The 60,756-nt window shown below is 53.8% G+C and overlaps 4 protein-coding genes across 13 annotated transcripts; 2 read left to right on the plus strand and 2 right to left on the minus strand.

The window, feature by feature from the left end:
- Positions 1–10,078: 10,078 nt before the first annotated feature.
- Positions 10,079–15,651, minus strand: Fbxo2 (F-box protein 2). Its single transcript, XM_055615220.1, has 6 exons — positions 15,218–15,651; positions 11,978–12,352; positions 11,601–11,730; positions 11,435–11,530; positions 10,719–10,848; positions 10,079–10,537 (listed from the first exon to the last, which is right to left on the minus strand). Exons 1-6 carry the CDS (start codon positions 15,237–15,239, stop codon positions 10,403–10,405), a joined length of 888 nt encoding a protein of 295 aa, XP_055471195.1. The 5' UTR covers positions 15,240–15,651; the 3' UTR covers positions 10,079–10,402.
- Positions 15,652–16,190: 539 nt separating this feature from the next.
- On the plus strand, positions 16,191–25,151 carry Fbxo44 (F-box protein 44). 3 transcript variants are annotated; one of them, XM_055615222.1, is made up of 6 exons: positions 16,191–17,411; positions 19,393–19,519; positions 19,610–19,705; positions 19,811–19,946; positions 24,267–24,445; positions 24,530–25,151. In XM_055615222.1, the coding sequence occupies exons 1-5, from the start codon at positions 17,147–17,149 to the stop codon at positions 24,408–24,410; spliced, it is 768 nt and encodes a 255-aa protein (XP_055471197.1). In that variant the 5' UTR covers positions 16,191–17,146; the 3' UTR covers positions 24,411–24,445; positions 24,530–25,151. The 3 variants fall into 3 exon arrangements, with proteins under 3 accessions (XP_055471197.1, XP_055471196.1, XP_055471198.1); XM_055615221.1 differs by having other exon boundaries at positions 24,267–25,151; XM_055615223.1 differs by lacking the exon at positions 19,610–19,705 and having other exon boundaries at positions 19,393–19,490; positions 24,267–25,151.
- A 492-nt stretch (positions 25,152–25,643) lies between these two features.
- Positions 25,644–32,684, plus strand: LOC129682688 (F-box only protein 6). Of its 8 annotated transcripts, XM_055615170.1 has the most exons (7): positions 25,656–25,711; positions 25,906–26,077; positions 28,241–28,528; positions 30,535–30,661; positions 31,063–31,158; positions 32,005–32,140; positions 32,278–32,684. In XM_055615170.1, exons 3-7 carry the CDS (start codon positions 28,270–28,272, stop codon positions 32,494–32,496), a joined length of 837 nt encoding a protein of 278 aa, XP_055471145.1. In that variant the 5' UTR covers positions 25,656–25,711; positions 25,906–26,077; positions 28,241–28,269; the 3' UTR covers positions 32,497–32,684. The 8 variants fall into 8 exon arrangements, with proteins under 8 accessions (XP_055471150.1, XP_055471145.1, XP_055471146.1 ...); XM_055615175.1 differs by lacking the exon at positions 25,906–26,077 and having other exon boundaries at positions 25,644–25,711; XM_055615171.1 differs by lacking the exon at positions 25,656–25,711 and having other exon boundaries at positions 25,894–26,077.
- A 108-nt stretch (positions 32,685–32,792) lies between these two features.
- Mad2l2 (mitotic arrest deficient 2 like 2) lies at positions 32,793–47,842 on the minus strand. Its single transcript, XM_055615178.1, has 9 exons — positions 47,782–47,842; positions 37,914–38,926; positions 37,716–37,834; positions 35,377–35,448; positions 34,854–34,954; positions 34,117–34,211; positions 33,758–33,831; positions 33,315–33,407; positions 32,793–33,132 (listed from the first exon to the last, which is right to left on the minus strand). The coding sequence occupies exons 2-9, from the start codon at positions 37,951–37,953 to the stop codon at positions 33,091–33,093; spliced, it is 636 nt and encodes a 211-aa protein (XP_055471153.1). The 5' UTR covers positions 37,954–38,926; positions 47,782–47,842; the 3' UTR covers positions 32,793–33,090.
- Between the last annotated feature and the right edge of the window lie 12,914 nt (positions 47,843–60,756).

Genomic DNA, 60,756 nt, shown 5'->3' on the forward strand with positions numbered 1-60,756 from the left:
CTGAGGAAACAGACTCAGGCAGATTCGCTGCCTCCCCCAGACTCAGCCCGGAGTGCCTGGGGCTAGGGACCTCTGTGCTGGGACACCGCTCAGGAACCCAAACTGTAGCTAGGTGGTGGCAGCAGCCTTCAATCCCAGCACCCAGGAAGCAAAGGCAGGTGGATCTCTGTGAGTTCAAGGCCAGCCTGGTCTATAGAGGGAGTTCCAGGACAGCCAGGGCTACAGAGAGAAACCTTGTCTCAAAAAAACCAAAACAAAAAAAGAAAAGAAAGAGACCCAAACTTTGATCTCTCTGTGCCAGAAGGTGCCCCTGAAGAACAGGCCCTGGACTTGAGACCCCCAGGGGCCATGTCCCACCTGGCACTGCTCATTTCCTTTTTTTCCTTCCTGGCTCCAGGGCCAGCTAGTGTCTGAGCTTCTCTCCCCAGGCAAGGCTCCCTTTGAAGCCCCCCACATCCACCCAAAGGAACCTTGGAGGAGTCAGGGACACCTCAGACACACACCTCACCCCAGACCTGAGAGACTCTATGATTACCCTCTCCTCCAACACAACCTCAGTTTCCCCATTTATACTTGGGAAGTCAGTATGAAAAAGACAACCCCCGTTTCCCTCCCCCTCTCCTTCCTTGACCCCTGGGTGCAGTCAGGCAGAGGGTTAGTGGGCCAGACTGTCTGGATGGAGACTGCAAGACAGGACTGTGCTGTGAAGGGCAGCTGATGAGCTATCTCAGAGGGCACAGTGCTTGCTGTGCAAGCCCGAGGACCTGAGTTCGAGCCCCCTAACCCACATAGAGGCAAAAGGATAGGACTGGCTCTACGAAGTTGTCCGCTAGCCTCCACAGTCATGCCATGGCACGTGTGTGCACCCCCATACACATACAACACACATATAATAATGATGATGATGATGATCACAATAATAATAATTTAAAGGCAACAGCAATATCCTGACATGACATTACAACCAACGCCTAGAGTTTCCACAACACTAGTGACACCTAGCAAGGCACTCTTGGCCACTGAGGAAACTTCCTACCCACTATGTCCATAGCAGGGTGTGAGGCTTATGTGTGAGGACGTACTGGCCTAGACTCTGAGTGGAGAGCCAGGGAGCCTTCCATTATGCCCCAGCCCTGTCAGTTCCCTAGTCCTTCAGCCCTGGCCAGATCTCCAGCCTCAGAGACACGTCCTGACCTCCAGGGCAGCCCTGCAGGCCAGCAAAACCCCTGACCTAGCTCCTCAACCCCCAGACACCTGCAGTGCAGAGGGAGGGGCCGCAGCCAACATGGCTGACTAGCTTGCTCCTTTCTCTTCACATTGGTGAGTGATTCGTAGTGTCTGTGGCTCCAATGCTGTGAGGTGATGCCTGCGGCTTCCCTGGAATCCAATCCCTTGGCCTCTGTCTGGGAGTGGAATAGGGAGCAGGTCAGGCTGGAGAGGAAAGCCAAAGGGTCAGGCATAGTCCCTCATCCTGGCTCCAAACACCTGTACTCCCCTCACTAGAAACTGAAAGGGGCCAGGCAGTGGTGGCACACACTCACTCTGTGAGTTTGAGCCAGCCCGGTCTACAGAGTGAGTTCCAGGACAGCCAGGGCTACATGGAGAAACCCTGGTCTGGAAACCGAGAGGCACTGATGCCTAGCCAGCCACGGAATGCTACCATGCAGAGCAAGATGGGGAGAAGTGGAGTTCTGTGCTAGAGTTGGGACTAGCACCCAAGATCCTCCTCTTCAGCCCTATCGGTTACACAGTTCCCAGATCCCAAGTGAGCGTGTCTGAGATGAAGCCACAGACAACCGAGACAGAGAAAATCCAAGCCCTGCAAACATTGGCACAGGCTCATGGCCTGGCTCAGCAGATGAGGGTGCCTGCCATCAAACCTAACAACCTGGGTTCACTCCCCAGTACCCAGAGTGGCAGGAGAGACTCACTCACTGCTAACGGTCCTCTGACCTCCACAAGTATGCTGAACACACCCTCACACACTCACACTCAAATACACCCCTAAACAAACAAACAAACATTCCAGTCATCCCTTCATTGTGTGAATCAAGTGTGATGGCTGACTACAACTGGAACCAACTAGAACCAGAGCTTCTGGGCACTCGTGTGAGGGATTTTCTTTTTTCCTTTTTAAAGATTTATTTATTTATTTTATGTGTGTGAGTGCTCTGCCTGCATGTACACCTGCGTGCCAGAAGAGGGCATCAGATCCCAGAATAGATGGTTGTGAGCCGCCATGTGGTTGCTGGGAATTGAACTCAGGACCTCTGGAAGAGCAGCCAGTGCTCTTAACCTCTGAGCCATCTCTCCAGCCCATGAGGAGATTTTCCTTAATCCGATTATTTGAAGCATAAAGATCAGTTCTAAATCCGGGCCATGCCTTCATGTAGCAGCCGTCGTTAAGAACATGGAAGGGCTCTGATTTTGGTCTGCTTGCCCTCACTCTTCGCTGGCGAGTTCATCTATCCTGTGGCCGAGGTATTCCTTCATGGGTATATATTCAGGGCTTCAGTGTAGAATACTGACCTGCAGGTCTCCAGGCATCCAACGCCAGGTCCGGACTGCTGAGACAGCCGGCTACGGGATTCCCGATTCCTGGTGTTTGCCTCACCAGGACTGCCCAGAGCACAGCTTACAGAGCAGCCCCGACCATCGCCTCTGACTGTGGAAGCCAGTCAGTCCTATCAGTTCTGTGCCTGTAGGAGACTGGCTAATATGCCAAGTTTGCTTTACTCGGCCACTTGCAGTGACAAATGTTTCTGTCATTTGTAGCTGCCAGGATGGCAATCGAGGATTTTATTTAGCGTCAATGAGAGCAGGGTCAAGAAGCTGAGGCCCAGAGAGATGGAGCCCAGTGCCCCAGGTCACACAGCTCTAGATTCAATGATTCAGAGAGGGAAGCGCTCACTCAGAGCCAACGTGTTCAATCTGGGCTTCCCGGGGAGGGGAGAGGGATGAGGAGGCGTTTCTCCAAAGGCCCAGAGGACAGGGACGGAAAGGTACCAGGTTGCCATGGTTACCTGCTCACTGTGTGGCCTCAGACAGACAGCCCGGCCTCTCTGAGCCCCGGGCTAGGAACAAAGCCTTTCGCCCCAGCTGAGCACCGGGGACCTCTGGAGCGGGAAAGCGGGCTAGGCCCGCCCCCTCCCTCCCTCCCAGGACCCCCGCCAGCAGCAGCAGAGCCCCCCCAAGGGCTGCCGGACCCCTCTCCACCAACACACGCTCCACCTGGTTTTAAACATCTCTCAGAGCTTCGATTCAATTTGGGAGAACTCCGCAGCTCTGCAGTGCAGAATTCATCAGCTGAGGAGGCTGCTTTCGGGGAATAATTCATTTTTCTGGTGTCGGCGAGCAGAGTAATTGGTCCGGGAGCTGGCGCTCCCTCCCTCCCGCGCTCCCTCCCCCGATGGTCTGATTTCAAACGCAGCCCGCAGCCCGACACTGTTAGGTCAAAGGCGCAGCAATAAATAGGAAGGGGCTTCTGCCTCATAGATTGGATTATTCCACTCGGTGGTGACGAGAAAGAGGATTTAATTCCCCTGGAAACGCCAGCTGAGAAAATCATTTTCCCCCCTCCCGAGTCCCTCTTCCTTGTTTTCCTTTTTTTTCCCTTTCTTTTCTCCGACCCCTGAAATACCTGTTTTTGAGATGCTTTGAGGGTCTCTGGACAAGGTTTCCCTCCTCATTGCCCACTGCCTGCAGACAGCTCCATCCACATTCAATCACCATTGAAGGGCAGAAAACCCCACAAGGGTCCCTGTCCCACCACAGAACACTGATAGGTCAGGACCACCCTGTGGTGGCCAGGAAAGGGCCAGGCAGCCCACGATCCCCAACGAGGAGGTTCTTTGTGCCCACTCACCTTCTCCTCCAGGAAGCCCTCCCTGACTGACCATCTCAATTAAAGACGATGTTCGCTGTCTAATTTACAGATTTGTGCTCTGCTCTTTCCTGTGCGCCTCCAAGTAAGCACCCGCCAAAAAAGGAACTCCTTGGGGGTTTTTACAACCCTACTGGACAGAGGAAACGAGCCATAGAGTAGATAATTCCCATAAAAAAAAAAAAATCTGGGCCCAGCACTCAGGAAGCAGAGGCAAGTGAATCTCTGTGAGTTCAAGGCCAGCCTGGTCTATAGCGGGAGCTCCAGAACAGCATGGCTACACAGAGAAACCCTGTCTAAAAAACAATGACAACAGAACAAACAAACAAAACAAAAAACAACAACAAAAATCTGTCTGTCTTCCACATCAGTCTGCAATTCCAGGGACAAAGACCCTTTGGCTTATTGTTGTCTCCTGGGAGCATAACAAAGTGTCTGGCCCACAGAGGGGCTTAGCAAATGCTTGTGTGGGCTGGAGAGATGGCTCAGAGGTTAAGAGGTGCTGAGTTCAAGTCCCGGCCACCACATGGCGGCTCCCAGCCATCTACAGTGAGCTCTGATTCAGGTATAAATGTGAGCAGAACAGTGACTACATAATAGACGCTTGTGTGCTAACTGGTTCCTCTATGAGCCGGTGTAACCCCTCAGCTCGGCCGGGAGCATTAGGGCAGGACCCTGGGGATCCCGGATTGTGTCTTTATAAAGAAGAAGAAATCCAGAGGATGCCCTGGTGTGCCTGTCTGCAAAGCCCCACTCTTTTTCCCTCTAGGCTGCGGAGGAACCCAGAGCCTCCTACTCCACAGCCCTCTTTCCGCTTTTTAATCTTGAGACTAAGTTTTCCTAATTGCCCAGGCTGGCCTTGAACTCATTCTGTTAGCCCAGGCTACCAACCAACTCACTATGTAGCCCAGGCTGGCCTTGAACTTGTTATCCTTCTGTCTCAGCCTTCCCAGGAGCTAGGATTACTGGCCTATGCCAAATGTGTGCTCCTGTCATTGGACACATGGCCTCCCTGACTCCTGGGAGACGTATGGAGAGGAGAAATTGGGGAGAGGAGGAGGCTTGATCCCTACACTCACCGATTGAAGGTGGCCCAAAATGGCAGGGAAGGGTCCCAGGTGGCCAGGGGTGGATTGCTTATGTAACTCAGAAAGCAAATGTGGGATGTGCAGTCGGAAATGGGAAGGGGGAACCCCACAGAGCTCGGCTCTGCCGGCATCACCACGTGGCGGTTCTACCCTCTACACCCCCTTCCTCATCCAGGCAGTTCTTCCTCATATCTCCCCCGATCTTTCCTGCTGTGTCAGCACAGACCTAAGCTGAAGCACCCTAGTTGTCTGCCGGGCTGACAGCAGCTTTAACTCAGGGAGATAATCCTACCAGCAATTAATTGGCTTTTGTTGGAGGAGAATGAATACCATCTCGTCTTAATCTTCTGCATTATTCTCCCTGTTCAGCAGAGTCAACACAAGATTAGGTTTAATTTGGGGGAAGGGGGAACAGCGGAGTCATTACTCACTAGATTAGATCCGATCTGTCTGGGTACCCTGTGCTCCCTAGGGGAGGGGCTTCGACAAAGGCCCAGGGCTCTGCTGGGGTGCAGAAACACAGGCACTCCCAAAGGCCGCCCCCAAGCTTTCTGGGTCCTATAAGTCCTGTAGGACTCAGGCTTGACTTTGATCCTGCCTAAACCGGCCAGGGCGGCACACGCCTGCAATCCCAGAACCCAGAGAAGCAGTCCTTCAAGGCCAGCCTCGGGCCACCCTGGGAGCCAGGAAAGCCTGTCTCAAAACAAAACAAAACATAACAAAAAACAAAAAACAAACAAACAAAAAAAAGTTGCATGGAGAGACCCATGGGTTGAGCCTCTGCAAAGCACAGCCCCTGAGGATGGGAACTCAAAGACCTCGACAAAAAGCCCAGCTGGGTTTTGGATTCAAATCTGTCTGATGTTGCCAGGCTGAGGACTGCCTTGATGATGCTGCCATCTGGTGGTGGTAAGAGGAATTGCCCTTTTCTCCTCTCAATGAAATCCATGTTTACAAGGCAAATCAGAAAATGAATTTAAAAAGGGAAGAGAATCTGGAGAGACAGCTCAGCAGTTAAGAGCACTGGCTGCTCTTCCAGAGGACCTGGGTTCAGCTCTCAGCACCTACACAGTAGCTCACAACCATCTCTAACTCCAATTCCAGGGCATCCGATGTCCCCTTCAGGTCTTCTTGGATATACACGGACGTACATGCAGGCAGAACACCCAATCACATCTAATTAATTACTTCATTAATTAATAACAAAGCTGCTAAACAGAGATGGTCATCAGGAATCTACAAGGAAATCCATTTACATCCTATTACCCCTTAATCAAAAGGCCTCAGAACCCCCGATGCTCATTCAAGCTGCCTGAGGTTGATTCCATGCCAGAACTCTCCCTCACCATCCCTGCCGTGTCCACTTCAGCCCCCAGCTCCTCCCTGCTCTACCTCCGGTGGGAGTGCGTGTCTGACCCTGCACTGTGGTGGCTTAGACTATCCCCGAGCTGAGGGCAGGACCCTTCCCCTATTCTCAGGAGCAACCAGCACATCTGAGCACAGCTCTCTCACCTATGACAAGGTTAACACCGCCAGCCGTCAGCCCCTATATCACATGGGAGACAAGTCTCAGAGCTTGTCCGTGAGGGGTTTCTAGACTGGGTTAAACGAGACGGGAAGCTGCTTGCTGAATTCAGGCAGCCCCATCCCAGGGCCTGCGGCTCCTGAAGGGGTAAAACGGAGAAACTGAGCAGGGAGCCAGCATCTGCCTTGCTCTGCTTCCTGACTGGGGATGCGGTTCTTCCAGCTGCCTCACATTCCTGCCTCCAGCCTCCAGCCTCCAGCCTCCAGCCTCATGCTGGTTGCTCCATGCCTTGGTGGACCGTGCCCTCACACTGTGAGCCTGAACAAGCCCTTCCTTTCCTTGAGCTGCCCTGGTCGGGAGCTTCGTCACAGCAACAGAACAGTAGCTGATACTCGTGCTGCAAGGGTGTCTCCCAGAAGGGGCCAGTGAGCAGGCAGGTGAACGTGAGCTCCTCACACGAAGGCTGGCATGGGGGTCCTCAGCAGACGCCTGTTGTCACTGCAGGCACTGCAGGTGACAGCAGCGCTGTCATTGTTACCTTCTGTCATCCAGGACTCCCTGGAAGTGTGATGTCATAAGCAAGACTGCAAACTGCTGGTGTCTGCTCCCTGATGCCCAGCAACTTCCTGTCCCCACAGGAAGCCCTGTTACCCCTTCTTCCTGAAATATTCAACCACATAGCACCGTGCAGCGTGTCCTCGGGAGATTCTCTTCGTCCCCACCTACACCTCTAAGCTCACGTCCAATTGTGTGCCCTCTGCTCCAGGCACGCTGGCTGCTTTTCTAATGTGTAGGTAAGTTCATTCCCAACCCCAGACCCCGAATCAGGAGGCTCACACCTACTGGTAATTTCCGCTCCAGAGGATCCGGCACACCCCTCAGGCACCCACACACACACGTGGCTTACTTACACACAGACACACGCATACATGCACATAAGGAAAACAAAATCAGTCTTCAGAATAATTTTTTTATCTTTTTTGTGATTGTTTCTGATTTGGGGTTTGTGGGTGTGTGTGGTTTGTTCTGTCCTGTTTTGTTATGTTTTGTTTTGTTTTGAGACAGGGTCTCGCTGTGAGCTCCGGCTGGCCTGGAACTCACTGTGTAAGATCTCGTCGGTCTCAGACTCACAGAGATCCACCTGCCTCTGCCTCCGGAGTGCTGGGATTAAAAACATATTCCGTCATGCCGAGACATTAAAGAGAGTAACTGTCCACCCGCTGCAGCTGTTCTGGCACATGCAGCTCTCGTGGGGTGCCTGGGGCGTAGGGAGAGCGCCATTTCGTGTTGGCTTCACTCTGGTTTACAGCCCTGTTTCTCCCTCTACGGTGTGTATTCCAGCAGAGGCTGACAGTCTGATCTTGGCCTGACACCTAGTAGGAACTCAATAAATACCAACCTCTTAGAAGAGACTGAGGGAACTCCCAGGCTCCGCTACCGAGAGCCCTTGGGTGCCACCTGCTGGCTGACTATGGAATTTTCCTTGAGGGACGCTGGCCTCCGCTCCCCCAAGAGGCTCCCCTCTGCCCTCCAGGGTGGGCCCAGCCCTACTGAGGGTTAACAATGAACTTGGAAGCGGAGCCTGGTGACACACACCTGTAATCTCAGCACTCTGGGAGGCAGAGGCAGGTGGATCTCTGTGAGTTCGAGAGCAGCCTGGTCTACAAGTGAGTTCACGGCACCAAGGCTTCACAGAGAGACCCTGTCTTAAAAAAAAAAAGAACTTGGATCACAGTTGACCAATAGGTACTGTATTTCTATGTTGATTCTGGGTGTCACTGGCCACCTTAACTATTTCATGTTAGGAGGGGTGGTGACAGTCCCTGCTCCTCTCTGAGTGTGCCCCAGGACCCAGGCATGCCACCTTCCCCAGCAACACTGACCTCTGACCCCCACATCTCAGTCAGCCAGCTGGTCTCTCTGAACTATTGAATTCAACGATCACTCCAGCCTGGCTCACCCTTCACCCAACTCCTAGGTCTCTTCTGTGGCTTCCTGCCTCTTGAGAAGCCATTTTGGCCTGGAGGCAAAAATCCAACCGCAATGCTTTGGGCTCTCTCTGAGCCACTGTGACCCCAGCTCTGCTTTCAGTCTGAGGTTTGGCGTACCTCCCGGTCAGGTGGCTCTGCATTTGTGTATACACACACACACACACACACACACACACACACACACACCAGTCCTTTGCCCTTAAAGCTCCATTTTACCTGTTATTCGTTTCAGCATAGGAGCTCATGAGGTCATGCCTCCTTCCATTATGCTGGGCCCAAGGCCCCCAACTGCTTCCTTTATGATTAGCAACTAGAGTGTGTGTGGACCTTGCCTTCCCCACAGACTCAGGATTCCCTTAGAAAGGACTGGGGCAAATGGGGGAACTAGAGAGATTGGGGTAGGATTGGAGAGATGGCTCAGTGGTTAAGAGCACTGTCTGCTCTCCCAAATAGACTCGGGTTCAATTCCCAGCATCCACACAGCAGCTCACAACTGTCTGTAACCCCAACTCCAAGGGATCTGGCACCTTCACACTATGCACATAAAATGAAATAAATTTAATTAAAAAAAAAGGGCACTTGCTCTTCACCCTATGTTCAGGTCCCAGCACCCACACCAGGCGGGTCACAACCACCTGTAATTCCATCCAGGCTTTCTGGTGCCTTCTCCTGCGGCACCAGCACAGACATGGCAAACAGGCACCTGTAGACTGGGAGGTCCTGAGACTTTGCAGCGATTAGACAGAATGTCTTCGCTTCAGGGCCCACAGGGCTCCAGGTTGCAGCCCTGGAATTTCCAAGGAAGAGGTGTCCATCAAGGCACCAGGGCAGGAAAGCCCCAGCTCAGGCAGCTGCCCCCACCTCACCGGCAGGTAGCACCAAATCTCAGAACAAAAGCACAGATGGGGCTCACAGCAGCTATGACAACAGTGACAAGACCCTTTTTCGCCGCAGTCAGCCTTAGAGCATTCCGGGAAGGGGCTAAGGTGTCAGAAAGTAAGTAGCCTAAATATATGGCTAGCACACGCTTTCCACTTGCCTACCCCTAAGTATGGGGCCAGGAGCCAGCTTCTGGACAAAACCAATCCGTCCGGCCAGGAAGGTTAGTATGAAGAGGGGATGAATGAAAAGAGTAGCCAAGATTCTTCATCCCAGTGCTTTCTAACACACACACACACACACACACACACACACACACACACACCACTGCCTTCCTCTCTAGGCCCAAGACAATGTGTGTCTAGCCCTTGGGGGCTACTGCCCCAGAGAGGGGTGGGAACAAGGCAGCGAGACATAGCCTAACTCTTGGGCCTGCAGGGCAGGCACCTCATGCTCCCTTACCAAGCCCTGTTGTGGATTCTGGGCAGCTTGGATGTCCTCAGGCGCCAGGCTCAGCCAGCCCCTCCTTAGTCTCACAATCCTAGCCTTTGTCCGCTGGCCTGCCCAAGTCCAGCTGGCCCCATACCAACCCAGGAGCCCCTGGAAACCCGAGCAGCTGGACTGCCACCAAGTACTTTTCCAGGCCGGGCCAGGGGCCTCAGGAGACAGAGCGATGGCGACGGGGGAAATATCCACTCATCTGCATTTTCATTATTTCCTTCTTTGAACAAATATTTATTGAGTGCCGACTTTGAGGCTGGCACAATGCTAGGTGCGCGGGATCCAGCAGCAGCCCCGTAACCCCCTCGGAATCGTACATTCTAGAAGCAACCGCTGTGGAGACGCCAATGGAAGCCTTCCCACAGTACAGCAACAAACATCCTTCCCTCCCCTAGGGGACCAGGCTGGAGGAAGGGGCGGGAGAGAGGCAGGTGCAAGGTGGACGAGGCAGGTGAGGATGCTACCAGCTAAATTAAGGCTTTTTTACCCCAGGCTTCTGCCCTAGAGGGTGGCTGGTGGGGGGAGGGGAGGTCGCTCAGGGTTCCACCCACACGCTACTGTTGGTCACCCGGGCCCCGAACCAGCCCTTCCAGTAGACCGAGTCCTGCCCTCCGTGCTCGAAGCGGACGAAGCGGACGCCCGGCCCGTAGTCGGTGAAGGTGTGGGAGATCTGGGGGTGAGAGGGTATTGCGTCAGCCTCAGGGGTCTAGGGCTGGCCCCGCCGTCCCCTCCCGGGCGCAGCACCCACCCCCCAGCTCGGACCGTGGGCCGAGCGTGGCGCGGCCTCCACCGGGCGGGGCCCGCACGAGCTCCGCCCAGGGCGCCCCCCGCCGGCCACCCCGCGGGGTCACCTCCGTCCAGCTGCCGTCCTCCGGCGCCGCCACCTGCCCGCTGCCGAACTCCGCCAGCACGTCCTCGTGCTCCGACAGCAGCCTCACCGTGAGCTCGTACAGGCAGCCGGCGTCCGTGCGGCCCGAGTACCTGCGGGGGGTCCGGGCGCGGGCCTCACCTGCCGGGCCTCGCGTTGCCCATCCCCCGCGGCCCCCGGCATCCTCGCCACTGTGCCCCCGGTCCCGCCCCCGGCCCGGTGTTCCCGCCTCACACATAAGGAAGCCGCGGCCGCAGAGCTGCTGGGCCCCGGAGCCAAATGCAAAGGCACCAGACCGAGCCTTGGAACCCAAGGCAGCCGAGGGGCCACACACACTGTTGGGGCTGTCACACGCACACAGATGGGGACACACGGCTACGTGTGTACGTGGAGGGGGTCAGCGGGCCGTACTTCATTAGTAGGACCCTTGCCTCGCCCAGGCGCGGGCACGCGCGCATTCGAGAACCTGTTAAAGGCTGGAAATAGCTTTCGTCGCCAGCCCTTGCAGGCCCATGTCCCACGTGGCCACCACACTGATGGCAAACGGCTTAGCCTCGCCGCCATCGCCATTTCCGCTTCCCTCCAGTCCTGACAACCACACACACACACACACGCGCACACACACGCACACGCGCGCGCGCACACACACACATGCACACACACACACACATGCACACGCACACAGACCCCGCTGCTCACCAGTCCTTCACCACGATGGCGGGCTGGGTGGTGTCCAGCAGCTCCTCCCAGTAGCCCGCAGCCTGCAGATCAATGACCTGCGCTTTGCGACACCACCTGGGGGGACAGGCGTCAGGATCCGGGGGGCCCCGCCTTCCCCCCCCCCCCCCCGGGCCCTGCTCCTTACTCGAAGGAGGAGGCGAAGTACTTCTGAACGCCGGCATCTTGGGTAAATTCCACCCCACTGTCTCCGGGCAGCTCCTCCACCCTCCAGCCGTCCCCACCGTGCTCCACGTCGCACCAGCCCTCCAAGTCCTCTGTGGGGACACGACAGCCCCACCCCGGTCACGCAGCCCCAGGGTCGAGGCCCCCGCGGGGCTGGCTCTCGCCGTGGCGACCCGAGCCCGCCCCGCCCCAGGTCACGGAGGGTGGGCGCCTCGGGGAACAGGGACGCTCAGGGCTGGACGTGGCGCCAAGCGCCGCATCTCCTTTAGCCCTGAGGCGGGCTGGCGCCGAGGGCCGGTTCCTAAAGGGGAACCACGGGCGGCCGGCGTGTGGCCTCACCTTCCCCGCACGGGTTGCGCAGCAGGTTGCGCCTCCTCTTGCTCAGAAAGTAGAACTGTTGCCAGTGGTCCCGCTCGTCGTCGGCGCTGCCCTCGTGCACCAGCCCCTCCTGCTGGCACTTGAGGAGCCACAGCGGGGCGCCGTCCACCAGCTCCTTCCAGCGCAGGCACACCAGGCGGCAGGCCTGCACCAGCTCGGAGGCGGGCAGCTCGGCCAGCACGCGCAGCAGCAGCGGCTCGGGCAGCTCCGCCAGGTACTCCGTGGCCTCCACCTCGTCCTCCTCCTCCCGCGCCTGCTCCTCCTCCGCGCTCGCCTCGGCGCCCGCCTCCTCCGGCTGCTCCTCTGGGGTCTCCTCTTCGGGGGGGCTCACATTCTCTGAGGAAGGGAAAGCTGTGACTCCCAAACCGTCCCCCTCCAAGACCGAGTGGACCACAGTGGGGGGCCGGACGGTCTTAACCGGTACTTGCTGGCGCTCGCCTATAATCCCAGCACTTGGGAGGCAGAGACAGGCCCATCTCTGTGAGTGTGAGGCCAGGATGCCATACTGAGTTCCAGAAAGACTACACAGTAAAACTGTTTATCTCTGCCTGTCTCCCATACAGTTCTGTGGCCCTAAGCTGTGCCCAGGGAGGAAGACCACCCCAGAATACACACCCACAGACACTCCTCCTAAACCAAAAGAACTGCTTCAGCCCCAGCTTCCCCCGCAGGGCTGCTAGGCACTCATAGGAAGCTGGGATTACTGTCAGGTCTTGTGCTGATGGGTCATTTCTCCTAAGCACCCTCCCAGCCCCCTGGGTCTCTCCCCTCCGCTGGGGAGCCTTCCTGGACATGGCTTTAGCACACCCTCTCCCGGCTCAAAGGCATCCAGGGGCTCCCTAGCTTGTGTTTCCGATCTGGCTGTTTGATAAACGCCTCTGTGTGCAGTGGCCCGACCTGGAGAATCCAGCCTGGGTGACACTACTTCCCCCCTGGTGCCTTGCCCCCAGCGCAGCGCCAGGAGCTACTGTGTTTTGCCAAGCCATGCCCTCCAGGCTGGGACAGCGAGGTGACAAGATCAGGAACAGACAGCTTATAAGTAGTTGGAGCCTGTGTTTGAACTCATTCAGTCCAGCCCAGAAGCCGCTTTACCAGCCACGGCGGTACCAAAAACCTCTGTTGAATTATGAGTCTGGTCTTGGTTTTGCTATTGTGGATGAAAATGCTCAGCTGTAACATGAAGGGACTTGGTGTAGGTCCACTGGCAGTATTAGGGTAGGGGACTCAAGGATCAGGGTGGGGAGAATGGGGTGGGGATCAGGCCGTCCCCAGCCAGGTGGGGATGGAAAACCAACAGAGAGAGAGGTTCTGGGTATTGAGGAAGAGTCTTTCCTCCCTCCTTTCCTATCCCTCACCCTCAGTCTCCTCATCTGTGAAACGAGGCCAGCGTTGCATCAGATTCATACTGATACTCATCCCCTCCCAAAAGAGGAGCAAGGCAATAGGGCTACTCTCGCTGTCAGGGAAACTCGTGGCCCCGTGGTGGGGGCTAGCACCAGGGAGGAAGCAGTTTCCCGGCTGGGTTCTTGAGGTCCGTCCACTGAGTGCTAGGGACGGCGTGGGCGTCTGGGTTGTCACTTGGATCTCGGCCTGCCTCATCTGGGCCATGGAAGCCTTGAGTAAGCAGACACTGAGTGATCGGCATCGCTGAAGGAGAGAGAGCCAGTGGGGAGGGGGCCCGGCCACCCTGGGAAATGGAGGCCGCCTCTCTCAGAGTTCCTGAGGAGTGGACCCTGAAGAGCCAAGGCAATAAGAGAGCAGGCTTGTGTCAGGGGAGGGGACAGGTGGCCTCTATTGCGATGCCACCAGCATCACCAACACTATCAGGCACTGGAAAGCCAAATCAGGATTTCCCCCTCTTTCTTTAGAGCACACAGTGAATTTCCCATTGGTGAGTCCGCATCAGCCATGGTGAACCCTACACACACACACACACACACACACACACACACACACACACATACACACAGCTTTCCCTGCATTTCTAACATGTTTGGGTCACATTTTCCTATGTAGGGGTTTACTCCTCCATTGGCGATGAGGAAACCGGGCCTCAGAGAAAGACCTAGCACTTCTCCCAGGTCCGCCACAGGCCATCATCAAGCAGGGAGAAAAATAATTGTCCGTCCTGCTTCCCACAGCTCTCTAGAGAGCCGGGCCCAATGTCCTCACCACCCCAGCCCTACCCTGGCCCCAGCAGATACCTGATGCTCCCCAGAACGCTGCTCTTCACTCAGCCCTCTCTCCTGGCCCCTAGGCCTGGCATTGAGGCCGCGTATCCGATTACAGCCCCCCCAACCCTGCTCCCTCGCACACAACTTGCCACATTGTTGCTGTAGGAAAGTTATCTAGGCCTGGATGCTGACCCCACGCTGACTCACACTCACCTGGACTGGGCCCCTGAGTCCAGGGACTTCCTGGGCCCTGGGAGAAAACAGCAGCCTATTCTAGAGCCTTGTGGATGACGTCGATTGGGGTCACTGACTGAGAGTGGGGCTACAGGAGTTGGGGGGACAGAGACAGAGGGAAGCCTGGCCCGCCTTAGGAGGCATCTGTTCCCTCGCCTCCCCTAGAGAGTGACCACTCCAAGGTGGCTAGTTTGGAAGGGGCGAGGGTCACGGCAGGCAAGTCTGCTCCCCAGCCTGACTCAGCAAGCAACCTCCTACAGGCCCTTTAGGGAGCTGGAGCGGAGAAGGGGTGGGGTCTTTGGTGCCAAAAAAGATGACTGGGCAGTCCTTGAGGCCCCAGAGGATCTGCCAAAAGCAGCCTTCCTCACCCTTAGCCTGGTCCCCAAGGAGCAGCCGGCTACCCCGACACAAGGCGGCCCTCCAAAGGAGGGAGTCCCTCAGGAAGCTAGGATAAATGCAGGGCGAGACGTGTAAGCCCTAGGACCGCGAGAGGACCCGCGGAGACTCGTGAGGCAGGGAGGGCAGAACTAGCAAATGGAAGAAGTTGATGGAAGCAAAAGCTTGCAAGAAGCCAGCTCTCAGACCCCAGGAAGTCTGGAGCCTGACACACCAGGGTCCTCCCGCTCCATTTTGGAGACCCAGGCATCTACCTCCCTCCACATCAGGACACAGCAGAAACCTGCTCCCTAGACTGTCTCCAGGGTTTTGCGGGCGCGAAAGTTTGAGCACCGTCTGAGGCGCTCGTCGGCCCTGCCTCCCCGGGCTGGATCGAGCAGGTCCAAGCAGCTGATACCTGGATCACCATCTCCATCCATCGCTGCGGTGCGGTCGACAGAAAGGAACCGGTGCGCGGCGGGTGGCGAGTCCTGGAGCTGCCCGCGTCAGCCGGGTCCGAGCTGCCGCGCCTCTTAAAGGCCCCGTGCGCCCCGCCCCGCCTCTAGCCCTGAGCTTGGGGCCACGAGCCCCGCGCCCCCGGAGCAAGAGGTGCGGCTTCCGGGAGGAGCCGGGGACTGGAGAAGGCCGGAGGATACCACGGGATGGGTGGGCGCCCCGTGCGCCCGAAAGATGACGAGATGACTGCAGGAGGATAGCAGGGGTCGGGCACCTGGGGAGCAGAGGGTGTGGGCACCGGGCCAAGCGGAGTCAGGGGTATCGGCGCCCTCCCGCCCCCACCGCTAATTCTCCTACGCTGCGGTGGGAGCGCGTCCCGAAAGCGAGCGTGGGAGGCGGGGCCTGGGGGGATGGTGGGAGGGGCCTGGAGGGCAGTGGGCGGGGCCGCATCCCGGGCCAACTCTGGCAGAAAGGCGCAGTTCGAAGACCCAGCGTGGTAGGGCAGCCAGGCAAAACGCAGGTGATAGAGAAAATGGGGTGGGGCGGGGGCGTGGTCTGACAAACAGTGGGAGGGTCGCACCCCGATCCTCCGTTGGCCCGAGTGGCGCAGCCCCAACAGCTGAGGGTATGGCGCAGCACGGTCAAACGCGGGGGTACCAGGAGAACGGGGAGGGGGAGGAGCCAATGTTGTAGGACGGGGTTGGGGCGGGGTCTGGCGACCGGTAGGTGGGGCCGTGTTCTGGGCTCTGTTCTATGGCCCGGGCGATCCCGCAACACGGCCAAGGGCAGGTGACAGCAGGAAGGGGACAGTGAGCGCCCTGGCGGGGAAAGGACCGGCGAGTAATGGGCAGGTCTGCATCCCCGGGCACGTAGGCTCGGGCCGCACAGCCCAGTAGCCTGGCAGGATTGCTCAGCTCGGCAGATCGCAGGTGACTGCGGGGGGCGGGGATGCACAGCGCAGGGACGGAGACGCAGTGGGCAGAGGTCTAGCGGGGCCGGGGGCTGGGGGGACGAGGGCCTCTGCGATCCTGGGGGCCCAGCGCCTTTAAGGCCCAGGCCTCGAGGCCTGCCCCCACTGTACTGTGAGGCCTAGAGGACCTGGGCTGGGGACGCCATCGGCGCTCAGAGGTCTGACTCTCGTCTTGAGCCTGTTTTAGGGCCACGCATAACAAATGGGAAACGGCAAAGGCCCTGGGCAGTGGCGGGCAGCCTCGGGCTGGAGCCCAGCCACCGGGTGCGGGAGGGAGACGGGAGGCTCCTCTCCACTCACACACACCTTTCCCCGGCCTCAGGTAAGCAGGTCATATTCTCTGAGATCTTGAGAACGTCACTGAGCCTTTTGTATTCCGTGACCGGTCCTGAGAGATAGTGATAAGCGCCCTTCATCATCTCTCCCCTTTCCCTGCGTGGGGGATGGGGGAGATGAAGGGTTGCGGGCTGGAGTGCTCACAAGGCTTCCCATTGTTAGCCTCCTCTTAAAACACTGCTGGCCTGCTGAAAAATGGCTGGCTCTACACTCAGTGAGGGCCAGGGCAGCCTCCCGCGCCGCTCCTGTCCGCGTGACCTTGGGAGGCGCCTTAGGCCTCCTTCGAGGCTGTCCTTGGGTGCCGGGGGTTGGGGAAAATCAGATCTCATCATTTATTAAGCAACTCCCTAGCCCAAGCACCTGAGTTGCCGGTGAACCCGGAGGGAAGTACTGTCCCGGGCCCTGTTTACCAGGAGGAAACTGAAGGTCAGAGCAGCTCAGCGGCTGGAGAAAATCCGTGGGCCGCAGAGCCAGGAATCCCGCTCTCCGCGGTGCTGGAGCTGCCACGTGCCCGGGAGAAGGCGGGGTGTCCAGCGCGGCTCCCCTGTGTCCGGCCTCCACAGGAGCGGGCCGCGAGCCACCGCCATGACCGTGGCCAACATCAACGAGCTGCCGGAGAACATCCTGCTGGAGCTGTTCACCCACATCCCCGCCCGCCAGCTGCTGCTGCGCTGCCGCCTCGTCTGCAGCCTCTGGCGAGACCTCATCGACCTGGTGACCCTCTGGAAGCGCAAGTGCCTTCGGGAGGGCTTCATCACCAAGGACTGGGACCAGCCTGTGGCTGACTGGAAGATCTTCTACTTCCTGCGCAGCCTCCGAAGGAACCTCCTTCACAACCCCTGTGCGGAAGGTGGGTGCAGAGGGAATCCGCCCCCCAGGACCCACGCACGCTCTGTAAGGTGGCCAGCGCACGGCTCCTAAACACCAGCTGTGGGGTACGGCCTTTACTCCCCTCACAGTAATTCTTAGTAGGTACTGTTGACGCACTCTCTTTTCCATGTGTAGACTGAGGTCAAGGGTACTTTTTAGTATGGATTATTTCTCATCTGGGTAGAGGGCACACACCTGTACTCGCAGCACTTGGGAAGCAGACACAGGAAGATAAGTTCAAGGTCAGCCGTTAGAGGCCAGTCTGGGCTACATAAGACTGTCTCAGAGCAAACCAATTACTTCCCAGCACTCGAAAGACTGAGGCAGGAGGATCATGAGTTTGAGGCTAGCCTCTCCTAAAACCTTTCCTAGGAATGGCGGCCAGCTGGAACAGATTGTATCAAAGACGCTAGTTGAAGCCACATTCAATTGTCTTTACTTACAGAACCCCCAGGTTAGGCCTATAGGGAATGTCCCAGAATGGGTCTTGCCTGTGGATGGTTGGGGTTGGGGGCGTGAAATCCCCTTTGTGCTCAAGAGCAGCTCAAACACAAGGCTTCTAGTCGCCTTGACCCTTCCGGTCCAGGCAATGCTGCAACCAAAGATAAGGAACCGGAGGAAGGAACTTGTTTTCTGTTGCATGGTCAAACCTCAGGACAAGTGGTGAGGAGGTGAGTCCAGGCTGCCCAGAGCCCCCAGCTGCCTGCCTGTGCCCTGTGACTCCCCATAGGCATGCTGCTCGCCAGCGCAGGGCAGACTACAGCCCAAACCCAGACAATAGGTTGAGAAGAGTTTTATGGTTCAGTTCAGTCTGGCTTGGTTTGTCTGGGGAGAATGATGACACAGGATCTCCATTATTACAACACAGGTAGCTCTGGCTGTCCTGGAACTCAGTATGTACACCAAGCTGACCTTGAACTCCTAGAGATCCACAGGTCTCTGCCTCCCAAGTACTGAGATTAAAGGCATGTACTACCATGCCTCGCTGGGTTTTATTTTCTGGTTTTTTGTTTGGTTGGGTTTGTTTTGTTGTTGTTTGTTTGTCCAAGACAGGGTTTCTCAGTGTAGCCTTGCATGTCTTGGACTCCTTTTGTAGACCAGGCTGGCCTCGAACTCACAGAGATCTGCCTGCCTCTGCCTCCCTGAGTGCTGGGGTTACAGGTGTGCACCACTGAGGAGGGGGCTGGGAGGGAATGCTTTTAAAGGATTATAAAAATAGAAACAAAAAACTATGTTTATGGCTGAAAACCTAAGATATGGTACTCCGCAGAAAGTTTCCCAGCTTTTTCTTCTGACATTTATTTATATATGTATTAGGTATGTGTGGTGGGGGAGCTGTGCACCCTACTGCACATACGTAGAAGTCAGAGGACAACTTGTGAGGGTCCAGTTTCTCCTTCCACCTCGTGGGATCCCAAGATGCCCACCTCAGGTCATCAGGCTTGGCGGCGAGTGTTTTACCTGATGAGGCCTTTGCTGACCCTGTTTTTGCTTTTTTGAGACAGGGTCTTGCTAACTTGTTATGTAGCCCTGTCTGACCTGGCACTCGTTGTGTGGCCTTAGACTGGCCTTCAGCTCACAGCAATCCTCCTGCCTTGGCAGGTGGATGCCACCACAAATTAGCCTCTATGCTTGACTCTAGCTAGCAAGAGGACCAAGGCTCAAAGAAGGAAAGTAACGTGTCTGTGGCCACATAGCCCACTACTGCTGGGGCTGAATAAGATTCAAGTCTGTCTGCCAGGCCATTCTCCATCAGAGAAGGGGTCTGGTCATCCAGGACCCTCAACAGAAGTCTCTTTCCTACAGCCAAGGCACACAGGAAGCACCCAATGAGCTACCTACAATGACAAAGCATGGGGCTGGAGGGCAGCTTGGAGGTCCCAGCTCTGAGAGGGAGGAGGGGTGCATGGAGAAGGTGCCCTGAGGAGGCTCCTGCATGCTGCTCTGTGCTCTCCCCACAGAGGGCTTTGAGTTCTGGAGCCTGGATGTGAACGGAGGTGATGAATGGAAGGTGGAGGATCTCTCCAAAGACCAGCGGAAGGAATTCCCCAATGACCAGGTCAAGAAATACTTCGTGACTTCCTATTAGTAAGATCTAGGGCCCTCAGGGTGGGGGGGCCCACGTCCTATCCTCAGGGTTCAGTGCTGAACTCCAGCCCCTCCTCCCCCCTCCCCCAGCACCTGCCTCAAGTCCCAGGTGGTGGACCTCAAGGCTGAAGGGTATTGGGAGGAGCTGATGGACACCACCCGGCCGGACATCGAGGTCAAGGACTGGTGAGTGCTGGGGCGAGGGTCTGGGGGGGGCCTGCCGCCCAGGCGCCCCACCCCTGCCCTGCCCCCCACCCCCCAGGTCCTCACGGGCTGTTCTTCTGTCTGCAGGTTCGCAGCCAGGCCAGACTGCGGGTCCAAGTACCAGCTGTGTGTCCAGCTCCTGTCGTCAGCCCACGCACCACTGGGAACCTTCCAGCCAGACCCAGTGACAATCCAGCAGAAGAGCGATGCCAAGTGGAGGGAGGTATGTGGGCAGGGACCCCACAGAGACCTGCACTCAGGCCCAAACTCTGCCATCTCTCACCTGGGTTTCCGCTGCTCAGCCTCACTCACTGTAGTAGAACAGGACTAAGCTTCCAGCTCAGACATCAGGGATGGAAAACATGGAGCTAACACAGCTGCTTTTTCAGACAGACCCACCATATGCAAAAAAAAAAAAAAAAAAAAAAAAAAATCCAGAAAGACTGGTAGACTGATTGCCTGGCACACAGAAAACCCTGTGCCCCATCTCCAGTACCGAGAAGTAAATTAATAACTTTTTATTTCTCTGTAATGAGTAAATAACTGGGCTTGAAGACATGCCCTCAGTAGTTCACTATGTTTTTGCTCTCGCAGAGGACACAGGTTCAAATCCTTGTACCCACATGGTGGTGCAAACCGTCTGTAACTCTGGTTCCAGGGGATTCAATCCCCTAAGTCCTTTGCAGGTGCCAGGCACAAACATAGTTCATATACATACACGCTGGCAAAACACTGATATACATAAAAGAAAATGAAATCTACTGTTCTAACATATGTAGAAAGGCAGTGGTGGCCCTTGTCTTTAGTCCCAACACTTGGTAGGCAGAGGCAGCTTGGTCTCTTATGAGGTTGAGGATAGCCTAGTCTACAGAGCGAGTTCCAGGATAGCCAGGGCTACACAGAGACACCCTGTCTTGAAAAACTAGATAGATAGATAGATAGATAGATAGATAGATAGATAGATAGATAGATATTGTGTAAGCAGAAATGCTCAGTGCTGGGAAACTGAGGCAGCAATGGGGAAAGGCTAGCCTGGCAATTTAGGGAGACCCTGTCTCAAAATTAGAAACCATGAAAAAGAGGGCTGAAGAGAGCTGGTGTGCCTACCTAGCATGTGCTGGCTCAACTTCCAGTATCATAGAAAAATAAAATAAAAATGTGCAGGGACAGCTGGGCGCTGGTAGCACATGCTGTTATTCTCAACAGTGGGGAGGCAGAGGCAAGTGGATCTCTCTGAGTTCAAGGCCAGCCTGGTCAACAGAGTGAGTTTCAGAACAGCCAGGGCTACACAGAGAAACCCTGTCTCAAAAAAACTGGGAAATAAATTAAATGATCAGAGCCGGCTATGGTGGCTCATGCCTGTAATCCCAACACTTAAGAAGTGGCTACAAGAGGATTAGAAGGCCATATATAGAAATTTCTAGAACAACAGGTGTCAAACTCTGTCTAAGGAGGAAAGAAAGAAGAAGAAAAAGAAAATATTCAGCAGGTGTGACTGATCTCAATATTAATACCTATCATTTCTACAGAGTCCCCATCTAATTTTTATGATTTATTTATTTGTATTTTATGTGTATGGGTGGTTTGCCTGAATGTATGTGGAACACATGCATGCAGTGCCTGAAGAGACCAGAAGAGGGAGCCAGAGCCCATGGAACTGGAGTTACAGAAGGGTGTGAGTTGCCATACAGGTGCTTGTAATTAAACCCTGATCCTCTGAAAGAGCAGCTAGTGCTTTTAACCACTGAGCCATCACGCTTCCCCCTCAACCTAAATCTTACTTTATGTAAGTGTGGGACCATCTGGATTTACCAGCATTCTACTCAGAAAATCTTCCTTCCTTCCTTCCTTCCTTCCTTCCTTCCTTCCTTCCTTCCTTCCTTCCTTTCTTTCCTTCCTTCTTTCTGTGGGAGGCAGATTGGTTCAAGGCAGGCTTTCTCTGTGTAGTCTTAGCTGTCCTGGGACTCACTCTGTAGACCAAGCTGGCCTTGAACTCAGAACCCAGAGATTGGTCTACCTCGGCCTCCCTAGCGCTGGGACTAAAGGTGTGCGGCTCTCCCACTGGCAGAATATTTTTTTTCCAATGGGTGATGGGTTTATCAAATCTTCAGTTTAGCTGGATTCAGCATATGGTAGGTCTGTCTGGAGAAGCCACTGTATTAGCTACAGCGTGGTCACACTTGTCTTTCTTTCCTTTATTTATTTGGTGGGATTGGATACAGAGCCTAAAACCTCACACATGTGGCAAGTGTTTTACCGCTGCGGCCAGATACAAAGCCCAGTGTGGTGACTCAAGCCTGTACTACCAGTACTTCAGAGTCTGAGCAGGGGCATTGTTGTACATTGCAAACCAGTTTGAGCGCTTTTTGTTTGTTTGTTTGTTTGTCTGTTTTGTCGGTGGTGATGCTTTTGTTTTTGCTTTGAGTCTTCCAAGACAGAGTTTCTCTGTGTAGCCTAAACTGTCCTAGAACTCACTTTGTAGATCAGGCTGGCCTTGGACTCCAGAAATCTGCCTGCCTCTGCCCCCTACATTGAAGGGGTGCTGGATTAAAGGCACCACCAGTGCCCAGCAACAGTTTGAAGTTTCTGTTTTTGGGTTTTTGTTATTGTTATTTTGTTTGAGTTTTTTTGTTGTTGCTGTTGCTGTTGTTTTTCAAGACAGGTTTCCCTGTGTAGTCTTGGCCGTCCTGGACTCACTTTGTAGACCAGGCTGGCCTCGAACTCACAGTGATCCACCTGCCTCTGCTTTCCAGAGCGCTGGAATTAAAGGCATGCGCCACCATACCCTACAGTTTGAAGTTTTGTTGTTGTTGTTGTTTTGACACAAGGTGTCTCTGTATAGTCCTGGCTGTTGTAAAACCCAATATGTAGATCAGGCTGTCCCAGAACTTACAGAGTTCCTCCTGCCTTTGCCTGGAATTAGTGATGTGAGTCATCACACCTGGCCAGTTTGAGTTTCATGGTTAATCCCAGGCCTACTTAGGCCACAGAGACCTGGTGTTAAAAATAAATAAATACATAGACAAGCAAACAAATAAAACATCTGGGCACGGTGGAGTGTGGGGAGGCAGAGGCAGGTAGATCTCTGAGTTCAAGTTCAGCCCTATCTACACAGCAAGTTCTAGCCAGCCAGGGATACATATTAAAGAAATAGATAGATAGATAGATAGATAGATAGATAGATAGATAGATAGATAGATAGATAAGTACACCAGCAACAACAAGCCAGACAGTGGTCTTCCAGATAAACAGCTCTAGAGGAAAAGGCACTGGCGTCCAGCCTGGGGACCTGAGTTTAGTTTCTGGGACCCGCAGAGTGGAAAGAGAGAGCCGACTCTAACGAGCTGTCTTCTGACTGCCACACGCGCACTGTGGAATGCATCCACATGCACACATGCACAGTAAATAATGTGATGTTTTAAAGTTGCTTAAGGCACACAGGAGGGCCTCAGAGGCAGCCCAGAGGCTGAGAGAACTTGCTGCTCTTACAATTCGGTTGCCAGCACCATGTCAGGTGACTCACAACCACCTATAACGCTGACTCCTGCGCCCTCTTCTGGCCCCTGTGGGCACTGCACTCACATGCATGAACATACATACACAGAGATCCAAACATTTCTCTGTCACAAGGACTGGCCTCTCAGCTATGCTGCTGATGTGGGAAAGCGGCTTTAGATAACAAGTGGTTCCTGTCCCTGTTCCAATAAAACTATTAACAAAAGCATCAGAAGGTCAGGCCCTGGTGTAAACAAGTCCTCAGCCAACTGCCGCAGGGTGAGGTGAACCTGGAGTAAAACCCAGGCCTTCCTAGGCCAGTAACTTGTGGTTCTTTATTTTATCTAATTTTATATTTCTTTCTGTTTTGATTTTTCTGACACAGGGTCTCATGTAGCCCAAGCTGGTCTCCGACTTGCTACATAGCAGAGCAGAGGACATCTTGAGCTTAGGCTCCTCCTGCCTCTACCCCGCCCCCCAACTATGGGTGTTCCCCACCATGCCTGAATTATGTGGTTCTGAGGATTGAACTCAGGGCTTTGTGCATTTTACTCTATAGAGCAAGCACTTTGCTGAACCACAGCTCTTTTGTTGTTTTCTGACAGGGGCCCTCTAAGATAATATGGAGCCAGAGACGGCCTTGAACTTCTGATCCTCTGGCCTTCATCTCCTGAGTGCTAGAATTAGAGGCATGTGCCGTCATGGTGCTGGGGTGAAACCTAAGCCTCCAGCGTGCTGCCCTCGCTCTGCATCTGCACCCCCCAGCTCTACTGCTGCTGTTCTTTAAAGATTTGTTTTTATTTTATGTGTATAAGTGTTTGCCTCTGTGCCTAGAAGGCCAGAAGAGGGTGTCAGACCTCCTGGAACTGGAGTTACAGGTGTTTGTAAGCTGCCGCGTAGGTGCTGGGAATGGAGCCCTGGTCCTCTACGAGAGCAGTCAATGCTCTTCAACATTAGTCATCTCTCCAGTCCCCCCCCCCCCCGCTTTGTTTATTGAGACAGGTCTTGGGTAGTGTCCCTGACAGCTCCCTTCTGCCTTCGCCTCCAGGTTTCACACACGTTCTCCAACTATCCTCCCGGCGTCCGCTACATCTGGTTTCAGCACGGAGGCGTGGACACTCACTACTGGGCCGGCTGGTACGGTCCAAGAGTCACCAACAGCAGCATTGTCATCGGGCCCCCGCTGCCCTGATGCCCCCTGAGCCCCTATCCTCGGAGCCCTGATTGGTAAACAGTCAGAAAGGGCCAGGCTTGGGAAGGGGAGGTGGAAGTCAGGCCCTCCCAGACCTCACTGTCAGCCCTTGCCCCCAGCTGCCTCCTCTGTATGGAGCCTCTAGTGTCTGGGCCACCCTGCTCTCTCCAGATGCCTCCAGCAAGCTCGGCCCACGAAGAGGTACAGCGCCTAAGGCTAGGTGGATACAAGACATTTCCATACTTTACCAGAGAGAGGACCCAAGCTCGGATGCTTGCCCAGACCTGTCTCTACCCCCAACCCTACCACCTTCCTCCTTGTTCTCCTTCAGGGTCTTAGATCGGGGACAGACAAGGTATCTGACAGGACTGCAGATCTGGGATAGAAGGCTCTGCTGGCCAGTCCTTACTCAACCTGTGTGTCAGCTGTTGTATGCTCTCTCTGCTTTGGCCTACAAGTCAGGCCTGGTACCAGATAGGCAGGTCGGACCAGATTGTCCTTGTCATCAGCAAAACCCCAAAAGGCTGGACGGATAGGTACCAAAGAGTGCAGGGCTCCACAGAGGATGAGCCCCAGCTTCTGAGAGCTGGGATGGGGAAACAGGAGAAGGCTGTTCTCTGGGAAGTTCTCTGTGGCTTGGAGGTGCCTGAACCCTGTATGAGCTTCCATCACACACCATCCCGTGACCCCAGCACCCCAACTTCCCTCTTACTGCACAGCCAAATAAAATGTTTCCCAGCCTCCTTGTGCCCCGTGGCTTTGGAGGGAAGGGTGGGTTTGAGGACAACCCTGCCAGGCCCTAAGAAGGCAGGGGTGTGGCTGCTGCCTATGCCATGGAGAAGGGCTGACCGTTTCAGAAGTGCGGCCATGGCGGCCCCCAGCCCAAGGGGCAGAGCCCTCGGAGCAACAGGCCTCCTGCCCTCCAGGAAATCATGGTGGGTTTCCCTGTGCAGCCCAAGCAGGTTGTGCCTACTGCTGTCCCCTTGCCCAGAGCCTTCCTGATTTCGATTGAGCCTAGCACAGTGGGTGCTCAATGCTTGGCAAAGTGAATTATCTCACTCAACAATAAATAGAAGGGCCAGAGTTCACAGCCACCTACCTGGACTAGAATCCGTGAACTCCCCTTGAACTATAGTCAGCTTGCACAACCCCTGAAGATTCCCTCGGATAGGCAATTGATGAATGTCTGAGTTAATTAATTAATTTTGACTAGGACCTTAGAGTCCCTCAAAACCCAGGAAGAAGCTGGACACAGGTGCTGACACTGCCATTTAATCCTGGCACTCAGGAGGCAGGGGCAGGTAGGTATCTAGGCGTTCAAAGCCATCCCAGTCTACAGAGAGAGTTCCCGGACGGCCAGGGCTTGGTAGGAAGAGCCCGTCTCAAAAAAACAAGAAAACTCACCAAGCAGAACTCCGGTCCTACTGGTGGTGGAGGTGGGGGCAGGCGGAGGTGTGTGTCAGGGACTAGATTCTAGGTGACGCTTCCTTCGCAGGAGGAGGAAGCCGGGCCTACCGGGAGCCGGCTGCTCGGCCGCATGTTGCCTGGAGGGGGAGACGGAGGCCCAGGAACCCCGGCCTGTGGAGCCCTGGCGGCGGCAGCGTGCCGGGGGGAGCACCCTAGGACCCCGAGCTCGCCTTCGCACTGACGCGGACGGCCGCCGGTCGGTGCGTGACGCGAGGGGGAGGCCGGGCCGGGGCGGGGCGAGGCGACAGACGACCGAGTCGCCCAGGTCCAGGCCCAAGGCCCGGCAGCGCTGCGGCCGCCCGGTACCCAGGTCGCCGCCGAGTGGGGCGGCGGGGGCGGCGGGCGGGGCCGGGAGGGGGCGGCGGTCACGCGCCCGTGGGGAGGCTCAGGCCAGGCGCGGCCGGTGCTCCGAGTCCGGCGCGGGGACGCCGGGCCTGCTTGTGCGTGCGTACGCGAGGGTCCGGGACGGTGGCGACGCCGGCTTCTCCTGGGGACAGAGGGCTTAAGGCGCTAGGATAGGACGCTGCACGTGAACGGGCCACAGCCGGGAGTGGATTTTTCCACCAAGGCACGGCAGGGGCACCGCGATCTCCCTTGCAAGGTGGCTTGGCTGTGGGTGAAAAGTGTCACTGGCGTAGAATACCATCTCGGCCTTCAGGAGTTGCCCACATCTTTTAAGCCTCAGAGTTTACTTGGTTTTAGTTTTGTTTTCCCCGTGAGGATGGAACCCAGGGCCTCCCAAGTGCTAGATAAGCATGCTACCACCCGGCAGCCCTCCCTCTGAGGAGGAGACATTTGTGGTCTTCCCCTGATAGGCAAGCATCCTGCCAAATGAGTCAGAGGCCCAGCGCTATTTACTTCGTGTACTTTGAGACAGGGTTTAGGTGGACCAGGCTGGGCCGACAATTTCAAACTTCCCGTACCTCTATCTGGAATAATGAGGGGAGGTGCCTCCACGCGATCTTATTATCATTTTTAATTGTTGCATTTTTCACAGACATTTAAAAATTGTAAGCATTTAGAAGACTCTGTCACACCATCTGCATGCACCCTCTCCTCTCTAGCTAAGCTTTCTGTTTTGCTTTTGGTTTTTCGAGACGGGGGTTTCTCTGTATAGCCTTGGCTGTCTTGAAACTCACTCTGTAGAGGCTGGCAGGGAACTCAAGAGATCTGCCTTTGCCTCCTTAGTGCTGGGATTAAAGGCGTGCACCACCACCTCCCCGGTATCCTCTGTTCCACGACAGGAGCCCCAACAAAACTTGCAAGGAAGACTCTAAAAATCCAGGAAAAGCCCCAAATTTCTGTTTCCAGGAAAGTGAGTGGGAAATTTTCCCTCAGGCTTAGGCAGGTGTGGTCACTCAGCCCACCCCCACACCTGGGGCAGGTCCCCCGGGGTAACAGCCAGACACTCCCAGCCTGGCCTGGCGCCCAAGGCAAGGGCAGGGCCCAGGGAAGTGAGCCTTACAAAGTGGTTTTACTGCAGTGAGGTGACATCAGAGCCAGGCCAGACACGGACAACTTAGAGACTGCGCAGCGGCCCTGGCCCTTTCCAGGTCACAGGGCCAACTGGCTCCAAAACAAAGCAGTTCAGGGTGAGGGGTGGATCTTGAGACAGAGTTTCCTGTAGACTTAGAAAACTAGATCCTCTTTTTCCCTGACCTCCCAAAGTACTGGAATTACAAGCATGTGCCACCACACCCAGCTCCTAAAGAATTATTTTTCAGTGGAGGTGGGGGAAGAGACTCCTTTAAAATTCTTGTCTTTTTGTGTTTGTTCTTTTTTTGTTGTTTTCCTTTTTCTTCTTTTTTTTGGGGGGGGTCTTGCTCTGCTGCCCACACTGGCCTAGAAAGAATAGCTAGGCTCAAGCAAGTCTCCTAGGCTTTCTGAGGCTTCAGCCACTCACCGCAGCACCCACCGGCACCCACCGCTACCCTAAGGGCTTTAGGGTTTAAAGGCCTGGCCCAGAGTTTAGCGGCAGAGTGCTTGCCCAGCATGCATGACGTTTTAGGTTCCCTCTCACTGCAAAGAATTCCTAAAAGCTTAATTTTTGTTCTTGAGGTGGCTTTTAAAAACCAACCCGGGCTGACCTGACCTAGAGAAGTCAGCAGGCCAAGCCATCCGCCTGCCTTGGTCTCCTTAGCACTTGGCACATGAGCTGCCAAAGTCTGCCGCGTGATTTGAATTACTCTTTTCCACGGTCTCTGCGCTCAAGGACCGCACTCTACCCCCACCCTGTAAATGCTTCCTGACCCGGTTTTCCGGTCAGGGGTAGACCTGCCTACCACACTCCAGAACCTGGTGGGAGGGGAGGAGTCAGCTCTTCCGCTCCTGCTCCAGGGCTTAGCCCTGCTGTCCCTACGCAGGCCTGGGAGCAGAGCTCCCCTTTGCCACCATGGCCAACATCAACGAGCTGCCGGAGAACATCCTGCTGGAGCTGTTCACCCACATCCCCGCCCGCCAGCTGGTGTGTAACTGCCGCCTGGTCTGCAGCCTCTGGCGAGACCTCATCGACCTGGTGACTTTATGGAAGCGCAAGAGCCTTCGGGACGGCTTCATCACCAAGGACTGGGAGGAGCCGGTGGAAGATTGGAAGATCTTCTACTTCCTGTGCAGCCTGCAGAGGAACCTCCTTCGGAACCCATGTGCTGAAGGTGGGTTGGGAGTGAGGCCGGGCTGCCGTGGGAGGCGGTTTTCTACTTTGCTGAACCTCAGGCCTTCATGCTTGTTCTTCCACTCTGCCTGCACTGGGCCCATGTCCCTAATGCTTACCACACTTTGGTTGTGTGTATGGTTGGGGCCTGGGGGTGTGCATGTGGAGGTCAGAGAATAACTTGTCAGAGCTGGGGCTCTCCTTCTACCATGTGGGTCCTGGGGATCCAGCTTAGGTTTGTCAGCCTTGGCAGCAAGCACCCTTACCTGCCTCACCATCTTCACCCCCAGGGTTGACACCTCATCTAAACATAAGGTCTCCCCAGAGTCACCATCTCTGTGTGGCCCTGTTACACCTCCTCAGCCTGCAGTCTGCCATAAATGGCTTTGTCCTCTGCCACAGGGTCAAGCTCTAATGGACCCCGTGTGGCACACTGCCCCCTTTAGCTCTATCCAGGCTTCTTGCTGTCTGTCCAGGGACCCTCCTCCTGTTAAAGAGCGGGGTCTTGGCCTGAGGCCTTTGAGGTTTTCCTCACTGAGTATAGTACAGAGTATCTATGCTCTGCCCACTTTGCTTCTTAGGCCACAGAGGCCATCAAGAGACCTTATCTGAGCCCTGCATAGCAGCACACACCTTTAATCCCAGCACTCAGGAAGGCAATGGCAGACAACTCTTTGTATGTTCAAGTCCAGCCTGGTCTAGAGTTTGTTCCAGGATAGCCTTGGACTACACAGAGAAACCCTGTCTCAAAAACAGAGAGGCCTTAGCCGGGCATGGTGATCCACACCCGTAATCCCAGCACTCAGGGAGGCAGAGGCAGGTGGATCTCTGTGAGTTCCAGGCCAGCCTGGTCTACAAAGTGAGTCCAGGACAGCCAGGGCTACACAGAGAAACCCTGTCTCAAAGGGGAAAGGGGGGGGGCTTGTCTTCAAATGACTGCCATCTCTTCCCTGTCCTTGATGGGATTCTAGAAGGTAGACAAACGGTGAGCATGGCTGTCTGGATCGCAGAGTCCTTTGGGTCCTGAGGACCAACTTGGTTTAACGCTCAGAATGGCCATCCACTGAGGACTGTCTTGCCAAGGCTCAGCCTAGACAGAGGACCCACAGGCAGCACCTCAGATACCCAATCTCCCTACCTGCCCTAGATTCTACCCAGAAGCTGCCCAGGCAGGCTGCCAGCTCAGCTCAGGGCATGTCTGTCACAGCTACTCTGCAGCTTCGCTTCTTATGCCACCCCATGTCTGACTGTGGCATCCCAGCCTTGCTCAAATCTCCCTTGGCTTCAACCCATGCCAGCCCAGCTCCTGGAATTCTCTTATTCCTTTGGTTCTCTACTGGGGAGTCCCCTAGAACACATGGAAACAGTGCGAGCTCTTGCGGCAGAATGGTGAGTGGACTGGCTGAGCTCACCTAGGGATGGTTTTGTTTGGAAACTTTACGTATGGTAACACTCTCCCAGCTCTGCTCAATCTGAAGGGGGCGAATCCCTGGATCTGACCCCTGTGTGGTAGGTCTCTCACACCACGGGACTCCTGAAGCCACCAGCTCAAGGGACACCAATGTGCCCTCTTGGCATTTGCTCAGGAAAAGGGCATTGGATCATGTCAGAACAGTGGGTTCCTTTGGCCCCTAGAATCTGGGTCACACAGTTAAGGAGGGCCTCTCCCTCCTAAACCTGGAAAAGCCAGTGGCCTAAGATCCCTCCATCATGGGTCTTTATGATCATATTCTCTAAGGATTGACACATGGTTGTGGGGGCTCCATGGCAATATGGGGATACCAAGGCACAGATTATGCCCTTGGACTGGTAGGGTCCTAATTCTGGGTGCCCAGTACACTCCAGAAGCAACTGATTAATCCCTTGGTGTCCACAACCCTGGAAATCTGAGCCCAAAGAAGCCCTAGCCACAAATCTCACCACCCCTGAAGTCTCCCAGGACCAGAAAGGGCCTCAAAGTTTCAAGTGTAGCCCATGGGGATCTCACCTCCACTCCGTTTTCCCCAGAGAACATGAGATCGTGGCGGATAGACTCCAACGATGGCGATGAGTGGAAAGTGGAGAGCCTCCCTGGGGACCACGGCACAAACTTCCCTGACCCCACCGTCAAGAAGTACTTTGTCACCTCTTATGGGTAAGCAATGGTGGGGGCGGAGAGTCAGGAGACTGTGCCAATGGGCAGGACAAGTGGGGGCCTCTACAAGCTCAGGGAGGGTTCCTAAACAGGTGTGTACAGAAGCAGTGAACCTGGTGGCGGATCGCTGGCAATTGGGGGAGATGGGTTTCGGGTGACAAGGAGCTAGCTCACTGAACATGAAGTCAGGGGCAGCAGTAAGCCACACTCCATGATGTCCCATGGGATTAAATATCACCCAGGGAAAATCAAATCTAACTCCCCCATTTCCCTCAGATAGACCCGAGGAGCTCCCGCCAGGGCCTGTCCTGGGGGTCACCTGGGTCCCTTGAGCCATCTGCCTGGCAAGGAAGGGCCCTGTTTAGCACGATGGCAAAGCAAGCCTTGTCCTCTGCCCTCAGCATGTGCCTCAAGTCCCAGGTGGTGGACCTCAAAGCCGAGGGCTACTGGGAAGAGCTGCTGGACACCTTTCGGCCGGACATTGTGGTTAAGGACTGGTGAGTGGCCTGTGTCCCTACCCTCCCTGTATTCCCTCCTGCTAAGAGAGAACCCACAGGAAGGGCGCCCTCTGCCCTGCAGTGTCCTAAGAGCCACAGGCCAGGCCCATTCCCCTCCAGCTTGTACCAGCACTCCTTCTCCCGTCAGCCCTCACTCCAAGGATCCCCCCTTCCTGACAGTGGACACAGAACTTCAGCCATGTTTGTTGATGGGCACTGAGGCCTACCAATGGCTAGCTGCCCTGGGACCAGAGGACTGAACTTTGTGGAAACTCATCCACCCTCAATCTAGTAACTCCCACACCTTCTCTGATTATTTTATTTTTGAGACAGGGTTTCTCTGTGTAGCCTTGGCTGTCTTAGACTCACTTTGTAGACCAGGCTGGCCTCAAACTCAGAGATCCACCTGCCTCTGCCTCCCGGAGTGCTGGAATTACTGGGGTACACCACTGCGCCCACTTTACCTTTTGAATTTATTTTTATTTTTTATTTTTGGGTGCTAGGTGGAGGCTGGGACCCGTGTGAGGCTAAGCATATAATCTGCTATGCTCCAACCTCAACCCTTCCCTAAGGCCCTTTCCTAAGTCAACCCTCTGTGCACACAATTACTGGCACATGTCCCCATCCATTTTACCATATGGTGACAGGCTTGAGTAGAACAACGTCTCTGTAGAAAGCCACTTGGGTTCTCAAGCTCACACCCTGTTCTTGGATGGGAAAACTGAGGCCATATGTAGATAGATGCTTCCCTGTAGCCCATGGATAGAGGGGTGCTGGCTGACAGGAGCTGTCCCCAGAGCTGGCCTTCAGAGGCCTGGGCACCCACCCTCCATTCTGGCTCCCTAGGTTTGCGCCCAGAGCGGACTGTGGCTGCACCTATCACCTCCGCGTACAGCTGGCCTCTGCTGACTATATCGTCTTGGCCTCCTTTGAGCCTCCACCTGTGACCATCGAACAGTGGAATGATGCCACGTGGAAGGAGGTGAGACCCTGCCTGCCTGGCCTGCCACTCACTTTTCCAGGGGCCAGGCTGCTAAGGAAGAAGCTGCAGTTGTTTTGCAGTGCTAGGCTGTCCTCCCCATGGCCAGTCTCAATGGTCACTTCCCCTCTCTTCCTCAGGTCTCCCACACCTTCTCTGATTACCCTCCCGGCGTCCGCCACATCCTTTTCCAACACGGGGGCCAGGACACCCAGTTCTGGAAAGGCTGGTATGGGCCTCGAGTCACCAACAGCAGCATCATTATCAGCCACAGGGCAGCCAAGAACCCCGCCCCTGCCAGAACTCTGCCAGAAGACAGTGTAGTAATGAGGGAAGACACCCAGCCCCGGAAGCCATGACGGAAGACTTCTGACAGCCATCTTTCTGCCTCTGCTGAGGGCCGCCAAACGGTCCCTCCTGGCAAGCGCTAAACCCTTAGTGGGCAGTGAGGCCCCCAGTCCCATGAGCACCTGCCCATCAGCTCAGTGGTGACGGGCAGTCACAAAGCTCTGACATTTTGTTGTAATAAATGTTTTCAGTAAATCCAGCTGATTTGGGGCTTACAGGTGGGGTTGCTGGCACTCTCATAGTGAACTCTCCCCTCCCCCACCCCAGGGCAGCTCTGCTGCACTGGCTCCTCCTGTTTTTTGGTTAATGACAATGCAGTCAGCCCTTGGGGGCTCTTTATTAACAATAACTCACGGCACAGTATTTCAGATGGACAGTGTTAGCCAGCTGAGCCCCAGGAGGCTGCTGAGAAGTGACAACTGTCCTGGCATCCTTCCTAAGCCTCCTGGGAAGGCTGCCTCATGAAGGCAAGCAGGGCTGAGGAGCCCAACCAGAGGGGCGGCCACATGTCAAGGCGGTAAGAGCACTTGGAGTCGGGGCCCTGCAGCACCTCCCTGGGCAGGGGCCCGAGTGGAACAGCTGGACATCATGGGGTAGGCGCTCCCTCAGCTGTTTTTATGAGCTCGCTCTTCCACATAGAGCTGCATCTGGTAGAGAAGTGGCTTTGGTCAGACCATGAGGTGCCTGCTGGGAAGACTCAGAGGAAGGGGAAGCTAGAGGGCCACCCTTACCCCCAAACCCTGGGCAGCAAACTCCAGCCTAGAACTAACTCTAGGCCCTGCCTCTCCTAAACAAGGCTTTCTCCATCCCGTGACCCCTGAAAGCTTACCTTTAAAATGTCTGATGTCATGGTTTTTAGGGGTATCAGCCGAGGGTCATGCATGTGAACGTCCTGTTCGTCTGCCAGGATCCATGGGAAGTCCTAGGGATGGGGTCAGGTGAGGGTTAGAAGGGGTCACAGCTCAATCTGTTCTCACTCTGCTAACCCTCCCATCCAGGGCCCACACTCTACTGGGGTGCGGTAGGGGGCTGGAACTCAAGCATTTTATAGGCCCAGGATAGTTCTAAAATGATTCTGAAACCAAAAGGTAAGGTTCCTCTCTGGAGAACCCCATCCGGAAGAGCCAGGGTAAGCCAGCTGCTCAACACCCAGGTACACAAGGATGTGGTCAGGTGACTATGCACAGGAAAGGCCACTTAGTGCCAGGAACTGCGGCAAACAACGGTGCCAGCCACAGGCAGCATCCTCCCTGAGACTGCCTACACACGCACCTTGATGACCTGTATCTTCTCCATGTTTCGAGTGGCAGCTTCTCTTGTGTGCACAAGGACTGTAAACGTGCAGCCTGCAGAGAGAATGGAACAACTGGTCAAGGTCAAAGCTAAGGAGCCTCAGGATCTCACTGGACCAGGATTCTTCTTTCCTCCCTCACTGGCTGGGTAGTGCCACCCACAGGATGGGAGGTGTAGCCAATTACAAGTAAAGACAAATGGAAGCCTGAGGTGTTAACAGTCAGTCTTGGAGAGATGGTGAAGGGTGGAGAGGAGGAGGATGGCTCAGAGCAGCCAACTGGGAAGAAGACTGGCATGCTAAGGTAACCAAGGAAACAGCAGGGGATGGGGCATCACACCTGGAGGGTTGTGGTCCAGGACAGCGTCACATACACTGATCTTCAGGATGAAGGCTCGCAGCAGCTGCTCCACGTGAGACAGGAGGGAGTCTGAACTGGGAATAGGAAGGGAGGTCTCCCATTCCATCGTGCTCCTCCACCACCCCAAACCCACGGTGCACTCTGGAAGCAGTCTGGGCCAAACTGCTTTGGTGCTTGAGAGAGACAGTCCCAAGAGAATGGAGGCAGAGTGCAGGGGTCCCTTTCAGCACCTCTGATACTCAGCTAGCTAGGACACCCAGGACATAGCTCAAGTCTGCATGCCTCCAGGACAGGAGGAGAAGTGGCTTGTTTGAGGCCACCTAGCCAGGGGACAGGCTGGTTCCTGATTCCAGGGCCCTTATGGAAACATAAAAGGAAGTAGTTGAGTAGCCATGGAAACCAGTCAACTTGGTCACAGAGTCCTGGGCTCTGCACCACTGGGTGATACCACTCAGGTCACTTCTCTGGACCTTGGTTTCTCCACCTACACTGTAAAGCTAGGGACTAGCATTCACCACTTCCTGGGATGTCCCAGGGGTGACACAGGAGGGTGACCCTGTCACCTTTGTAAGATTTACAAAGTTATGGGACCAGTATGTCTTAGATGCTGATGGTATGTATTGCCACTTCAGGGTCCTTACTGAGGTAATGTGGAGTTGGTAGAGGGGTCCCTGTGAAAGACTGCAGCAGCCAGCCGAGGGAAGGTGACAGCTCACCTGATGGACAGCAAGGGCGGCTGAGTGATCTCAAAGACAAACTTCTCCACTGGGCGGTGTTCCTTATCCAAAATCACCACCACCACCTTCTCCACATCATTCTGTAGGCACAGGAAACGCCCAATCCAGAGCTATGCACAAGGCCCAGGGAGAGGTGGGGCAGGGCACTGGCTGAAGCTGCCAGGTTTCCCAGATGTGAATGGTCCAGGCCAGGAGGAGATGCCTGGCTTCCCATGGAGGTTCTCCAGTAAGTCTCGGACCAGGACAAGATAGAAGAAAAAAAAAACCCGAGCAAGGAGGGGGCATAAGAAAAACCAGAACTTCCAGGGCAGGCCCCACCCAGATCTGGCCCAGCTATGGAAACCCAGTGTGACGTACATGCCCTGGGCCCTGTTGCTAGCTGGGGGTGGTCTTCAGAGTGAGGCTTCTGGCTGTTGAAAGCAGCGAGCACTTCCCAGAGTCAGCCCCGAAGCAAGGAGGAACAGATTAGGTGTAGAGTATCTGGGAGCAGGGGACCCCTCACCTTCTCCAGGAGTGGTTTGACGCAGTGAAGTGTGTCCTGGATATACTGGTTCAGCTCCGGGTGACAGGACATCTGCAGACAACCCCACAGGGCTGGTGAATGGGGGAAACACCAACAACCCCACACATACACCTGCTGGTCTTTGAACAAAGAACCGCCATTCCCCAGATGTCCCTGCCCGGGGGACACGAGATGTCCCCCATTGATGAGATGTCCCAACTCATCATCATTGTGCTAAGAACTGTGGATGAGCCAGGCATGGTGGCATGTGCCTTTAATCCCAGCACTAGGGAGGCACAGGCAGGTGGATCTGAGTTTGAGGCCAGCCTGGTCTATAAAGTGAGCCCAGGACAGCCAAGGCTATACAAAGAAACCCTGTCTTGAAAAACAAAAAACAAAACTGTGGATGAATTTACCTCTGGAGAGATACTCAAAGACAGGCATTCCATCTGAGCACTAGCACTTGGCATTAACACCAAGCTGTAAGACCAAGCATGGTGGCACATGCCTTTAACCCCTGCACTAGGGAGGCGGAGGCAGAGGCAGGCAGATCTCTGAATTAGGGCCAGCCTGGTCTATGAAACAAGGGCTATACAGAGAAACCCTGTCTTGGCGGGGGTGGGAAGGAAGAAGCTGTATAGCCATAAGCAAATGACTTAACATTCTGAGCTTAATGATGTCATCTGGGAAGATCTAATAAAGGTGAAATTAATTAAGAAACTGTTAATGGACAGGGGTGCTTAGTAGCTGTTTCCCCCCCCCCCCCCCAGGCAGGGTTTCACTATGTAGCCTCAATTGTCCTGGACTCACTTTGTAGACCAGGTTGGCCTCAAACTCACATCAATCTGCCTGCCTCTGCCTCCCTGAGTGCTGGGATTAAAGGCTTATACCACCACTCCCAGCTTATTTCTTTTTGTTTGTTCGTTGTCTTCTTAACTATCCTTTAAGTGTCTACCATCTCCCGGTATTTAGAAGTCAATAATTCTTATGGTGAGAATGACTACAGTGAGAAAGGTGCTTGTAGGAACCTGGGAGGGAAACAGCACGTCTACCGTTTTCACATTTAAAGTTAACCCAGGAGCTAGGCATGGTGGTATACATCTTTAATCCCAGCATCTGGGAAGCAGGTGGATCTCCAAGCCTAGCCTGGTCTACATAGAGTTCCAGGACAGCCAGGGCCATCCTGAGAAACCCTGTCTTGGAAAACAAAAGGAAAAGCAGGAAGCTTGGGGATGTGGATCCAGGAGGATAAGGAGTTCAAAGTCAGCCTCAGCTTCCTAACAAGACCAAGCCCAGGCTAGGCTACAGGAGGTCTGGGTTTTTTTTTTAAAGCAGTTTTAAAGATTTATTTGTATATAGTGCTCTCCCTCACGCCAGAAAAGGACAGCAGATCTTATTATAGATGGTTGTGAGCCACCATGTGGTTGCTGGGAATTGAACTCAAGACCTCTGGAAGAGCAGCCAGTGCTCTTAATCTCTGAGCCATGTCTCCAGCCCCCCAAGGATTTTTTTTTTTTAAGTACAAAAATAAACTGGGGCTGGAGAGATAGCTCAGCAGTTAAGAGCACTTGCCATTCAACCGCAAGGGTGGGATCCTTACCACCCATCTTAGGCATCTTACAAATGCCAAGGGTTCCCATGCCCTCTTCCAGCCTCAGTGGACAGCCCATCCACAAACACAGGCATTGACACATGCACATAGACACATAACTAATATAAATCTTAAAAAATAAAGAGCCAGGTATGGTGGCTCACATCTTTGTTCCCAGCAGAGGCAGGAGGATTCCTGTGAGCTTGAGGCCAGGCTGGTCTACATAATGGGAAAGCCACACCAGCCAAGATTAAACAGTGAGATCCTATCTCAAATAATAATAAATAATTTTTTAAAAATCTTTAGAGTTGCTGGACATGGTGGCACACGCCTTTAATCCTAGCACTCGGGAGACAGAGGCAGCTGGATGTCTCTGTGTCCGAGGCCAGCCTGGTCTACTAAGCGAGTCCCGGACAGCCAGGGTTATTACACAGAGAAACCCTATCTCGAAAAAAAAAAAAAAATCTTTAGAACTTAGGGCAAATGAGGAGAGGAGAAGGGAGGTGCTGGACACTGTGGGAACGCTGTACCCAGGGCAAGGTTCCCAGCCTCAGAAACCCCTTTAAAGCGCAAGCCTGGAATAGCTCTCATCCTGGGTCCCTAACCAGTGGATCGCATCTGAGGTCAGGGCGGGAAGGGATCGGGCGGTGAGAGGCAGGAGGCTGTCCGCTACCAGCCTCTGCTGAGGAGTGAAGAAGCCTGTAGGGAGAATAAAGGTTCTTGAATCCAGCCGGGCACCGGGGCTCACCTGAACCGGCACGTTGTACTTCTTGCGCTTCTGGAAGATGCCCACCGGGTAGACCTCGCGCACATAGAGGATCAGGTGCACGGCCACTTCCAGGAACTCGGAGAGCACGTCGGCCACCACTGAGGAGGAGGACACCGCTGCTGAGCACGACTCCAGCCGGGGCCGCACCCCCACCGCCTTGCAGGCCCAGATCCCTACCTTGGCCAAAGTTGAGGTCTTGGCGCGTGAGCGTGGTCATCCTTGGCCGTCCGGGGGCGGGCGCGGAGGCCGTCTGCAGGGACCCACGGCACCCGGCCCCGCACGCGGGAAGCGCAGCCCTGTCGGGGAAGCCCCACCCCCTGAGCGGCCGGATCCCTCCCGGCGGAAATCCCGCCCTCTCCGCGCTCCTTCCCGGTGGAGGGCTCCGGCTTCGGTCTCAGGTTCGAATCTCAAACGCGGCGACGGGAACCACCTGCTGGGACCCCTCGCACGTCCCCCAGTATCCTCTAGCCTCCGAGACCACCGCGGTGCTCCTGAGGTCCCGGCGCTCCCATCGGCCACGCCCACCCCCGGAGCTGTCCAATCCGGGCCTCGCCCTGCCGGAGGGGCGGAGCAGCCTCGGGGGTGGGGTTAGGGGGCGGAGATCCGCCTGAGCGACAGGGATGTCAGGAGAGGGAGCTAAGCCGCCTTGGAACTTCAGGTGAAAGCGGTGAAGAGATTTCGCTGCCCGTGCACCGGGTCGCTGTGTTTCCCCGTCCCGGCCATTTCTCCTTAGTAGTTGCAAGTGAGAACCAGCTGCAAGCGCAGCTGGGTACCAGGGGAGGGCAGCGACATCTGCTGCTGGTCAAGAGTCAGCGTCCCCGGACCCACGGCTTGCCCAACCGAAAGCGAATCCGCAGGCTTGGGGGCGGGCACAGGGGAGGTCGAGACGCACCCGAAACGTTCCACCCCCACCCGGCACTTGGGTGCCGCGGGGCCTGACCTCCCTGAAGAATTAAGCGTCCCGTGCTCTCTTCACAATAGCTGACCTGTGGAAGCTGCAGCCGAAAGCTGGACACTGGGCTGGGTGTCTGTGGGTTGACTCGGTAAATCCTCAGAATGCGTGTGGGTTCCTGGCTAGCTTTTTTCCTAACGATGAGTCTAATGAAGATTTGTCTGTGTCACGCAGCCAGCGGAGGGGCGGGCAGTAGAGCTGCTCCAAGGTCCATCCTGCAGAGGCCTGGACTCAATTCCTGAGGAGCCAAAAGGGCCTCGGGATCATTTTAACAATACGAAAATTACATCCATTATATGGAATCATTTTATGTAACAAACCCTGATTTCTACTTATTTATTTTATGTGCGTGAGTGTTTTGTCTGCAAGTACATCTGGGTACTACTGCTTGGTCCAAGTGAAGGCCAAAAGAAGGCGTCAGATCCCCTGGAACTAGAGCTATAGGTGGTTGCAAACTGAAATATAGGTGCTGCAGAATGAAACCCCACCTCCTCAACACCCAACAGAGCAGCAAGTAGTCTTAACTGCTAAACCATCTCTCCACCTCCCCAAACTCTGATTTATATTAATTCCTTCATTAGCCCTAGGAGCTAAGTATTGCCTTCACAGCCCAACTCTATAGATGCACTTTAGGCCCAGGAATGTTTCTTTATTCATCAAAGCCACACGGATAGAATTCAGCTTAACTCACAGCTTTCTGTTTAACAGATAGAAAAATCTGAGGTGAAGCAGAGTGGTGGTGCACACCTTTAATCCCAGCACTAGGGAGCCAGAGGCAGGTGAATCTCAGTGAGTTCAAGGCCAGCCTGATCTACAAGGCGAGTCCAGGACAGCCAAGGCTACATAGAGAAACTCTGTCTCAGAAAAAAATAAAAAGAAAAAAGAAAGAAAGAACATCTGAGGTGAGAAGGGCCCTGGAATTAGAGATGACAAGACAGGTGTAGAAGCCAAGAAAATTTGGAGGAACTTATCTCAGCCTGTGGGTCACAGCCCTTTAGGGTCAAATGGCTCTTTCCTAGGGATAGCATATTAGATATCCTGCATATTGTATACTTATGTTATAATTCATAACAATAGCAAAATCAGAGTTATAAGGTAGCAATTAAAATAATGTTATGGTTGGGGTCACCACAGCATAAGGAACTGTATTGTAGAGTCATAGCATTAGGAACATGAGAACCACTGACTTAGACTCTGCCCTCCAGGGATGTAAGAGTTGTTTTGGTTTTCTGTCTCTGTAGGGAATGAAGCTTTAAAGTTCATCCCTGGACACTCCTGCGCCCTTCCCAGAAACTGTCAATCCCTTATTTACACCCTTCTCGTGGGAAAGGATAAAAAGCAGGCCAGAGGAAGGATTAAACCGAAATGAGAGCAGAGCAGATCTCAAGATGCAGACCTAGGAAGTCTCCTGTCAGCCCCCAAGGACCCTATTAAACCCTGGCTGTCCAGCAGCCCTGCTGACCTGACCAGGGCAGGTTCGCAGCGGGGCTCTGCTCCTTAACAAGCTCCCCAGGGAACTTGGTATGCCCAAGAAAATGTGGGAACTGCCAATGGAGTTTGCCTGCATTCTGAAACACATCCGTGCCTAACCCAGTACTGGCTTCAGGAACTGATACACCTGTCAGTGGGCACGGAAACCCTTCTCAAGACTCGGGAACCCTGCCTTCATCACACTGTGTTCCACCAATTCCTTTATACCCAGACCTGACTGAGCAACTCACTGCCTTGTAGACCTGAGTGTAGCCACATTTCATCATGGTGGATTGGGGAACGCCAGAGTCCTTTATCCACCCCACCCCCAGCTTCCGAAGCAGCATTTTCATTACTGATGCGGGGTGGAGATGGGAGCTGGGGGTGGGGGGATCCCTTGGGGATGAAACAAGGACATGGACAGGGGGCTGAGGTAACATAGGACCAGCTGGGGACCTCTGCCTTCGGCCTACAATGCCTGGGTTCTCATGTTAGTTATATCAGCATGATGGATGGCTGGAAGACTGAGATTGCATTATGGGGTAAGTTATTGTTTTTGAATCCCCATTTGATGGGAGACTGGTTTGCAATGTTATTTCACCACAAAGACAATATGTAATGCAGGGCTGGGAAAGAAGCTGCATGTTAGAGAAGAAAGAAAGTGTGTATGTGTTTGACAATTAGAGCAGGTCCCTGGGGGCCAGCAATAGGGACAGAGGGAAAATCATTCCCAAGAGATACTGAAGTGAAAACAGAGAAGGCAAAATACAAAAAGTGTAAGTACCAGCCCAGGAAAGACTAAGCCTCCATCGATGTGCCAAAGGGTTCTGGGGGTGGGGAGATTGGGGGGGTGTGAACAAACCCATCCTGAGTGAACTAGGTAAAATGCTTGTCAACAAAGTGTACAGACTTGCAAGGTGCTTCTATAGCCAATTCCTAGTCCACAGAGAGGATCACAAAAGGATCATCTGGGCAGGCAAGATGGCTCAGCAGGTAAAGGGGCTCACCACCAAGCCTGACAACCTGAGTTCAATCCCCAGGACCCATGTGGTGGAAGGAGAAAACCGGCTCCTGCAAGCACCCACGTGCTCCAGCTCTCTCATAGATAGATGATAGATACATGATAGATAGATAGATAGATAGATAGATAGATAGATAGATAGATGAGATAAATAGATAGATGATAGATAGATAGATGATAGATAGACAGACAGATAGATAGATGTAAAAAAATTAAATTTAATTAACTAATAAAGAGTCAGCATCTTTCCCATCTGTCTCATGTTCCCAGGCAACAAACAGGTAGGTACAGGGAGAGAGAAAGGGAGCCAACCACAAGAAGCCTGGGGATCTCAGGACAGCCTGAAGCTCCACCCAGCCCCTTGGCCTGCTTCCTGAGGAGGGACCTGGTCTGTCTAGATCGTCCTTTTTTTTTTTTTTTTTTTTTTTGGCTTTAACACCCCACTCAATGCCTGGCCAGTTCAGGTTCTCAAAGAACATGTTTTAAGTGAATGATGAAAGGAAGGTGGAAAGAGGACATGACGGCAGGGGCAGCTTGATCTGCAACCCAGTTTGCTTAGAAAGAATAAGCTAAGAACTCTGATGGCAGCACTCGGCACTCGGGCTGTAAGCCCAGCCAGAGTGTGGGCTGGGCCTCCTGGAGCCCCCACACCCACAGCCCGCTCAGGCATCCACCTGCTCCTTCTTTTTGTCACCCTGATGCTCATCCAGCCAGGAGACCTGTTTTCTTCTTTCAGCCTCGGCTTGCTCATCTGTGAGACGGGAAATTATAGATCCCGCCCCAAAGGGTCATCTGCATATGGCGGTACACACTTCGACCCTAGCCCTCAGGAGGCAGAGGCGGGCGCAAATTTTAGGTTAGCCAGAGCTACACAGTGAAGAGTCTTTCTCCAAAATGAAGTAAGATGCAATTCTGTTTTAGATTTATTTAATCATTTTATCTTGTGTGTATGAATGTATGAATGTGTATGAGTGTGTATGAATCTTTGCCTGCCTGTATGTATGTAAGTGTATCACACATGTGCCCGGTGCCCGCAGGGTCAGAAGAGGGTATCAGATTGCCTGGAACTTTAGTTATAGGTGGTTGTGGGCCATCATATGGGTGCTTGGAATCGAACTTAGGACTTCTGCAAAAGCCACGAGGCTCTAAACCACTAAGCCATCTCTCCAGCCAAAAAAAAAAAAAATCTATAAAATTGAATAAGTAAAATATTTATAAATACATAGAACATAAATGGTCAATCCATGGCCATAAGATCTACACAGAACTAATGAGCCTGACATCATGAATTCAACCCCCAGGACCCAGATGATGAAAGAAAAAAATCCACTCCCTCCCAGTTGTCCTCTGATCTACACACATAAATAAACAAATAAATATATAAAAATAAAGATATTTTTAAAGATAGAAAAGAGTCAAGCATGGTGGCACATGCCTTTGGTCCCAGAACTTGGGAGACAAAAGCAGGTGGATCACTGTGAATTCAAGGCCAGCCTGGTCTACAAAGTGAGTCCAGGACAGCCAAGGGCTCTGTTACACAGAGAAGCCCTATCTTGAAAAAACAAACAAAAACAAAGATCTACACAGACCATCAGGCATGGCGGCACAGACCTTAAATCACAGCGCTGGTGAGGCACAGACAGGAAGAGCTCTGTGAATCTGAGGCCAGCCTGGTCTGCTACATAGAGTTCCAGGCCAGCCAAAGCGATGCAGTGAAACTCTGTCTCAAAAATGAACAAGTAGCCCTCTACAGACGATTTAAGCCCTCAGAAGGACCACGCTGGACAAATGTCTTGATTTTCAAAATGACATCATGAGGCTGGGATGAAGTTGGCAGAAGGCATGCCTAATGTGCGTGAAGCACTCAGTTTGCTCTCCAGCATCTTATAATCTAGGCGTGGTGGTGGTAGAACACACCTGTAACCTCGGCACTCAGGAGGTGGAGGCAGAGGGTCAGAAGTACAAGGTAATCTTCAGCTACGGGAGTCCCAGGCCAGCCTCAGATCTACAAACCCTGACTCAAACAAACAAAGGCTATGTTATGTATCCTTAGCATCTCCCACCCCCTTCCTCATTTCCATTTCTTCAGGCAACAGACAGACCCCCTGGGTGCTCTGTGGGGAAAGGAACACGTATCCTCATGGCATGAGATGCATGAAAACAGTGAGCAGCACACACCCTTCCAACCTCCCTTGGCTTTCGGAGCACTTCCGGTCCACTGCTGACCTCCAACCGACACCAAAGTGTCCGCTTCAGGACCACGACACTGGACAGCTTCCAACCCTTCCCTTAGAACACAGCCCACCTATGCCATTCCCTCCTTGGGTGTACTGGCCTGGCTGGCCACAGGGGCCAACACACACCACCAATGACGGGCTGTGGGGCCAGCTTTGAAGTACCTGCATGACGGAGGTTATTTCTGGAGAGCATTAACTGAGAGCATTAATTGAGGCAGGAGGGCAGGGACCTGGAAAGGGTGGTTCTTTTCTCTGCTTCTTGACTGCTGTCATGTGGACTGTTCACCTCTGTTCTGTCAGAGTTCTGTCCTCCCACCATGATGTTCTGAACCCTCTGAAAACATGAGCCAAAATAAGTGATTCTTCCCTCAAGTTATTTCTTTCAGTTATCTTGGCACAATGATGAGAAATGTTTATTGTGTCAACTTTGACTCCCACTCACATCATGTACCCTATGTATGTCCTATGTACCCTCTGAGGCCACCATCCTAGGCCAGCTCAGCTGCCACTTTTTTTGTTTGTTTGTTTTTGTTTTTGTTTGTTTTGTTTGGTTGGTTGTTTTTCAAGACAGAGTTTCTCTGGGTAGCCTTGGCTGTCCTAGAACTCACTCTGTAGACCAGGCTGGCCTCGAACTCACAGAGATCCTCCTGCCTTATGCCTCCCAAGTGCCGGGACTAAAATTATGTGCTACCACTGCCAGGCTTAGATGACACTTTTTAATCAGTAACTTCTTCACCGAAAAATAATTTATAAATCATAACACTTGCATTTTTTTTCTGTATGTGCTTCAGCGGATATTTAGACAGAGAGTTGAATATCACTACCTAATTCCAGAACATTCTCATCAATTTAAACAATAAGAAAAGCCAGGTGTGGTGGTGCATGCCTTTAATCTCAGCACTCAGGCAGGTAGATTGCTGTCACTTCAAGGCCAGCCTGATCTACAAAGTGAGTCCAGGACAGCCGAGGCCACACAGAGAAACCCTATCTAAGATGAAAAAAAAAAAAAAGTCAGGCCAGCAAGCTGTCTCAGTAGGTAAAGAGGGTACCAAACCTGAAAACCTGAGCAGGATCCCTGGGAAAGAGAAAATCAAATCCAGAAAGCTGTTTTGTGACTTCTAACACATGCATGGTGACACACATATACATGCATTGAGTACACACACACAAATAATAATAATGATGATGATAACAATAACAGTGTTTTTAAAAGAAGGGCTGCAGAGATGGCTCAGCAGTTAAGAACACTTGTTGTTCTTGCAAAAGAAAAAAACAACCCCGAGTTAGTTTCAAGCACCCACATGTGCTTGGACCTACCTAGACCATCTGTGACTCTAGTTCCAGGGGACCCAAGATCCTCTCTGGCCTCCGTGGGGACTACGTTCACATGGTGCACAAGCACACATGCAGGCAACACACTCATTTAAAAAGGAATTTACACCAGCGGTGGCAGTGCAAGCCTTTAATCCCAGCACTCAGGAAGCAGAGGCAAGTGGAGATCTTCATTCAAGGCCAGCCCCTCTGTAAACTGAGCTCCACGACAATCAGAGAAACCCTGCCTCAAAAAGCAGAACAAGCCGGGCAGGACAGTGGTGGCACATGCCTTTAATATCCTATGTCGGTGATAGAGGAAGGTGGAGCTCTGTGAGTTTGAGGCCAGCCTGGTCAACAAAGTGATTCCAGGACAGCCAAGGCTGCAGAGGGAAACCCTGTCTCGGAAACAAACACACAAAAAGAAAAAAGAAAAGAAACAAACCAAGCCATACCAGAATGCAATTGGACCTCTGTGGCATCTTACATCTGGCTTCCTTGACTTAGCTTAATGATTACAAGATTTATCGCAAGGTTTATATATTCATATATATATTTCTTCTTTTCTGTTTGATGTTATTGCTGGTTTCTGTTTCTGATTTTTTGGGAATTGAACCCTGGTCCTTGTGTTTCTTACGGAAGTGCTCTACTACTGAGGGCGTGTCCTACTCAGTCCCTCTAATTAGCTAACTAATCAACCGATTAATTATATTTATTGGAGGTGTGCACTGTTCTACCTGTGTAAGGTCAAAGAACAATAGGACAGTTTGAGGAAATCCCTTCTCTCCTTCCACACGGGCCTGGGGATTCAAACTCGGACTGTCAGGCTTGGCAGCAAGCATTTTTACCATGTTGGGCCTCTTCACGGCTCCCTCAGTCCTTTCTAGGAGCAACGAACATCCCCTTCTACTGATGGACTACAGCGTGTTTGTCCTTTCCTTCCCTGGTGGATATTTGGATCTGCTTTAGTCAATCAACTGCCCCACTTTACAGAGGCCACAAGTGACCATAGTCTGGATGGGGTAGGAGCCTAGTCCTCTAACTGAGTCACTCTGGAAGAACCCGGGCAACAGGCAGAGCAACATTTCAAACAGCCTCCAAGGGGCATCCATTGCCCATGGGTACCAGGCCACCGCCTGATTCCTTAAAGAGAATTCCACCCCCTGCTCACTCTTTCCTCCCTTAAGTCAGTCTCTTCTCTGCTACAGTTTCTAACTGCCCTCCCTGTTTTGTTTTGTTTTTTATTTTTGTTTGTTGTTTGTTTGTGAGAAGAGCTCTCAAGTCTTGGAACTTACTATATAGAAGAGGCTGGCCTTGAACTCACTGCAATCTCTCCTGAGTGGTGGGATGAAGGCACATGCCATAAACCTGTCCCTTTTTTTGTTTGTTTGTTTGTTTGTTTGTTTGTTTTTAAGATTTATTTGTTTCTGTGTGTATGTTTGCCTGCATGCCTGTCTGGGTGCCGCTTGTGTGCCTAAAGAAGGAAGCCAAAAGAGGGCATCAGACCCTCTGGAACTGGAGTTAAGGGTGGTTATGGCTGGCCTGTGGGTGCTAGAACCTAAAGTGCCTTTGCTTTCACTCCCTTGCGGTCTGTCTCAAGCTCCTGAGTCATAATGAAGCTGTGTCCAGCAGGCACAGGAGCAGCCGTGTGAGCCTCCCAGTTAGTAAGCGCCTGTCTTCTCCAAGCCATTCTGTGCTTGGCCGTGTACTAGCCTCCCAACAGCACCGGTTCATTTTCCTGGAGCCTCTCCTGTGGGCTGGGAGGTTCAGAACGCTTTTCTTACACAAACCGCCGCCACCGAGCCTCAGTCCCCGAGTTCCCCACAACGACCCGACCCGTTCGAAGTTCGATAATTTGTCCGAGGCTGTGATTTGGCACCAGAGGAGGGACCTCGCCTGGTGCGGAGCAGCGCTCCTAACTAACCCTGTAAGCCCCAATGTGTCACCCTGGAAATGGAAGCCTCCCCCTCTCCCCACGTGCCGGGTCCGCCCCACTGCTCTTTGATCTTCGCAAGGTCGGCGGCCCCGTTGACCCCGTTGTGAGTTATGGGGGCCGTGGGAGCCGTAACCCAGCATTCCCGGACTCCCGGGGTCGGCGGGACACGGCGCCCCGCGCGGTGATGGATGAGCCGCCGGGAGGGCTGGCTTTGTCCGGATTGGGCTGAGTAGCCAGGGACACCAGAGTGGGGAGAAGCGGACCGCGTGTGTGTGTGTGTGTGTGTGTGTGTGTGTGTGTGTGTGTGTGCGCGCGCGCGCGCGCGTTAGGAGGGGGGTGGACCCCTTTCCCTACAGGAGAGGGGGCTTAGGCGAGCCATCGGCCCCCAGGTGAAGTCCTTTTAAGTCCTCGTGCACACCCTCTCGGCACAGGGACTTCTCCGAGAACCTCCCCCACTCCGCGCACTTTCTCAGGCTACAAAGGCCGCGCCGCTGTCGGTCCCGCCTTTCCCGCCGCGGGCGTTTCTTCCGTCCCATTTGACGGCCGAGGCGGAATAATCCTTTTGGGGACCCCACCGTCTCCTGCCCCGCCAGACGCGGCCGCAGCTGAGCGCGCAGCCCGGACCTATTGTTGGGGGGAGGGGTCCGCCAGGGACGCCCCGCCGCTGCCCTTTGTCGCCCGCTCCCTCGCGGGGCCGCTCCAGATGCGCCACCGCTGCCCGGCGCCCCTCCCGTCCCACGCGCCCCGGGGCCGCGCCAAGGTGGCTCTTACGCACCGGGAGGAGCGGGCCCGCCTCGCCCGGTGCCCACACGGCCGCGAGGCTGCGCCCGCCTTTGTCTGCCTCCTTTGTCTGCCCCGCGCCCTGGCGGCGGCGCGAAAGCCTCCGGGGAGCGGGCGGCGAGCGGCGAGCGCAGCTGGCTGGAGCGCGGCGCCCGCAGAGCACCGGGTTCTGCCCGGCCGGGGGGGTGGGTGGGTGGGGGTGGCCCTCGGCAGGGGGTCGCGGAGCCCCGCGGCCCCTCCTACGTCCCCTCCCAGCGCGCCGTCCCCGCCCCTCGCGCTCCCCTCCCTCCCTCCCTCCCACCCTGGCAGCCCCGCGCAGCCTCCCGCCGCCCGAGCACCTCTCGGCACCGTCCCGCTCCGCCCTCGGCTGCGCTCGGCTCCCGCAGGCGCTCGGCCCTGCGCCCTCGGTCCCCTCCCCGCCCGCCCGACAGGTAAGGCCCGGCTCGGCCCGCCCCCGGCCCCGCCCTCCGCTCACCTAGCGGAGCGCCCCGACCGAGGTCCGCGCCCTGCGCGGAGGGAGGACGCTGCCTTCCTCCCTGCCCTCGGACCCGCGCCTTGATCTCTCCGTCTGGCCGCCTGTCTCTTGTCTCCACTTCGCGCCTCGTGTCTCCTTGGCTCCCGGCCCTGTTTCCCGCCACCTGGTCCGCCCCCTGGCTTCACACCGGACACTCACTTTTCCATGCTCTGTGGCACTCTGCCTCGTGCTCCCTAGCCGCCCTCTCGGGGTCCCGGCTCCCGCGCGCTATTCTCCGCACTAGCCTTCTCCCTTTGGGAACCGGTGTCTTTTTGTCTCTGTCTCTGGGTGGTCCCTCAGCTGGGAGACTCGTCCATCAGTGTTGGAAGAAGTCTCCAGAGATTCCCTGTGCGAGGGTGGGGAGCGCAAACCGGGACAGGGTGCCTCTGTCCCTTTGGACGACTCCCCGAGGCTGGGTGTGTTTGGGGCTCACCCAAAGCTGGCATAGCCCGGCCTCACAGTTTCCCACCTGGGACTGGGCTAGTGTTGTGCTTTTACTTACCTCGCGGGCACCCAGCTCTTTTTTTCTGGGCTGGCTTGATCCCTGGCTTTTCCTACCGCGGGGCTTGCTCCAGCAGACCAGAAGGCTCAGCTGTGGTCTGGAGCCAGGGCTTACGTTTAAGGTGTGAGTGTGCCCGGGATTCCCAGACAAGTTTGTTTGGCCATCTCGGCTGGGTACTCTCTTGGTCTTCACTCTTTCAGGTGGTGGTCCCTGCTGCTGCTGGTTGTCTCTCTAGGGTGCCTATCCCTCAGTCCCGTAGCAGACAAGGTGCTCTCAACTGGTTCGTTTCGGTCACTCTGGGCTTGGGTGGGCATGGGTTCTGAAAGTAAGCAGTCTTGGACAAAGGAGTGCGAGTCTGAGCCTCAGTGTCTCCATCATAAAAACGGGGACAATAGATCTACCTGAAGGGATGTGTGCTCGGCACATGAGAGAAGCCTCTTATGTACCTACATGGTGCCGGTGGGGACGGGAGAGGGATTCTACAATTCCTGGATGGTATAGGGATGGGGGGGGGGGGCACAGCCTGTCACAAAGTCCAGGTTGGAGACCTTGTCACCATCTGAAACCCAGTTCTCTGCACTCTCCCTGTCACATCCTGTCACACCCCCTGCCTGCCCATACAACTTGCCACAGTTACAGCGACCTCTGTATAAACATGACTATAGGTGTTGCCAACAACCCACAGTGCTTTGGAGGTGCCTGTGGCACACTCTTCCGAGCTCTGAGCCTCTGTTTTGTTCCATGGTGCCAGCTACGAGCCAAGGCATTCCCCGGTCTTATGGTAGATTGACTTGCAGGTCCTGGACCTGCTTTTTCAGTCCCTCAACCCTCCCTCATTAGCACCTATGTGGTCAGAACAGGTGCTAGGCTGGCCCAGGAGTCGAACAGTGTGATATGGCCAAGATGCAACCTTCCCTCAGTAAGAAGGGTGGAGACTCCCAGGCTGTTTTTGTCTGGGCTGCGCCTGTGTTTTCTTGCCGTGAGGCAAGAATGGAGATGGGGCCTTCCCCTGCCCTGCGCCCGCCATCCGTGCTCCTCTCCTGCCTGGCACAGGAGCCCTGCTTTAACTGTTCTGGCCTCCCCACCGTCTCTGGTTCTGCATCCTCTGGTCACAGCCGTATGCAGGAAGCCAGCTCAGCAGTTCCTGTAACCCTGGGAAGCTTACTCAGACCCTCCTTGCCTCACTAAATGAAAATGACGCCTCCTCCTCTGTCTTCCTGGCTCCAGTGTGGCCACTAAATTAACTACAGAAACCTCTGTCTGCCCAGCCTCCCATCTGCCTTTCACCACACTCCCTTAGGCATCCTAGGTTTCAATAGCAATGGAAGACGCGTCTCTGTCCCCTGACTTCCTCTGAGGCCCATCCCTCCATCTACGCTGCCTCTGGGCCCCGTGTGCAGGCTGAGCCTGCATGTCTTTGCAGGCTAAAATCAGATGTGTCCTTCACCAGGATTGGTGAAGGAGTGTCTCCATTCCCTACATGGGAGCTAGGTCTCCTTTCAGTGTGGCCTCAAAGTCTGACACCTACTAGGTGTGCTACACACACACACACACACACACACACACACACACACACCATCCTTGGTCAAGGGGGAAGGAATTAATGGGAAACTACAGGCCTACAGGCCTGCTGAGTCCTGCTGGCCTGACTAGAGGCAGAGCAGGCCCCAGGGCAAGGACTTTGGTTGGATACAGAGCAGGCCGCTGGGAAATCCCCATGTTTCTGGGGCTGTGCCAGGCGCTGGAAGATAACCCTGACCTCCTTTGTACCTGATCATCACAGGAAAAACCATGCAGCTTGCTTTTGCCTCCTACCTGGCCAGCTGCTGTGTCAGCTGGAGGAATGTGGCAGAGGGCAGGGAAAGTGGGGGAGGCTCTGGACCCAGGCCTCCTTTTCTCTTGGGAAGAGCTGAGGCAGTAGCCCTGGGCATGGTCCCTGGCAACAGGTCATTCTAGCATCCCTGTTCTGGGCCCATTGGGCCAGGATCTGCCTCTGTCTTATCTGGCCTCCTCCTTTGCTAGTTCCGTCCCAGTCCTTCCTCTACAGCTATGGCCAAGGGACAGCTGGCTTTGTCTGCATGGTGACTGGAGTGTAGCCAAATGCCTGCTGCTAGGGGACAAGCTTCCTGGGTCCATCTTTGACAACCCTTCCCACATCATGGCTGGGCATTCACCATCTGGTATACTTCCTTGTTAGAGTGAGGGGTAGGAGGATTGTGATTAGATGGATGCCCTGTTGGAGCTCAGAGCAGGGAGAGTGGATGAGGAGGACCTTTTAGATGTTATCTCCATGGTACTGAATTAGGACTCTGGTACATGTCCCCGGTCCCTGATAATCACAGCAGCTGTACTGGGACTGGTTAAGAATGGTAGCTTGAGGAGGGGCTGGTGAAATGGTTCAGCAGTTAAGAGGATCTGCTGCTCTTGTGGAGGACCCATGTTTGATTCTCATCGCCCACATGGTAACTCACAACTGTCAACTCCAATCCCAGAGAACTGGATGCCCTCTTCTGACTTAAGTGGGCATCAGGCATACGCATGGTACACAAACATACATGTACCATTAACACAGGCTGAATGGTGGTGGCCTACGCCTTTAATCCCAGCACTCAGGACACAGAGGCATGCAAATCTTGTGTTCAAGGCCAGCCTGGTCTACACAGTGAGTTCCAGGACAGCCAGAGCTGCACCAAGAAACCCTGCCTCAATAAACAAACAAACAAAAAAACCAACCAACCAAACAACAACAGAAAAAACCCTCCAATATACATTAGTTCATTGTTCAGATGTGTTATCAACATCCAGAAAGATCCATTGACATGCTCAGGGTCACCATTTGAAGCTGGAGCCAAGACTCTCTGCCAACGCTGTTCAACTCTAGGTGTCTTTCTGCAGCACGCAAGTCTCTGCCAGAGCCCAACAGCCTGTGGGTTGCCACTTGAAGACCAAACGGTGGATGTGAGCAATTAGCAGATCATGTTCAGTAGTCTAGGTACCGAGACAGTGAAGTTTGTGGAATCTAGGGGTTGAGAGATTTAGGACAGGAAGGGTTGCTGAGTGCCTGTGGTTACGAAGGGGCTAAGACCCAGACTGAGAGGTGAGTGAAGGAGCATGAAGCTGAGTGAGGGCTCTAAGGAACACCCCCACTTCATTGCCGGTTTCTGAGGTGTGAGCAGGGTGTGTTCATGCGCGAGTGTGTGTGTGTGTGTGTGTTGTATGTTTAACTTATTTTTGTCTTTGAAGCAAGACTCCTCTCCGCGGCTGCCCTCAAGCTTGCTATGTAGCTGCAAGCAGGGCCTTGGAGATGCCGTGCCAGTGTGCTCCATCTCCTGTGAAAAGGAGACAGGGGTGGGGAGCAGGGCCAGGCAACTCAGCCCCAGTTAACTCATCCTTAGGCTCTTTGCTGAAGCACAGAAACACCCTGTCGGGAATTTTTCCCACAAGAAACATTCTCTGGCTGGGTGTGGTAACACAGGTCTTTAATTCCAGCACTGTGAAGGCAGAGGCAGGCAGATCTCTGTGAGTTCCGGGATAGCCTGGTCTACATAGCAAGTTCCAGACTAGTCAGAGCTGCGTTGTAAGACCTTGTCTCAAAACAGAAACAAAACTCAGCAACATCATCTGCCTGACAAAGATGGGTCTGGAAACTGTTCGGCTGCCAGAGAGCACCTGTGCTTAAATAGAGACCTCTTTAGCAGAAGCTGAGGGCTGGCTGAAGGGCGGGTAGTAGAACATGAAACGCAGCAGGGCCCAGCGGAGTACCTCTACACAGAGGCCCATCTTGTCTTCGGCTGTCAATTTGAGGACATAATTCAGTTTTCGGTCTCCCCAAAGGAGAACTTGTGGGATGACCTGCCATGCGCTATGGGCTAGAACCACTGACCCAGGTCCAGTAAGTAAGAAAAATCGCCACATGGATCCAAAACTGCCGACCCTGGTGGTCCCAGAAGAGACAGCATCTGGGCTGGGTTCTGATGGGCACTTTCAGGGCTGGGGTGTAGCTCAGTGGTGAAATACTTGTCTATCATGATGAAGCAATGGGTGTGATCCCACACAGACCAGGTAACTACACCTGTAATCCCAGCACTCAGGAGGTGGAGGCAGAAGAGGGTCAGAATCTCAGAGCCATCCTTAGCTATATAGGGAGTTTGAGACTAGCCTTAGCTATTCTCTAAAAGGAAAGCAGACATGCCTTTCCAAAGCAAGTTCTCCTAAGAGACTCTTCTTGGTCTCTGAGGCATCTAAAGGCCCTTCTTGGCCACTTTAGGGGTGTTTGTTTGTTTGTTTGTTTGTTTCAAGACAGGGTTTCTCTGTGTAACAGCCCTGGCTGCCCTAGAACTTATTTGTAGAACAGGCTGGCCTCAAACTCAAGGAGATCAGTCTGCCTGTGCCTCCTGAGCACTGGGATTAAAGGTGTGCGCCACCATGCCGGGCTTTCGTGGCCACCTTTAACTGGGTGAACCGCCTCAAGCTTCATCCGAGTAGGAAGGCTTGTGTTTCCATGGGGGCGTTTCCTCAGATGCAGAGTGTCCCAGGGGAACTGCCAGCGTCAGGACTCTCCAGGCCCTGCTACTCTCCTCCAATAGCCTAAACTCCATTCTGAAGACCCCCTGGCAGGAGCAGCAAGCGGCCCTAACAAGGCCCTGTCCTGGTCTTGGAGTGCCATCCTAGTATTCATAAATGTCTCACATGTGCCAAAGCTCAGACGCCACCACTGAGAACATGGGCAAAGCAGGGCTCCTCGGAGACCTGGAGGGAGGGGGCGGCAGGCACAGGCTGTTGGAACTGGAGTTCTGGGTCTTTACTTTTAGTCTTCACAGTTATTCTTTGAACCCATGCTGGTGTGTCCCCAGTGCCTGTTGTCTCCCCCAGGATCCCAGGGAAATGTCTCTTTTACCTCTGCCCCTGGGCCTGCAGTCAGGACAGACAGATGGATGATGCACTTCTCTGTGGACCATGAGTTCCCAGGCCCCCTCGGTACAGGACTTGGGAGACCACACATCCATTCTCCAAATCTCTTTTTGTACCGATGTCCTGGGGATGAAAGCCAGGCACTCCTAGCACATGTTAAGCGAGCATTCTACCACTGAGCTACAAACCCCAGACCCAGCAGGAATGGGGACACATGCCATAGTGCGCCTGCGGAGTTCAAAAGACTCTTTTATGGAATTGGTTCTCTCCCCTCCAATTTTTTTTTTTTTATTAAGACACAGTCTCACTCTATGGAACTCACTGTGTAAACCAGGCTGCCCTCCAATTCACGGAGAGAGCCTTCTGCCTGTTTCCCGAATGCTGACATTAAAGACACCACATGCCTGGCCCCAACACCTTTGGAGTGCTGTAAATCTTTGAAATTTAACCCAGGGTCCCAATAATGTGCAGAAAACCAACAACGGTGGCGTTTTATGAGCAGTATGGCACCTGTCCACACCAGCAACTCAGTTCCCCAGAAGATGGCCAACCCTGACTTAGGCAACCACAACTTTAAGAAAGAAGGCTTCAGGCTCACTGAGCCGTGCCTGTGCTGCTGTCACTCCGACAGCTTTTGACTCTCTACATCAGGTGACTCAGAGAAGGGAAGGGCTGTCCGCTGCCTCTGACAGTTATCAAGTCAGAGGGTGGATGTCAGGTATCCTGGTTAGAGTTACTACTGCTGTGATGAAACACCATGATGAAAGCAGCCTGGGGAGGAAATGGTTTGTTTGGTTCACACTGTTCTTCATTGAAAGAAACCAGGATGAGAAATCAATCAGGGAGGAACCTAGACGCAGGAGCTGATGCAGAGGCCATGGAGGGGTGCTGTTTCCTGCCTTGCTCAGCCTCTTTTCTTCTTTTCTTCTCCTCCTCCTCCTTTCTTCTTCTTTTTTTTTTTAAACAGGGTTTCTCTGTGTAACCTTGGCTGTCCTGGAACTCACTATGTAGACCAGGCTAGCCTCAGACTCAGAGATCTGCTGGCCTCAGACTCCCAAGTGCTGGGATTAAAGCGTGCGCCACCACAGCTCACCAGCCTCTGCCTCCTTTCCTATAGAACCCAGAGCCCTCCCACATTAATCAATAATTAAGACAATGCCCTACAAGCTTGCCTACAGCACCTTACGGAGGCACATTTTCTGAACTCAGGTTCCCTCCTCTCAGATGACGCTAGCCTGTGTCAAGTTAACATAAAATTAGCCAGCACGCCAGGCAGGAATGCAGTCTGGCTTTGCTTCATCCTCCTGTCCTCCATGCCAGAAAGTTCTGGAGCTAATGGCAGAGTTTTCCATGGGTACCCAGGTCACGGTGAGCTTCCCTCGTGTTTAAACTGGGAAACGCGCCTGGGGACATGACTCAGTAGGCACAGTGCCTGGCAATGCAGGAAGTCCTGGTTCTATCCCCAATACCACAGGAAACCAAGTATCTGGTGTACCCCAGCAGTCCAAGCACTTTCTGTGGGGGATGGAGACAAGAGGATCAAAAGTTCATGGTTCTCCTTGGCTACAAGTCAAGTCAGAGGCCAACCTGGACCACATTAAACATTAGACCCTGTCTTGGCCGGGTGGTGGTGGCACACTCCTTTAATCCCAGCACTCGGGAGGCAGAGGCAGGTGGATCTCTGAGTTTAAGGCCAGCCTGGTCTACAGAGCAAGTTCCAGGAAAGCCAAGGCCACACAGAGAAACCCTGTCTTGAAAACAAAAACAAACAAAACACAACAAAAAAGTTCCAGGCCAAGGGCTGTATGGGAAGTCCCTGTCTCTCCCTCCCCCCACACACACGCTAGAGCTCACACACTCTGTGTGCTCATACACACAGAGCAGAGATCAAATGTGAACACATTTGTCACTTTTACTTGTTTTAAAAATAAGTTCATTTTTAAAAATTAAACGTATACATTTGTGCAGTGCTGAGGATGAAACCCATAGCCTTGTTCACGGGAGGGAGGGAGGCCAGAGCTCTACCACTGAACTACATCTCCGGTACTATTCTCCTACACCAGATTTTTAAAACCCGGTTGTTTGGATGTGGTGGCTCACATCTCTAATTCCAGCCCTTGGGAGGCAGAGGCAGGCGAATCTCTGAGTCTAAGGCCAGCCTGGCCTATGAGTTTCAGGGAAACCAGGCCCACATAATGAGACCCTATGCCAACCCCCCCCCTTCAAATAAGCAAACAAAGCAGACCAACAAACAAAACCCACACCTAATTAGACTCAAATACTCCCAAGCCTTCAAAAGTATTTCCACCAAATACTGTGGCTCAGATTTCTCACAGGAGGAGGCAGGCGTCAGGACCCAGCAGATGGGCCCAAGGTCTCTGAGTGCACTTGGGTGAAGCTGCACAATCCTTAGGCACCAGCAGAGCAGCCTTCCCACAGGATGCTTCAGCATCTGACCCAGCCCACAAGCAACTGGTGGGCCAAGCCAGTGATCAAGGCAGGAATTCGGGCCCTGCAGCTGATGTAGGAGGCCAGGTGGTCAGACTCCACAGTTGTCTGCCAGGCGGGTATTCAGCAGCCCCTCCCTCACGAGTGGTGTGCCCTGCCCCATGCAGGACTGTGGGGAGGGGTCTCAGGAATTAAAGCTTGCTTCAGCTAGATGGATGCCTCATTTGCATATGACGCTGCCTCCTGCTGCCTCCTGCATGGAGACAGCCAACTAGACAACTTTCTCCCTACTGTGCCAGGCAAGATGGAGCCTGAATTCAAGCTCTTCCCTTACCCCTCCTTCCTCAGGTTCCTTTTTTCTTGCTGGTTTCTGGCTCTGACAGCACTCAGCAAGGATGGGGGCAAGCAGATGGTTCCCGGCACTGAACACCGGCCATGGGGATAAGCACTATGTCCCCTGTGCACAGGGTGGCAGAGAACCCAGGCCTAGAACTGTGTCACACTGAGCCTTCATTTCCTCTATGCTTGTCTTTGTTGCTGTTGTTTTGAGACAGAGTATCTCGCCCTTTAGCTCAGGCTGCCCAATTTCACTATCCTAGGCTGGCCTCAAATGAATTGTAATCCTCCTGTCTCAGTCTCCCACATTCTGGGGTGACAGGTGTGAGCCACCATGCTCAGCTAAGCATCCTCACTTTTTAAATGTAAAAATGGCACCAAGCAGTTGAGGGAATTAAACACCACAGAGTGCGGCTGTCCCACTCACATTCAGACAGGTCCTGTTGTTTGGTCCTGATGATTCACTGCTGGGCCTCAGTGGAGACTGGGCCATCCTTGGGGACCATGCCCAGTGTGAGGACTTGGGAACAAGCCACAGGCAGAACCCACAGGGCTGAAGGGGGTGGGGGCATCTGCCTTGCTTTGTACCCAAATGCTCAATGCTTTGTGACACAGCCTCCACCTGGCTTTCAGAGTGACAGAAATGGATTGGAGCCCATCTTCACTAGGGATCCTTGGCACAGCTTCTGTGGTGGCCCATGTTTCCTGAGTGGCTCTCTGCCAGGCTGGCATCCTGACTGCTGGGCTGTGCCAAGATCTTCTTACAAATCCCTGGAGTCTGAAGAGGGGGCTCTATGAAGTCTGCCAGCTCCTGTGAGCTCACATGCACGTTCGTGCACGCACACAAACCAGGGATTTGCCTTCATCCACGGCCCTGTTCACCAGTACTTAGGCACACAGAATCCTAGGTGTGTGCCAGTACAGAGGGTGGCTAGGGCACACCTTCTTCCCTCTCACTGCTGTCTGGGTGGTCAGGCACTTCCATAAAAATAGCTAATTCCAAACCAATAACGGCCCGTGAGATCCCAAAGCCTTGGTGAGACATGAGCATCGAGGAGGAGTATTGTCACGAGTGGGGTAGCATCAACATGGAGGGGAAGCATTGGAATGGAGGAGGAGCACCAGCATGGAGGGGGAGCACCATACCCAGTACCAGGGGAGAATGTTTTGAGGTGGGGAGGCCTCCTAAAGGAAGGGGCATTTGGAATGGATGGGATTTGTCAAGGAAAGGTGGTGTAGAAGGGAGACATTGCCCCAGGCTACAGAGTGTGTCTGAAGTGTCCCCACTGGCTTCAAAGGGAGAAAGCAGGTGCCAAGGCCAGGCTGGGCCCATGTTACACAGGTTTTTTGAATGCAAAAGTAAGGAGTCTGGTTAAACAGGAAGACAAGGGAGCCAGGGGCAACTTTGAGCAGTTGAAAGTCATGGTGGGAGGGCCTGGCAGCTGCTGAGGGGCTGAGGCAGGCTGGCACTGCTAAGGTCTGGGAAGAGGGTAGGATCATGTGGGCTCATTGGATTCCTGCCTTCTACCCAACCTGGGACAAAAGGGTGGGCGAGAACAAGGGTGCTGCTGAGTTGGGTTTCCTACATGCAACAGATGAGCCCTCAACCCCACGGGGCATGGCAATGTCTACCAGTAGGAGCAGGAGGAGGCTGGTCTAGAGCCAGCAATGGGTGGATTTGGGTTTGTCTTGTAAGCTTTCTTTTTATTTCCTGTGTTTACCTTCATGCACACATATACATATTGTGTATGCAGTTGCCCACGGGGATCATAGAAAGGCATTCTACTCCCTGGAACTGTTCTTAGGAGCTGCCATGTTGGTGTTGGAAACTAAACCAAGATCCTCTGCAGGACCAACAGATGCTCTTAACCCTGCGCCCTCTCTCCAGCCCTATTTTGCTTTTAATTTTTGGTAGTTTGTTTATTTAGTGTTTGTGTGAGAGGGAGTACACGCGTGCACCGTTACATACCAGTTTATGTAGTGCTGAGAAGCAAACACAGGGTCTCATACATGCTAAGCAAATTCCTCTACCAAACAATGTTCCCAGCCTGGATGCCAGGGCATGCGCTTTCTTGCTTAGCTCAGCAGGGGAGGAGCCGTTCTCCAAGACCACACCCAGGCTGGTCAGAAAGTTGCAAGGGTAACTCACTTTGGACTCCACAGGGATAGCAAGCTGGCTTCAAGGCCCCTTAGGTTTTGATCCCAAGATAGCAGACAAAAGGGAAAGCAATGAGACCTCCTGACATTCAGCCAGGAGCTCTGAGAAATGCTCAGGGCCCCAGAGTGAAGAGGAGCAAGGTGCAGGCCTTGGGGGAATCAGCCTAGCAGTGACTCCAAGGTTGGGCAAGGCAGCCCGGACTCTGACCTTATTGAAGGAGAGCCTGACTGGGGTGGGCCTGAGGACTTCAGAAGCTGAGCCAGCTAGAGCGAGGAATGCTGGGAACCAGGGAATTTTCCAGACCTGACAACTTTTCCTTGCCCGGGGCAATTATAAAGCCACAAATCACATAGAAATGGTGGCGTCAGCACCTTGGGGACCCTAATGGAATCCTGTGCCATAAAAATTCAATCAGCCAGCTGACCTGGCAGGAGCCTGGCCAAGGCAGTGAGGCTGGGGTGGATAAGGAGGCTACAGGCAAGAGGATCCTCAGAGTCTGACAGGCATCTCCCGTCAACCCGCCATGTTCAGGACTTCTGAAGCAGTCCTCTGAACTGACTAGGGTCAGGTTCCTCCTTAGGCGCTGAATCTCTAAGAGGTTCCACTGTGGCCTGGAGGGATGCTGGAGCAGGTTGGCGTGTTCTGCCTCGTGTGTGAGTGGCAGAGTGGGGTTGTCAGATTCCTTTGCACAGCCATTCCCAAAGCCCTGGGCACCAGGGACAGTTCCAGAACCATTGGGGGCCTCAAAGATCCCCTGTCATTCTAGCGCCAGGAAAGTAGAGGCAAGGAGGCAAGAGAATCAGGAATTCAAAAAAGGAACTAGAATGAGTTCCAGGCCTACCTGGGCTCCATGAGATTCTATCAAAGAGGAGGTGGGGGGACAGACAATAGGGACAAGGACAGAGCTAGGCCACCCTGGACAGCCCCAAAAGGCCAAGAGCACTTATTCACAGGATGTGACTTAACCATCCTTCAAGCCATCTCCCACCTCAGGAAAGGGTAGGAAATGATAGGAATCGCAATAGAGCTTCTGAGAGGACAGGGTGCTCCGGTTTCTGCATGTGTTCTGGGTTCTGAGAGGCACAGCTGTGTCTCAGAAGACGTGGCCAAGGGCAGAGGCAGAGAAGGGACTTCTAAACTAGTCTGGAAGAATTTAAGCTAAAGATCCTCAGCCTCGGGTGATTCATTTTAATTTTCATTTTATTTATTTCAGTGAGTGTTTGGCCTGCATGTGTGTCTGTGCACTGTGTGCATGCAGTACCTGTGGAGGCCAGAAGAGGGTGTTGTATCCTCCAGGATTGGAGTTATAGATGGTTGTGAGCCGCCATGTGGGTGCTGGAAACCAAGTGCCCCTAACTGCTGAGCCATCTTTCTAGCCCCACCAGGAAGATCCTTTGTTGGGGAACCAAACTCTACGTTGTGGTGTGTTCACCTGCTCTTTTGGCCTCCTCCATCAGAAACCATTAGCATCTCCCAGTATTGACATGTGAAAATGATTCCAGATGCAAGTGGTGATTTCTACCTATAATCCCAGCATACGGAAGGCTGAGGCAGATGGAGCACCATGAGTTCCAGGCCAGCCTGAGATATATAACATGATCCTGTCTCAATAATAATAGTGATGATTGATGATGATGATGACGATGATAATTTCATTTTAAAGGGAAAAGAAAGCAAGCCAGATGTGGTGGTGTATTCCTTCAATCCCAGCTCTCATGAGGCAGAGGCAGGTGGATTCTGCAAGTCTGAGGTCAGCCTGGGCTACATAACAAGTTCCAGGCCAGCCACACAGCAAAACCCTGTCTCAAGGGGAAAAACAAAAGCTGGAAGGAGGGTTTAGGTTAAGAGTGCTTGTTGCTCATTCTTGCAGAAGGCCTGAGTTCAGTGCCTAGCACCCACATTTAGCAGCTCGCAACCCAACTCCAGGGGATCCAGCGCCCTCCTCTGGCCTCTCCAGACATTGCACTCATGTGACACACACACACACCCATTTAACTAGTTCAACAAGGGGAAGGGGAAGGACAGGCAAGATAGTTCAGTGAAGCTGGATGGTCTGAGTTTGATACTAGAGCCATGGGTAAAAGGAGAGAACTGACTCCTGTACCTTGTCTTCTAACCCCCACATGCACCATGGCATGCACACATACACACGATAGATAGATAGATAGACAGACAGACATATAGATAAATGTATGTAAGTAAATGAAATTTTAAATCCTCCCCAAAAGGGAAAGCTGGGCATAGTAGTTAGTGCCTGCCGTCCTAATGGTTGAGGGATGGAGACAGGAGGATCAGTCAAGTGTGCACTGGGCTATGTGAGGCTGTCTCAGAAACAAAACAAAACCTAAGCAAGAACAACGCAAAAACATTTTAAAAGTTAAAAAACAAGCTGGTCGGTGATGGCACATGCCTTTAATCCCAGCCCTCCAGAGGGAGGGGCGAGT

The sequence above is a fragment of the Psammomys obesus genome, unplaced genomic scaffold (assembly GCF_907164565.1).
Source record: "Psammomys obesus unplaced genomic scaffold, mPsaObe1.curated_primary_1811, whole genome shotgun sequence".
Lineage (NCBI taxonomy): Eukaryota > Metazoa > Chordata > Mammalia > Rodentia > Muridae > Psammomys > Psammomys obesus.

Bases quoted from the DNA above. Each gene is read 5' to 3' on its own strand.
- Mad2l2 (XM_055615178.1), bottom strand. From the start codon at position 37,953: ATGACCACGCTCACGCGCCAAGACCTCAACTTTGGCCAAG. The intron at 35,449-37,715 runs GTGAGCCCCGGT...GGTTGTCTGCAG, and splicing joins AGTACAACGTGCCGGTTCAG to ATGTCCTGTCACCCGGAGCT. The intron at 34,955-35,376 runs GTGAGGGGTCCC...CTGTGCCTACAG, and splicing joins TCAAACCACTCCTGGAGAAG to AATGATGTGGAGAAGGTGGT.
- LOC129682688 (XM_055615175.1), top strand. From the start codon at position 28,270: ATGGCCAACATCAACGAGCTGCCGGAGAACATCCTGCTGGAGCTGTTC. The intron at 30,662-31,062 runs GTAAGCAATGGT...CTCTGCCCTCAG, and splicing joins TACTTTGTCACCTCTTATGG to CATGTGCCTCAAGTCCCAGG. The intron at 31,159-32,004 runs GTGAGTGGCCTG...CTGGCTCCCTAG, and splicing joins GACATTGTGGTTAAGGACTG to GTTTGCGCCCAGAGCGGACT.
- Fbxo2 (XM_055615220.1), bottom strand. From the start codon at position 15,239: ATGGATGGAGATGGTGATCCAG. The intron at 12,353-15,217 runs GTATCAGCTGCT...TCCCTTCCTCAG, and splicing joins GGATGGAGATGGTGATCCAG to AGAATGTGAGCCCCCCCGAA. The intron at 11,731-11,977 runs GTGAGGCCACAC...GTGTCCCCACAG, and splicing joins GCGCAACCCGTGCGGGGAAG to AGGACTTGGAGGGCTGGTGC.
- Fbxo44 (XM_055615221.1), top strand. From the start codon at position 17,147: ATGACCGTGGCCAACATCAACGAGCTGCCGGAGAACATCCTGCTGGAG. The intron at 19,706-19,810 runs GTGAGTGCTGGG...TTCTGTCTGCAG, and splicing joins GACATCGAGGTCAAGGACTG to GTTCGCAGCCAGGCCAGACT. The intron at 19,947-24,266 runs GTATGTGGGCAG...CTTCGCCTCCAG, and splicing joins GCGATGCCAAGTGGAGGGAG to GTTTCACACACGTTCTCCAA.